Below are 72,089 nucleotides of genomic sequence, written 5' to 3' on the forward strand. Positions count from 1 at the left end.
GCAAGAGACATGTCTAGCGAGGTCTAGCAGAGGTCTAACGTCTAGGTACCGGTTTAAATGTCGGTGATTCAATGTGATATTATTTTCTTCTTTTTTAAACTCAAGTGATAATAAATTGAAATTGATAATTATTTACATTCAAATTACTTATTTTAAGTAGTTTATACCTATAGTTTCGTATTTTTTTAATATTTACAGATTCGACATTTACAATTTTACATTTTGTGGTAAAACACTCCTGAAGCAATCGGATAATGGAAAGTCTATATTGATAAAAAATATCACCAATCCCAGTTTCAGCATAGACCTAATTAAAGTGAGTAACTAGCTTTAATAGACCTAGTAATGGCAAGGGAGTTGATGAAATTAAATCATCAGCTCGATGTGCTAGAAATTGATATTAGTGAAATAAAAATTATTAAGTCAACTTTTGGAATAAGGCCTGAGTACATTTAAAGACAAATAAATAAAAATAATTATTGCTCATTTGCTCACATCTGGCACTTTTGCACTAATTCTCCTCGAAAAAACATCCTTAAATTAAGTACATAGTATATCTTGCCAGACTTCTATAGCTCCTTTCACGAATAGGCAAGTAATAAGTTGTGGTTATAAATAATTTTCGGGATATTATCATCTCATGGATTTGCCAATATTTTTAGGTAGGTATACATAATTTACCTACTTATATAAGTCCCTATATCATATAGGTATAGTCCCTGTGAAAAAAAGGACCCCGGATGGGTTCGAAACTAGTCGGGCTAACATCGACGAAACACGTGAGTAAAGCCGGTGTATGATATATGTATAATACCCATTTACTAGAGTATAATATGTAGATCCAAGTCAAAATCACGCATTGTTACGCCAAACTGTCGTAACTGATTTAATGGCTGAGCTGAGTACACGAATAATTAAATACAATAAGGCTATAAACTAGGCAAGATCGGACATGGGACAGGCCCATTTGCGGAGATATGCTGTGGCTAATAAAATGTAACAGATAGAGCGTGAACAATGCACCTACATACAATCTATGCCAATAATAATAATATAGCAGTACAAAGGCCCTAGTTTTAGGTAGGTAAAATTTATTTATAGTGATGTCAAATTAATCATGCCACGCTGCACTACAGCCGACTTATGAATGTTTAGAATTAGAAAATCTTTAGTATTAGAACCATAAATATGTTATGAATGATAGAATTAGAAAACCTTTAGAATTAGAATCTTATGTTATGTACCTACCTACCTAACAAAAAATCCAAATATGTACCTACCTATTACTAATGTGGCTGCGAGATAACATACCATCATATAGGTACATAAAAGGTATACCGTCACTGATCCATTTAAAAATTGGTATCCCATTAAAATCAGTAAATTATGATGACATGGCTTTCCGGTAGTACTCGTAGGTATAACAAATAGGTATACTTACATCGTACAGATTAAATTTAATGTAGGAGATGAATAAAAGGCGCTATTACCTACATAATATAACCCGTAATACCTATATCTACTGGAATGTAAGCTCTCTTTTGAGGCGAGCTGATGGTTGAGGAGGTTCTTAATAATGATATTTTAACGTTAAATTATTACTATGAAAATCTACTTGTTGGAATCGCAAAGATCCCTCACGCAATGAATTGATATCTTGTCATATTCACAGATCTATAGCATAGGGATAGGGTGGTTCGCAAAATTTCTAGTAAGTACGTACGTACGTATTATGACGACCTCCCTGGCGTACTTGTGTGCACTGGGATTTCAATAATGGTAGGTCCTTGGTTCAATTTCTGGTCTAGATAATTTTGGAAATTTATAATTTCTTAATTGGCTCAGTTGTAGCCTGGTGGGAGGTTTTTGCCGTGGCTAGTTACCAATTACCATCGTACCAGCAAAGCTATGCTGCTAAGCGATTTAGTGTTGAGAAATACTAATCGCGATGCCGCAGCTATGTAGAAACCAACATCAGTATGAGTAAACTGCTATACCCCTACCAGTTTAATCCACTACTGCATCATCATTCAGGTACCACCATGAGATCGGAGCCAGTCAAGAGCTATCATCAAATAAAATAAACCTATTTTTCTTTTATTTTTAGTCGCGGATAGAAATCGACGGCAACATAGACAACATCGTGAACGCTATGATAAATGACCTGCTAGCTGACTACCTCACCCGATTCAATCGGTTTATTGCTAAACGTTATATTGATCAAGTAATTGCTGTATTGAACCAGCTCTTAATTAAATTTGAATCTTGGCGAATATTAGCAACTGTACTGTGATCGTTGTTGCATCCACGCCAAAACTTAATTACTTTTAGCCAATGTACCTACCTACCTACTAATACGAAAACATATAACTATATTCAGTAAAAGATATCATTTATTTATGATAATTATGGTGTAATCCTTTGAGGACAGAAGTTTTTAAAATAAATAAATGTAATAATATTAATAATTCTTTAATTCAGACCAAGTGTACGTAGGTACATACGTATCTACCTTATTGGTTATACTACAGAAGTCAAAGTGTAAAAGATAAATATGTAAAGATAGATATTATCAGTTTTGTACCCCAAGGTTTGTACTTTTTACACTTACCTTTTATTTATGGATCTACTTAATATGTATTTCAAAGGTTTAGTTAGACGAGTTACCGAAAAATTCGGAGCTGGTAATGTACTTTACGAATACAAACAGCTAATAAAATATTATATTGAACTCATCATATTTATTATTTAATTTATTCAATGATTAAGTACAAACAATTTATCAGTAGGTACCTAAATAATTAATAGGTACCTATTATCAAAGTCTTACTACACACAAAGTCTTAAGTCTTAAGCACACGCTAATAGGTATCAACAAATACAATAAATTTTATCTGATCAGCGATCTATATCTACTAGCAATCACGCAATAAAAACAATCAACATATTATTATCTACCCAACTGTTAATAATTATAAGATAAATAAAATTAATTGGTTTTGTTATATTTTGTTAATTGTATTTTATATATCGACTGAAACATACCTGCGCAATTATAAAGACAAGTGATATTTAAAACTAGGTAAGTAGAACTCGAACAAAATTGAATATAACGTTTTAAACGTATGTGATCGTGAAATAGGTACTTACGGCAACACGATTTCCATAGAGGTGAATCCTGAAATAGACAACACGTGAAAGCAGCACGACACGACGCCAACGTGTCCGGGGCTGCTATATGGGGGTGTATACTGTTAATGAATAAGAGATTGTAGATGTGTACAGCTTCGTGGTTAAGACGTCCGCCTCCTATTCGGTCAGGGGTTCGATTCCGGGCACGAACCTCTAACTTTTCAGAGTTATGTGCCTTTTGATTATTTATATATTACTTGCTTTAACGGTGAAGGTAAACATCGTGAGTAAACCTGCACAAGTGAGAGTTTTTCATAATGTTCTCAAAGGTGTGTGAAGTCTGCCAATACGCACATGGCCAAACCCCTTCTAATTCCCGTTCATTCTTCTCAGGAAACCCGTGCTCTGTAGTGAGCCGGCGATGGGTTGATCATGATGATGAGATATGTAGGTACTTATTGCTCTACAAAATAGGGTACAATGGGTACAATATTAGTCCTGAGTTGGTAGTGGGGATTGTATTGTGCGTGCTTACGGCGACTTTAATTAGAGGGGATAACAATTTTTTCAAATTAAACATTTACAATTTAAGTACCTAATATTTTACACTCTCACCACCTACGAGACAAGATTGGAGATTGGTGAACGGGGGCTCGAGTCCTGGGTCGCCACTTGCCACTCTTCGGGCACTCTCTTGCGAATATGTTGCATGAAACTGTTTCTATACACTTTTGTTTCTGTACTTACTTAATATTATTGTTTATGACTACTCTGTGGTCACGCATCGTAGCCATTATAAGCTACAGTGTGATGAGTTCCTGACATTTACAAATTATTAAACTCCTGATGCCGTCCAGTTGCGCCCTGCTGGCGCGCGTTGTGTGTTTTAGACTTAAATGTTATTACTGTATGTTATCTCTAGATACAGATCGCATCGAAAAATTTAATTTTCAGAATGAGATTGTTATTGATGCTTGTGTTATGCGGACTAGTAGCGGCCGCACCGAGTGTCGAAAAACGTGATCTAATTATTCAGGGTGAGCGTTTTTTTTTCCGTAGGCAGTTTAGTATTTAATCCAATACTAAATTATTAAATGAGTAGGTAATTATAAAGATACAATAGGCTACTTGACTCATATCTAATTTCGTCCAATAAATGATTATTTATTATAGTATTTTGCTTAAGACAACGAAATATATCAATAACAATTATTAAAAACGCAGGATGGATATATAAATCCAATTTAAAAAAATACAGTTTTTATTTTTATTTGAAAGGCAGAAAACGCTGTCAGCCATGATGTGACGTCATTAAAATATGTAAACAAAGAAATGTCATCCCTATGTCACGCGGGGACTAACGTAGTATCCATATATATAAAATTTAGAGTCCTGACTAACTTATATATCAACGCACAGCCTAAACAGCTGGTCCTAGATACATGAAATTTGGTGGGTGTGTTCTTTGTAGGTAAAGAGAAGGTATCCACTAGGAAAGGATTTTTTGAAATTCCACCCCTGAGTGGGTTAAATGGAGGTTTGAAATTTATGAAGTCCACGCGGGCGAAGTCACGTGCATAAGCTAGTTTTTATATATTTCTAAAAACTCATAGTAAACGTAAAAAAATATCGTTTTCTCTTTATAAATTGAATAAGTTATTAAGTAAGACTTACAACAAAGTGATCTTTGCAAAAATAAATTTGGGTTGAAGTCGTTAGTCATATAGGATCCCTTTAAGCAAGTCTTTGCGTGTTACGTATATTTATTTCACTGGGCTCTCTAATCCACAACTTTCCTGTGGTCTTTATCGATGCGTTTTTAACTTTCTCGGATGATACAATAACGATAATTACTATATTTTTCATGTAAACTAGTATAGAAGTCATGTTTATTAAACTTTGGGAGGTTATGCTGTTGTTTACAAATGCATGACGTCAGAGCACAGATAATCTATCGGCCAAACATGGCCGACCAGTGTTTTCACCTGTCTAAGAAAAAAATATTTTTAAATTAAAGTTTTACGGTTATTAGGGCGCAAAAAAATATAGTGTTAATTTTTTTGATATAATAGGACAAATATTAACCATTTAAGACCAACTTAAAAAAAGAGTCAAGTAGCCTATTCTAATAGTGAGCTGATAGTTGAAACAAATATAATTATTGCGGTTCGCGTGCTATCAGATAGAATATAGATGTTTATAAAAATAAACTTCTGACATCCAATCCACCACCTAGGTACAATTTTTGCTGCGATTTTAAATAATTGTTAATCAAAATAACATGTTAGGGTCCTCTTTCACAACTTTCAGATATAATTTGTCTAACACTTTTATCTTTCGACAGATTTTAATTTTTTTTACCTATTTTCAGAAGCTCCACAGGACTTTCCCATTGAGAATCGCAACATTCTTGTGAACGTTTTGATTCGCCAGTTCTTTAACATCCTCCGCACTGTTATTAACAACGGGTTAGACGCTGCCGGGATCCCTCCGCTGGATCCGCTGAAATTGGACCACTTGCACATGGTGGTACCGGCTGGACTTATAAAGTTAGTGTCCATTTATGTTTTTTTTTTTAACTTTGTTGCACAAAGATCCCGCCGACCCGAGTCTAAATCCGCATTTTGTATGGACAAAAGACGGATCCATATAAGCCAGTAAACCTTAGGGAGGTGTGAGAGGCGCGTATCTAGTGGATGTGCTAAAAAACCAATGGCTGAAAAAAAGCAGTGATTTACCATAGATAATGCAAAAAAGCATAGTTTTTTAGTATACGTCCCGCAAATTGCTAATACCTACCAACCTTAATTAAGTAGTACCTAATACTTAAGTAGGTAATTACAAGGTGTTGGGGCTTTAGGTATGGCGCTTGGCGCGATGTGACGCGAGGGATATCGAATCGATTGGCGATTCGAATTGAACGTACGTCCTTATGGAGCGATGCGATGCAATTCGACCGATTTGCGGCACCTACAAACTATGACGCTAAAATATTATCATGTCGAGTGACGTAACGGAATACTTACCAACCTACATAATATATTTATTTTATCTTTCCCAAATCCGCGAGTCGGTACACACACACAAGCCATTGGACCTGCGTTCGATATGCACCGCCCGCCACCCCACTACTAAATAAGAAGTAACAAAGCAAGCAGTACACACCACCAGCACAATACCACACGATTATGTGTGTCCGTTCCTATGTCCGCTCGTAACTACCTACTCAACAGCTCAACCGATTTTGATAAATGATACGCCATTAGATTCGTCTTGATAGCGCGAATGTCACTGGCTACAAAAAATACTTAACAAATCAAAACGCGCCGTTTTGATTTTAATTGTAAGAGCTGAAAAAGATTCAGTGTTTAAAACCAAACCCCAGTTTTTAAGACCACTGGTTTGGACCACCACACATTACGTAGGTACCTACTTATGTTTTATTTGCATACAGCCTGGACTTGGAATTGAAAGACGCCTTGCTGACAGGCATTGGTGGATTTGTCGTACACAAAAGTGATTTGGAACTCTCGGACTTCTCATTTGATATTGACATCTCCGTGCCCCAACTGGATATAAGTGCTGGTAATATTTTTAGACTTAGTTGCTTTAGCCCGCGACTTCTATCGCTAATCAGGGTATGAGGCGGGGGGAAGCCCAGCACACCCGCACAGAGTCAGCGCTCGCCCGCACCGGGTTATAGCGCTGGGGCTGTGCGGGTGTGCGAGGCATTCCCACCCCGATTGCCATCTCGACCTGTCGCGTACTATAGGTAGATATATAACTTATAGCCTACCTATGTGGGAGAATTATTAAAATTGGTTCAATAGTTTCAGAGTTTATCGATTACAAACAATTAACAAACAAATAATTATTTCCTGTTTGCACTGTTGCTCAAAAAAAGCAATTTAATTTATTTTATTAATTTTAACTGTTTCCAGATCTCTATGATCTTACTGGCGATATTTTGACCGCTATTCCCATTTATGGAAGTGGCAAAGCAGCGTAAGTAAAACATTTACCTTTACCTACCTATTTTATTTAGGTACCTATTCACCTATTTACCTATTTTTATTTTTCATGTATACTTATCTACTTACCAAAATTGTAGTTACAAAGTAATAATAAATCATCGGTAATGCTTATCTCTAAACAGAGATTTCTTCCAGCTTCACATTCAATAGGTATTTTACCCTTTTTTGAAAGTGGATTTTTATCATCTAGCTACTGCCCGGGACTTCGTCCGTATGGATTGAATTTAGCCCTTTTAAAGAATAACCACGCAAACGACCTTCAAAGTCAGTCACCCATCCATTTACCGACTTTTATCAACGTTGCTATAACCATAACAATAACACCCACTAATAAAGGATTTTAGAAATCCTACTCGAGCAAAGCCGGGCGGATCAGCTAGTTAACTACAAATAAATAGCAGCAACTAGCTACGGTAGGTAAGAATCTAAAGGTTCACTTTACGGCAATAATTATTAAATATATAGGAACAATTCTGGTCTAGGTAGGTAGTACGTGACAGGTCGAAATGGCAATCGGGTAGCGAACGTCCGGGCACACCTGCACAGCCCCCGCGCTATCCCATCTCATACCGATAGCCATCTCGACTTGTCGCGGACTATACCTACATATTTATTGCTTTGTTTTACTTATTGCAGGTTTGTCGTTGAAGGATTTAGATTTAAAGCAAAACTGTTCTTGAAACAATCGGATAATGAAAAATCTGTGATCATCGACAGGATAGAAGAAGCTACTTTCGATCTCCCCTCTGTTAAAGTAGGTATCTACTATCTAGGTAATCTAAGTATCATCATGATCAACCCATTACCGGCCCACTACTGAGCACGGGTCTCATCTCAGAGTGAGAAGGGTTTAGGCCATAGTCTTTCACGCTGGCCCAATGCGGATTGGCAGACTTCACACACCTTTGAGAACGTGAAGAACTCTCAGGCAAGCAGGTTTCCTCACGATGTTTTCCTTCACCGTTAAAGCAAGTGATATTTATATTTATTGTTTTAAAAACGCACATAACTCCGAAAAGTTAGAGGTTCGAACCCACGACCTCCCGAAAAGAAGGCGGAAGTCTTAACCACTAGACTATCTAGGTATGCCTACAGCAAAATAATTCTAGCACAAAAATAGGCTTCGTCCCTATTTTCACAGTCGGATTTATCTATTTGAGAAAATGCCAACTAAATCAGGTAATTCGTTACCCCTATAAAGGCCGCTGACATTGTACCTGCACAATAGGCGATTTTGTTTCAGTCAACTTTTCCAAATTCAAGTGATTATAACCGAATCGCCTGCAGGGTGTCCACATACTGTGTAGCGTAGGTGAACTATGCGAGACTAGGATGAAATTCACCAAATGATAGCAAATCTATATAGGTAGGTAAGTTTGGTACTGCAAATGTTCATGGGCGGCGGTAATCAATTAACATCAAGTGATCTCCCTGCTCGTAATTTTTTTTAAAAAGTAGATACCAAAAGTCCTAAACTACTTATTATAAAATGTTATGGCTTTTTCTATCACCTGAGAAATGAATAAGAAATATGCCAATGAATGCCCCAATTGCGTTAGCTATCGACCAATACAGCTCAAGTCAAGTTTGAGTCGACTCAAACACATAGGGTTCCGTACCTTCGTCCAAGGTATAACATTTTTGATTTTTGGCGCCTATTTTAAAATTCATCGTTTGTTTTAACTATTTGTTGTTATATCATTCGACTCTCAACCTATTATGCTTCATGAGATACAATCCGGTGACAGACAGACGTACAACGGCGGCTTAGATTAGGGTCCCATTATACATGTCTCACATCACACCCTGCTTTACTCACGTGTTTAGTCGACGTAAGCCAGACTAGTTTCGAACCCATTCGGGTCCTTTTTCACAGGGAATCAGTTCGAGCACGCGTCGCAGTTGAGACGGTGAGACATGTACCTATAATGGAAATCACAGCGCTAAAATATTAGAGTCCCGTTGACACCCTTGGGTACGGAACCCTAAAAATGAGCTTTTACTATAGCATGATCTAGTAACTTAACTGGTACCCCCTTAGATATTTATTTTGTGCTTCCAGTCCAACATTTGTGGAGTGATAGGAGGAGGAGACATCGACGCTATCGTCAATGCCATTGTGGAGGAAGTGCTGGTAGATTACACGGTTCGATTCCGCGGGGCCATTTCAAAGCTCGCTGCATACGCTTTCATCTCGATTGGAAACCCCATATTGGAACAACTCGACACTTGGCGGTTCATCGAACCCTTGCTGCCTAGCTAAATGGAGAATTCAAATTTCATTTAAGTATGTAATGGGGCCGATTTTCTTGTACACAATCTCTAAACTAAACTAAATTAACATGTTGTAATGTTGCTTGCGGAAAAGGATAGCACTAGATTTAGACCTGGTAATTTAGTTTAGTTTAGAGATTGTGTACCTACTAGAGAATCGGCTTCATTGTTATAAAACCTATAAAAAAGTCAATTTTAAATTTTGCGACTACTTAACTACCTACTCACTTCTTTTAAGATAACTAGGTACTTAACTACTTACCTACTTATGAGGAAATGTGGTAAAAAATAGCGCACTTGGTTAGAACATTAAATGCCTTCTAATCTGAGATGTCAGATGATTAAAATCGGTGAGATAAAAAATTTATAGTAGTATAGTATTCGACAGGTCGAGATAACAATCGGGGTATGAGGCCGCGGGACGCCCCGCACATCAACTCGTCGCCCGCGCTATCCGCATATCCGCCCTGGGCTAGTGCGGGGGCTGTGCGAGTGTGCGGTGCGTCCCCACCCCGATTGCCATCTCGACTTGTCGCGTACTATACACTTGTAGGTAAGTATCTAAATAATTTTTTACCCGACCCACATATTCTTAGGGCGTCTTACCGTTTTAATAGTCAATACTTAATAACAATCTTACAGTTTTCACTACAATCATTGTTAGTGTTAGGTAACTGTTTAGAGTTACTTAGGAAATAAATAAAACGAAAAACTTCTTAAATAGGTCGGGTTTAATAGGTAGGTAAGTATAATTTCATCCAAGAATAACTTTATAATAACACTTTACCCCACAGTAGGTCACATATTCACCACACTTCTCGACACAACCCCGAACTGTCCATTTTATAGCCTTCCACACAACCCTTTCTACTCACTGGAGAATCTTCATACACTAGATCCCGTACTATGAAGTCGTATTCTTGTACAGTATCGTCAAAACCGTCTTGAATTATTATTGATGCAAAACTGCCATTTAATATCAGAGTAAATAACATAGCGGCGATCAGTATTTTTGCACACATTTTGGAGTTTTCAATTCGAGTGGAAGCTGGGTACTGTAGTATTTTAACTTTAAAAAACCGGCCAAGTGCGAGTCAGACTCGCGCACCGAGGGTTCCGTACAGTCGTATTTTTTCGTCAATTTGCATCGTGCAAATTGTCGAAAAATACGACTGTATCTTTACATATATACATCAAAAACTACTATGCATAAATATGAATAAAAATTTGTTTTAGAATGTAGGTACTAATTATTTTTGTTCATGAACACAATTTTAATATTTTTTTGTGATCAAATTCACTGTTTTCGGATTTATTCCTTTACTTTTGCTATAAGACCTACCTACCTGCCAAACTTCATTCTAGGTCAACGGGAAGTTGGTACCCCATAGGTTTTCTTGACACACACGACGGACACAGACGAACAGACAGACAAACGGACGGACGGACGGACAAACAGACAGACAGACACAACGAAGTGATCCTATAAGGATTCCTTTTTTCCTTTTGAGGTACGGAACCCTAAAAACTAAGGTCAAATCGTATGCTTCCGTTGAATGATGATTGATGTGCCCACGCATTGCATCCGCAAATTTTGATGATTAAAATAATACCTAAGTAAGTATACTAGGTACCTCTACCTACTATAATGGAAACAACTATCGATGAAAATAAGACAAAGATAAAACCGGCAACATTTGTATTTTTCATCAAATATACACTTGTTTTGGAAAACTGGATTATATTAAAAAAATTGAAGAATTCACATTACGTAAATTATGATAATTTATAATCAAGTAGGAACATGCAGCACCTATCGTATCTACTTATTCATTTACATAGTATGAAACCTAAATTTTGTATATTTTTTATAAAGGCTCAGTGAAAAACTTAGTGTTAAAAATTAATTATATAACTAGTAGATATAATTAATAATATACCTGCCATACATGTTGTACTCCAATTTCAGATTCAGGCTCTGTAGATCTTAACTTATAAAATAGAATTATTTTATTTGCAAGACATATTCATCAAATATTGCAAATAAATAATAATTACTTAGCTACTTATTTGCAGCTGCTACAGTAGGTATAACAATAAAAAAATTACCTTTGTATTAAATTAAAATATTATAAAATCACATTAATAACAAAATAATAACAATTCAGTGATGAGTTTTAATATATCGAGTAGGTTCTTATAATAATTAATGAATAAGTGAAACAATTATTGGTAGATTTAAAAATAATGAGAAAATTCCTAATACTTTTATAGTGAACTGGATGCGTGATGTTACATTTAACATTGTGGTGTAAAAAAGTACAGTACTCTGCAGGAAATATTGTACATCAGCCTTTAGAAATCGGTAGCAGTTTCGTAGAGCAGTCCCTTTTGTTGAGACAGACAAAACGTCACATAGGTATGAGTGACAGAGATAACACTCTATGAAACTGAAACCTTTTTTAGTCAACATACAATATAATATCCTGCCGGCTACTGTAACAAACATCCAAACTTTCACCTTTATAATATTAGTATGATTATGATGAACTACATAAAGTATAGGTACTTAAATAAGATAAAATACTTATCAAAAATGATTGTGCATGTAAATCTGGAACAAAAAGTAATAATAGGTATACTTAAATATACAAATTTCACCACAGTTTACTAACACTACATACTATGTCAATTTATAATCTGAGTCTAAAGGCTGAGATCTATAGAGCGCACTTTGACTTTACTCAGACTTTAGATTGAGTTAAAACAAGACAGATTTATGTGAGAAATATACATCTGTCTAATTTTAACTCTGTCTTAAGTCTAAGCAAAGTTGGAGTGCGATCAATAGATTTCACCAATGTTGCATCAATGCAGTTGCATGCAATAGCAAACATTGTAACTGTTTCAATTTACTTAGTATAAAAACCCAGTTCGAATAAACATGATGGATTGCTTATTCTATTTTAAATTATATTATAGTACTAGATTATGCCCACAACATTGTTTGAGTGTATATATCTTTTTAGGATCTTTGATTTAATGGGACAAAAAGTAACTGATGTCCATCTCCAGGATGTAAGCTAACTTTGTACCAAATATGGTTAAAATTGATTAAACATGTGGGCCGTGATAACAGACAGACATAGGGGTTTATTAGTGATTTAATTAGTGATTTTGATATCTATTTAAAAATTTCAATTTTCCAACAATATATTATAATAATAATTCAAATAGTTATTAATTCTATAAACATACCATGAATAAATTTTATAAAAAAATATATATGTACCAGTACCTGCATAGTGGATAGTACAGAATAGAACTTAACTGTTATGGAAGATCATTAGAAGGTACCTACTTAGTTACACCATTTTAGATTTTGGTGATGGTGGTGTTGGCCTTTCCTTTGGTGATGGTGGTGTTTGCCTCTCCCTTGGTTGTGGTGGTTTTTGCCTCTCTCGTGGTTGCGGCGGAGGATATCCTGTGGCGCGACGGGGCTCAGGCGGCGGCTGCCGAGGCCTCGGCTCCGGAGGCGGATGTCGTTCACGAGGCATATACCTTTGACTTATCTTTGATTCATCGTCCATTGCGCCTTGAAAACGAAATCAATATTAATTATTAACATATAAGGTAACTGGAAGTTCCGACTTATAGGTAAGTATAAGTTTAATTAATTTATACTAATAAAAAAAAGGTAAAGGTAAACTACTGAACGGAACCGATTTTGAAAATTCTTCCACCAATAGAAAGCTACATTATTCGTGACATAGACTATACTTACTTATTTTATTTTCAAAAAAATTAGAGATCCTTACGCAAATTTTAATAAGCTACCCGTGCGGGTCGCTATGTGGCTAGGTAAAGAGAAAATAATAAACGTGTAGACTGTAGACTGTGGGCGGATACAGTACAGTCTAGAGCTTTTAGTTTCATACAATTATTCTTTCTTGGGTAGGTACTGAAGCAGGAAGCACTAAGGAAAAACTCACTATTGGTGGTGATGGTGGTGTTACATTACATAGGTGGTGTTTAAAATTTATATAATTTCGGCATTGTAATCGTTACTTAATATATTTAAAATAAATAATGTTTAATTTCAATACTTTATTTTCGTCTTTTCGGTTTTTGTCTTCCTTTGCTTTGTTTATTTACATTTTAATAATATATTAATTTTTTCAATCTTTTTGACATTGACAATAAGGTCTGACACACTGAAATGCACAAATCATACAAAGTACTCTGTGGCACAAATGCACGTAGTAGGTATATCAATACCACCGATCAATACTCTTTGACGTACAGTTATAGTCCGTACAAAATTACTCTTCACGCGCCATTTTAACTCTATGGGTCAACTGTCATGTCAAAAGTACGGTTCATCTAAAGAATTTCTAAGTACTACTTCGTAGTCATCTTTAAAATAAGGGCTAAAATCATACTTTTGGCATGAAATTTGACACAAAGTAAAAATTATTAGGGTCCGTTTTAGGATCGATAAAATTCAATTAAATAAATAATATACTTTGAGAAAACATATTTTTATTATAGGACATGTTAGAGTGACATTCCAAATTTTAAAAAGAATTAGAATAAAATAGACAGCCAGTGTGACACATAAATTAATACAAAACCTTCTTTAACATCCTCCCGTTTTGAGAAATTTATGTCACCAAGCCGATTAACTTACAAATAAACATAAGTCTAGGCTTATGGATAGGCTTAGTTAGAATATCTGCACATTGATATTCTGTGGGAACATATTTGACTTCAAGATCATTTTCTGAAACTAATTCTCTGACATAAAAATGTCTTAAAGCAATATGTTTCGTACGTCGATGAAGCTCTGGATTTTGAGAAATTTTTATAGCTGCATCATTATCAATTTGCAGCTTGGGAATTTCTTTTAATTTGGTAACTTCATTAAACAGTCTCTTAAGCCATACAATTTCACGAGCTGCTTCACTAGCTGCTACGAGCTCCGCTTCAGTACTCGAAATTGCTACTGATGTTTGCTTCCGACTTGCCCAAGCAATTACTCCTCCAGCATACATACACAGAATTCCAGATGTAGAGCGTCCTGTGTTTGGATCTCCACCGTGATCTGCGTCACTATAACATTCTAAGATTCCAGACTTGTAATCTTTCTTATATACAATTCCAAAATCTATTGTTCCTTTGATGTAACGAAAAATGCGCTTGACCTTTTGTACGTCTTCTGTAGTGGGATTAGCAAGTGACCTGGATACAAAACTTACAGCGTACGATATATCTGGTCTGCTTGCTGTCATCAAGACGTATGCTAATGCACCAACAGCTTCTCTATAAGGAAACTTAACATCATTCTCCTTTTCAGAATCTGTATGAGCTTCTTTAATAATTGGAGTATTGACTGCTTTACAGTCACTCATCCCAAAGCGTTCTAGTAGCTTTTGAGCATAATGCTTTTGTGAAACTACAATTCCACCATGTTTATCACTAGAAAGTTCTAAACCAAGAAAGTAATTAGCTGGTTTAGTGGTTATCTTGAACCTACTTCTCAATTCAGCTATAAACTTCTCAGAATCTTTCTGATTTGTTGATGCAACAAGTCCATCATCAACATAGAGCGCTAGAATAATTTTATTGCCTCGTCGATTTCTAATAAACAAACATGGATCTGTGTCACATTGTTTAAAGCCAATATTTTTCAGATAGTCGACAATACATTTGTTCCAACATCTGGGAGCCTGTTTAAGCCCGTATAGACTTCTCTTCAATTTACAGACTTTATTTGTGCCATCACTATAGCCTTCTGGTTGTTTCATATAGATATCTTCTTCTAATAAACCATTCAAAAAGGCAGTTGTTACATCAAACTGTAAGAGAGATAGTCCTTCGTTTGCAGCGATGCTTAAAATTGACCTAATAGTTGACATTCTAGCAACAGGGCTAAATGTTTCCTCATAATCAATTCCCTTCTCCTGAGTATAACCTCTTGCTACAAGTCTAGCTTTATATTTGTCGAGGCTTCCATCAGCATTGGTCTTCTTTTTATAGATCCATTTACAAGAAATAAGCTTTCTGTCTTTCGGTTTATCCACAAGTATCCAAGTTTTATTCTCTTTCAGAGAATTTAGCTCACTTTCCATAGCTTTCAACCATTCAGCTTTTTCAGAACTATTTATAGCTTGTTTATATGTTTCAGGTTCGCCTAAATCATTTACAACAGTAGATATAAAATAGTCATCGAATCGCACTGGTGGTCTTAGTATAGATCTATCTCGAAGAGTTCTTGTTTCAGGAATTTCTTCATCCTCAGAATCAGAGGAATTAGGAGTAACATAATATGATTCATTAGACTCGTCTTCATTTTGACTGATGATTTCATTTCCATTAGTCGACGAAGTGGGAATTACTTCATGTGAGCTTGAATCTGGAGCATTCAATGTTTGAGGCATACTAGAAACAGCATCATCTTGTAATACATCCTCCCTTGCATCGAACATTGGATGATTTTCATTAGTCTTAGGGAAGTGAATTTCTATACTTTGTTCATCTGCTTCAGTTGCATCTGAATCTAATCCAATTGATCTAATAATCGACTCATTAAATGTTACATCCCTCGATCTGATTAATTTAACATTGCCGTTATTATCACAGCCCAATAATCTGTAACCATCATTACCATCATAACCAATGAGAATACATTTATCGGCTTTCTTGCAGAGTTTTGTTCGCTTTTGTTTTGGAACGTGAGCGTAACATTCACTACCAATTATCCTTAAATGTTTAATGGATGGTTTTTGTCCAAACCATAACTCAAATGGTGATTTACCTTCTGTAGAAGTCGGTCCAGTTCTGTTCAGAACATAAGCAGCAGTGTTGACAAGCTCTGACCAACAAGCAAGTGGAAGTTCTTCATGAGCATGCATCATAGTACGAGCAGCCTCAACTAAAGTTCTGTTATCTCTTTCACAACACCCATTTTGCTCTGGTGTATATGGCATTATCAATCTTTGCTGAATACCATGAGACTTTAAAATATTTTCTACAGCCTCGTTATGAAATTCTCCACCATTATCGCTGAGAATTGTTTTTATTACATGACCAGCAGTCTTTGTTTCATTAATCATCTGTACAAGCTTATCTTTAACTTCAAACTTGTTTTTGATAAAATAAATTTGACGATACTTGCTGTAATCATCTTTAAAAAGTACAAAATAGCGAAATTTACTGAAAGAATTTGGGAACGGACCACACACGTCAGTATGTATAATCTCTCCTGGTACTTTAGCTCTTTCTCTTGTTCCAAATTTACATCTGTGTGTTTTACCATAGACACATCCTGTGCATAATTGAGAATCGAGTTTTACTTTGATACCAAGTTCCTTTTCTAACAAAAGTTTTACATGTCTTTTATTCTGGTGACAAAATCGTTCGTGATACAGTTGTAGGATATTATCATTAGATACAGTGTTCAATTCAGGAGTTTGTCTTTTAATTGCTTGTATATTTAACTTATACAGACCTCCATTTTTAACGCGTTTTCCAATTAAATTAATTTTTCCTTTTACTTTCAACATACACGATTCTCTTTCAGATATAAAGACACTGTCCTCAAGTTTGTCTTGTGCGGCAAGAACAGAAAATAAATTTCTTTTTATTTCAGGTACATACCATACGTCACAAAGCCTTATATATTCTTGCTGTCCATGAACGTCTGCTATTATATCAACTGTACCTTTACCGATAGCTTGTATTTTAGCGCCATTTGCAGTTGTAACCGATTGGTTTTTAGTAAAATATTGAAATGTAGAAAATATGTCATTGCAACAAGAGACATGACTAGTTGCACCATTGTCAACATACCAATTCTCATCATCTCTTTCAATTACATTAACTGTTTCATTCGTTTCAATCTGCAGTAGTGAAAGTGTAAAGTTGGCATCTTTAGCTTTACTTGTTGATGGTTTTTGTGGCTTAGAAGGTTTACCATCCGATATCCACTTATAACAGCTTTTGACTTTGTGTCCAGTAAGGCCGCAATAACCACATTTCTTCTTTTTATTCATTTTACTATGTACAACTAGTGCTTCAGTATTTCCTTCTTTATTTGTAAGCGATCGTTCATAAGCGCAAATTTGAGCTGTCAAATTATCAATATTACGATCCTTTTTAGACATAAGCATCCAACTAGACTTAAATGGAAAATAGCTGTCATCAGGTAAAGTTTCTAAGATCTTGCAGATGAGTAAAATCTCTGGAAGGTCATATTTTTCTTTATCTTGAAGAACATCTTTTTCAGATTTTTGTAGTTCTACTTTCAATTCATGCCATATATTTTTCAATTTAGATATATGCATTGACATGTCATGAGAAGGATCTTTACGATAGCCGAAGAAACTGTAGCATAGTGTATAGCTTTTATCTTCAGATGTACCATCAAACAGAGTGTGCAATTCTTCCCAAACCTGTTTAGCATTTGTGAATCTCATCACTTTTTGTAGAGTAGCATCTGACATATTAGCCATTAAAATGAACATTGCAGTATTGTTTATCTCATTGTATGTTCTCAGAGCTTTTTGATAAGAATCAAAAACTTCTGCTGATGCTGTGCTATCCGGTTCCTTTGGTTTGTTTAGATTGCCATTTATCGCATCTAAGCATCCAGCAGTACCTCTTAGCATTAACAGTACCTTGCAGCGCCATGTTGTCCAATTTTCCTTTCCTTCTAAACGACCAATATCAATTTTGAAGCTCGTGGATGAATTCCATGAAGACGACATTTTGATAAATCTTGTTAGAATTTTTAAAGAAAATAGAAATTATAGCTTATCTCTGCTCTAAAATAATTCTTGAATTTATTTTCGATCTGCTACCATATTAGAGTCCGTTTTAGGATCGATAAAATTCAATTAAATAAATAATATACTTTGAGAAAACATATTTTTATTATAGGACATGTTAGAGTGACATTCGAAATTTTAAAAAGAATTAGAATAAAATAGACAGCCAGTGTGACACATAAATTAATACAAAACCTTCTTTAACAAAAATAGCGCGTGAGGAATTAAATTTTACGTGTTATATTTTAAAAACAGGTTGACAATCGCAGGCAGGGTCTTTTCACTCAGTACATTTTAGTCACAGTACAAAATCGCACAGGGTACATTGACTCAGACTTAGCTCGACAGATGGCACTAGTAGTAAGTTTTGTTGCCAACCACGCGCAACAGGTGGCACTACTTGTAAATTTTGTGGCCGGTCAGCAGTGTGACCGTTTGTGGCAGATTTCTGCCATTTGGGCAGATTTGGCTCCTAAATTTTAACTCTGGCAGAAAAAGCTGACGATTTAACAAAGTGGTAGATTGTGGCAGATTTCAAGGAAATCCTTATTATTTTTCTAATCTATCGCCACACTCACACACACACAGTTAAAGTATCAATTATTAATCTTGGCAATCTATTTTCGTCCTTATTCAAGCAATTAGCAAGAAGTGAAATGTAAAAATTCTTAAATGTGATGGATGAATGCAATAAGAAAAATATATGAAAAGACATTGCTATGCTAGGAGAGTCAGACTCAGAATAATATTAATAATTAATTAAAAAGCAAATTCGTAACGTTTTTTTTCTTTTTAAAAATTACACGGTATTCTTTTAGCTCATCCACCGTAATTTAATCAAGAAACACCGTATTTTTAACCTTACAACACGGTAATTCTTGATTTACATATGGAAACACTGGCACAGTCACAAATTGTCAAGTCTGTGGTCTGTGTCTTTTAAAAATTATTTATTTTCAACCACTTTTTTCGAGGTTTTCCATTATATCAAGGTGTTTATGTGATATTTTCCAACGACTTGACTTTGTTAGTTGGATTTTGGTGATTCTGTTATAGTGAAGTGACTTGTGCTTTATTTTGAACTCTGACAACTCTACCGAGCAACTTTCTTTATTTCTTTGTACCTCTTTAGCTATTCGAAACTGCAAAGTATGGATTTACAGTGCATTGTGCTGATCTGGATGTGATGGAAAAAGCCATAAAACAAGAAAAAAGAAGAGCTCTATAAGTACCTAACTAATATAACCCCGACTACGTTTCTCGGACTACGATTTGCTGTAATAACAGAAAAAAAGTGTGTGCCCAGTTATAAAAATAAATAAAAGATTAGGTATTACCTTATTTATGTGTTTTATTGAAATTAACCATAGAAAAATAGAAATAAAAGAAAATTTAAAACCTATATATAGGTACCTATCTAGGTAGCGTATAATATACTGTACCTATAGGGATTAGTATATATAGCAGATCCTGTAGTTGCAACTCAGCTCAATAGATGGCGTTACCAAAAAATAGGGACTGATGACTATACCCGTATATTCAATGTACTCTATGATCGCAGGTCCAGCGTACGTCTTGTATTATTAGGGATCAGTGGTCTTACTTATTTTGGTGTTGCAAGTTGCAATTTAAAAGACCGAATACACTACACGATCGGTACCAACCACCAACAGAGATCATCTTGGATGAATCAACCAAATTGGGATTTCAGTCTACACGGTGGTGTGGTTTGATATTGGCTAGGATATGGGTTGGATCAACTTGTCAGTTATAGGTACTTACTACAGGTGGATCATAATCTTATGGAATATATTTTATTATAAGTACCTATTGATATGGAAGTGGAATTACGGATTAGCAGCGCTGTAATCTGTGAGTATCTTATGTACATGAAATAGGCTACTTGACTCATATCTAATTTCGTCCAATAAATGATTATTTATTATAGTATTTTGCTTAAGACAACGAAATATATTAATAACAATTTTTAAAAACGCAGGATGGATATATAAAACCAATTTTAAAAAATACAGTTTTTATATTTATTTGAAACGCAGAAAACGCTGTCAGCCATGATGTGATGTCATTAAATATGTAAACAAAGAAATGTCATCCCTATGTCACGCGGGGACTAACGTAGTATCGATATATATAAAATTTAAAGTCCTGACTAACTTATATATCAACGCACAGCCTAAACATCTAAACAGCTGGTCCTAGATACATGAAATTTGGTGGGTGTGTTCTTTGTAGGTAAAGAGAAGGTATCCACTAGGAAAGGATTTTTTGAAATTCCACCCCTGAGTGGGTTAAATGGGGGTTTGAAATTTATGAAGTCCACGCGGGCGAAGTCACGAGCATAAGCTAGTTTTTATATATTTCTAAAAACTCATAGTAAACGTAAAAAAATATCGTTTTCTCTTTATAAATTGAATAAGTTATTAAGTAAGACTTACAACAAACTGATCTTTGCAAAAATAAATTTGGGTTGAAGTCTTTGTCATATAGGATCCCTTTAAGCAAGTCTTCGCGTGTTACGTATATTTATTTCACTGGGCACTCTAATCCACAACTTTCCTGTGGTCTTTATCGATGCGTTTTTTACATTCTCGGATGATACAATAACGATAATTACTATATTTTTCATGTAAACTAGTATAGAAGTCATGTTTATTAAACTTTGGGAGGTTATGCTGTTGTTTACAAATGCATGACGGCAGAGCACAGATAATCTATGGGCCAAACATGGCCGACAGTGTTTTCACCTGTCTAAGAAAAAAATATTTTTAAATTAAAGTTTTACGGTTTTTAGGGCGCAAAAAAATATAGTGTTAATTTTTTTGATCTAATAGGACAAATATTAACCATTTAAGACCAACTTAAAAAAAGTGTCAACTAGCCTAATGAAATGAAATGAAATGAAATGAAAATTTATTTATGACAACGATGGGGCCGATTCTCTTGTACACAATCTCTAAACTAAACTAAATTAACAGGTCTAAATCTAGTGCTATCCTTTTCCGCAAGCAACATTATGAAAGGGATAGCAATAGATTTAGACGTGCCATTTTAGTTTAGTTTAGAGATTGTGTACAAAGGAATTAGCCCCAATGTCGGTTTACAGCTTAGTGTCGGGAACCCTGAAGTAAGTTTGATAAACCTGTGTCTCAGGGTCCCCGCTCCTCCTCCTCAGTCTCAAACATAATAGTTGTGTTAACAAAAACTATAAATACTTAAGTCTAAACAATTAGCATGCAGTGGAACACATACACATACACATACATAGTGCACTGTGGTCTGTGATGAATATAGTGGTGAATTATTAACTTCATTAGTTCATGAAATTCTGATTTACCTATTGTAGGTACTACCACTTACTAATGGAATTAAAACCTATAGTCGGAATTTATAATTCGATTCCACATTTGACATTAGCTACTGTCATTTTGCAAAATAATGATACCACATACAATAGTGTAGTGACGAACACAAAAATCGATAAACAATCGATTTAAACGATTTATAAAATAAAATATCACCATAGTACATCTATTTGTTTTATTTCTCATGTTCTTTCATGGTCTCATTTATTTATTTATTTTACACACAATTATTAAAGAAAACTCTCAGATCCTTAATAAAATTAATCGTCACAACTAAATTATATATATTTAATTTTCTGATATACATAGTTTCTATTAAAGTAGTAAGTGTTTGTTCATATAATACTACTATAAACGAGAGGAATAATTTCGCAACGTCACTATTTAGTACTTGTCATAACGTTGCAACACTGAAATTGTCAAATCTGGAATCGAATAAAAATTCCTAGTATAGTTACATGATATCATTTTAGAATAATATAGTGTAGGACCTATATATTTCAAAATATGGCACCCTAATCTTTTAAAATTAAGCGAGGTTTAGATAGCGTTAACAGCTATATGTATATTTCAGGAAGGAAAACAAAGACAAAACACCAAGGCGGTCAACGGGACGCAAATGGCGCGCCTCAGGCCTGAGCCCTGAAGGCAACGTGTGCACGCCAATTTGCTTCTCTCAGGCAAATTGGCATGCACACGATCGTACCTCAACTCAATGACTGATATTAATTGCCCTTGGTAGGGAGGGGTGCGCCCACGACCAAGGTTGTGAGTTTACCTGTCTTACGGGTGACGAAATACCGAAAGACAGGTAAAGTGAGGTCGCTCAGTTGAGCTACCAAAAATTTACATCAACCTATGTGTATATTTTCAACCAAGGTGACCTCTGTTGGTGGTTGGTTCCGATCACAGACCAATTTCCGATCGTGTATTCGGCCTTTATCTAACAAAACTGATAATATTGTCTATATCATAGTCTATGTATTATCTATCAAGTCTATGAGTCCAATGAAGAACAAAAATTGCGAATGAAAAGTGATTTCGTTCGGGCAGAAAAATTGATACCTTTTCATGTGATTTAGATTTTATGAATTTGTGTTTATGCAAAATTCATTGTAGACTGTGTTTGTATAGTATTTTTGAAGCAAAGTTCCCAAAAAAACGTACCGCTTGGTAGTAATATGAGTAATGTTACCAACCAAAATGGAACAGGTCTAGAGCAGCAGGTCAGTGCCTCATGTACATGTACTTCGTATTGATTTTTGCGTGATTAAACGGGTGTAATGTTCTATTAGATGTTAACATATTTATTTATTTGTAGGGTCCAGTATTTTTAGCACACCGAATCACGCATGCATTAATAGCTGCAAAATCTTTCTTTTACGTGTCTTGGGTTAACCAACATGGCGACCTGATTCTTCTAGTCTAGGGTCTGATTGATTTTCTCATTTTGCCTCCTGCTGAATGGAGCGTATATGTAGTTTATAAACTTTATGTATGATTACCCAAATGAAAATGAGGTCATGGTCTTGATACAGTAGCTCTATATTGTCCAAACTATTTTAGTGATAGTGAAGTCCAGATGAATCATGCCTATTCAGTAGAATAAAACATTTATTCCTTAATTTAATTTTTCATCTTGCTAGGTTAATTAATTGAAGTCAGATTTATTTGTAATATTAAAGTGGGCATGATCCACAAATGTTCACATATCTTTAAATGTTAAAATACCTAATATTATTTTTGCTGTTAATGTAAAGGGAAATCATTTCTGGCATAAATTCATATAAGTACTTAATAAACAAAACAGCGAAATTTATTGAAATATACAAAGACAAAAGTATGCAAGTAGTTATAACCTACAAAACTAAATATTTCTTTTAATGCATACTTATAACTGTCATACAGTCTTATGACATCTTAGTTGCATAAAAGGCAGAATACTGAAATTTACTAATCCTATTCTTACTGGGAAATGGAAATAGTTATAACCATTTACAACTATGTACAACATTTGGAACAATGTTGTGTAGATTGAAGTTGTAATTTATACCTAATTACCAAATACCGTCTTTACTGATTTTAACTGCAATAGAATATAACATAATATAGTTAAACCCAATACTTTTTACTGGTAAAATAGTTCTAGATTGGTATTGTAGCTAACTCTGTTGTAAACAATCTTTAGGTCTAAGTCCATTTAAATAGAGCAAAACATTGTGTCCATGTCGGACAAAAGGCCAAGGAAAAAGATGTCCGACATGGACACAATATCTCCACCCATCTCTGCTTTGGTGGACACATGGCCTTAAACTAAAATGACAGGTCTATGTATTTGTTTATTTATTTTATTTCCATAACAAAATATATAGGTAATTACACAGGTTCTTATCACCCTTAACGCTTGTCAACTTGTCTGGGCCCTGCATATTAAACATTACATTACATTGCTATCCAGATTGTAATACTTCCTGTGAAAAACCATAACACTAGGTTTAGACCTTAACTTTTAGAGATTGTGTACAGTTTGAAATAGTTACTAAATGTGATTCATATTACTGATATACAGTTTAGTGACATACATTCAGGTTAACAGTTTTACTAACAGTAATTTCATTACTTAAATGAAATAAATTGGGCATACAAAATTGATTCATCATGAAGCAAAGTAGGCACCTAATATTTTCAAAATTCTTTTTTCTTTACCTACTGTCAGGTTGGTCCCTGGTAGTAAAGATCTGATGAATAGTTTCAGAAATGGAGAGCGGACCTTCTCAATGGATAACAGCAAATCAATCGCAATCAGTGTAATAGCTTGGTTAAAAGTAGACTTAACTTTTCATAACATATGAGACAATAATACATACATTTACATTTCTTTCTTATTGAGGTTCAATTATGGCAAAAAAAATCATACCTCAGCTCAGTGCAATTCAATTTGTTTCTTTTTCATACTAAATGTGATTAGCAAGGAAGGTTTATAAATAATCTACAGAGGAGCCTCTTTAACTCGAATTTCAAAAGAAAGAAAAATTTCGAGTTAACAAATCTTTGATTTGTCGGGACGAAACATATAGCAAATTAAGCTTTTGGTTCATTTATATCATGGATTTCCGGAAAGTAACATCTGCTTCTATACAACAGTATTTTGAGGTAACAGGGTTGGAGTTAAAGAGGTTCCACTGTAATAGGTATAACATATTCATATCAATGTCTATGAAATAGGTAGATCTGCTGGATTCAAGCTGCGTAAGACTGTGGTGTGATCCATGTCCTACAAGAGACGTGTCCAGCTGTGGACATCTATCGGTTGATAATGATGATGATGATACTCACTTTGTTACAGCTTGCTGGTCTGGACTTGCAGCCTCAGGCTCCTAAGAGTACTGGCCGCTACATACCTCCGCATCTGCGTAGGCAGTTGGAGTCGAAAGGTAGTGTATCTTTCAAACACATTACCCCTTAAATTTTTACAACCAAGTAATTAATATTTCCTGCACCTCGATTGCGGGAAACCTGCGTCAATCATTATTACAATCTCAATTGTTCTGATTGGCTGAATTTGTGCGATTCTAGTTGCAACAATGCATTGTAGCCAATAGTGAGCGAGCGTCAACCAATCAGAGGTGATTGCGATCGTGACTTTGTAGCTGTCATTCTCCCGCAATCGCGCAGCTGTTATTCTATCCTCATGCCTTGTGTGTGTGCCAGTGTTTTCGTAATAATTAATTTTGAAATAAGGAAATGTAGAAACAACAAAAAATCGGATGATAATCATCAGATTTTTAGAACTTTTTGTACCTCTCACATATTTCCTTGGATATTTATAAATAGGTCAACTGTTCAGCTAAATATAATACTTGTGATTAAATATTTTTTCAATCACTCTGAAATCATACTTTTTAATTATGTTTGTAATTAAGTTGAATGTTATAAAATACTAGCTGATCCCCGCGGCTTCGCCCGCGTAGATTTAAGTTTTTAAAGATCCCGTAAGTATAGCCTGTCACTCAGGAATAATGTAGCTTTCTACTGGTGAAAGAATTTTTAAAATCGGTTCTGTAGTTCCTAAGATTACCCCCCTACAAACAAACTTAACGATATTACCTCTTTATACAGGGTTACAGGAAAATAGGACACGATCCCGTTAAGGGGTTATAGTACAGGACATTAGCTATCAAACGACCCCTAAAGTGCTTATGCGAAAGTGTATCGTTTTCGAGTTATTCATTTTTTTTTTCTTGGTAAAAGGGTGTTTGCCACTTTAAAAATGAATAAAAAAAGGAACAATGTATTTCAGCAGATTTTTTTTTATTTCTTGCTAGTACATATCCTTGTTAATAATAAGCAGTTATAAAACTAAAAAAAACTTCAAGCATTTTAAAATTACAACCCAAAAACTGTACAAGTTTTCGATTTTTAAATTTAATTCTTTGAATAACTTGCAAATTTTCTGTAAAAAATACTATGGCACTTATCCTGCGGATTATTTTAAAAACATCTACGTTTCGTTAGGTATCCATTGGTACAAAAAAATTACCAAAAAAATCATAAAATCAATAAAAAATTACACAACAAAGAGACCAGGTAGAAAATTCTAACAAATGCTATTGCCAAAGAATTAAATCAGAATCAATGTAAAAACGAGTTTAATGCAAAATAGTTAAAGATTATTTTTAATAAGGTCAAAAGGTAACATAAAATCAGTCAAGTGCGAGTCGGGCTCGCACACGAAGGGTTCCGTACCATCGTACAAAAAATAACACTTTTTTATTTTTATTTAATTTTTATGGCAGCCATTTTGTAATTTTTAGTATTTATTGTTATAGCGGCAATAAAAATACACATTCTATACACACCAAGAAAAAAATAAAAAAATGAATAACTCGAAAACGATACAGTTTCGCATAAGCACTTTAGGGGTCGTTTGATAGCTAATGTTCTGTACTATAACCCCTTAACGGGATCGTGTCCTCTTTTCCTGTAACCCTGTATAATATAATAATAATAATATATAATATATAAAATAATTATAAAATATAAATGTATTGTGATTTTATTAGAAAAGTTAAAAAAAACATGTAGTATATCCTTGCTTATCTTACGATACTTACAAAAAATATTTTAAGTATATTTTTATAAATAAAATCCAAGCCAAGTTTAATTCATTAAACTAAGAATCAACTTATTGTCATCCAATTGGTTTATTATTGTATTATAATCATACTGTATTGTAAATCTAAAATGTTTAGCAAAAAAATATGTAGGTAAGTGTTGTTTTAGAAAAATTTTGCATAATGACAACATATGTTTGTAGTATTCTCGAAACAAGCAGCATGCAACATTTGGTCACCCAATTATATTATACATGCTCAAAGACTCGAATCAATACAAAAACAATTTCTTAAATACCCGGCTTTCAAAGAATTCAAATAATTTAACAGTTATAAAGAAGCCTGTACTCATTACAAAATTGACTCCCTGGAACTAAGAAGAAACCAAAGTGACATGCTGCTGCTACAAGCTATATTGACTGGACAAATTGACTGTCCTAGCCTGCTGTCAGCTTTCTCTTTCAATGCTTCCTCCTTTAGGCCTCGAAAACCTCAGCTATTGTGTGTACCGAAATCAAATACAACCTACGCCCAAAATTCCATAATTTTACGCCTGGCGCGAACCTATAATAAAATTTACTCAGACTTTGACCTTTTTCACCTGTCCAAAATGCAATTAAAAAAGGAAATAATTAAACTGCATCGGAAAAATAATAATTGTAACTGATAATAATTATACTAGTATCTATAATAGTACATAAATCCGCATAATATCATAACCCACAAGCACGCACTCACGCATACTCTCTCTCCCACACACAAACACACACCCAGACACACATACACTCACACATACACACACATATGTTGTGAATCACCTACTAGGTATTTTTACTAGTTAATTGACTTTTATATTTTCATATTATTATATTATTGTAAAGCTTGTTTAAATTATCAAACATACTGTTATAAATTTATATTTAATATCTATTTAAGTAATCTGTAAAAAATTGTAATCCTATTTGGGCTTATTTTCAGTCTGTTATTATGTAAAATTATATTGTATATATCGCTGTTGATTGCAAAAAACAAATAAAAAAAAATAAGATTTGTGTGCAGGCAGTTCACACACAATAGAAGTGAAACCTTCAGAAAACTAAACTTTGAAAGAATGAGATGAATGCAGAATATCAGGATAATTTGTAGGGTCTATATTAATTATAATATTGGGGCCGATTCTCTAGTACACAATCTCTAAACTAAACTAAATTAACAGGTCTAAATCTAGTGCTGTCCTTTTCCGCAAGCAACATTATGAAAGGGATAGCAATAGATTTAGACGTGATATTTTAGTTTAGTTTAGAGATTTTGTACAAAGGAATTAGCCACATTGTTACCAAGTTTAAAAAAAATATAATATTAGGTAATGTAATACAGTACGCGGCAGAAAGTAATGAAAGGTAAATGGCCTTTAGAATGATATTTCGGCTTTGTAGATCGTTGTCTCTGTCAGCGTCTATATGACGCTTTGTCGGTCTCAACGACAGACAACGCTCTACAAATCTGCTATACCCTTCTAAAGGTCGATGTACATTACTTTCTGCCGCGTACTGTATAATATTATATTAGGTACTACATTACATATTATTATTATTATATGAACTTCAATTTCAACAAATGACACGAGAAGCGAATGGTGAATAAAATATGAAATAATAGAAAACACTGAATAATGTATTCCATATCATACTCTCACAGGCTAAATCCTATAGATGTATTTGTTTGTTACGTTTTAGTGTCGCTTTTTCGTTTCATCGAGTTCACAACGGTACTAAAAAAGTTTTCACTTGAAAAATATTTGATGTCACTTTTCGAAACGAATTAAAATTATTACTAACGGCGCAATAATATCATGCGTTTTGTAATACAGGTGAAGAACCTAAGCGTACGAGCTTAGATTCTCATTCTAGCGACGCACGGGATAACCGTTCATCATTAGGAGGCAACTCTAGAGGCTACGACCGTGGTGGTCGGCGCGACGACCGCGACCGTGACCGCGACCGTGACTACGATCGCGGCTACGATTCGCGATACCCGCGCAGAGACCGCGGTAAGTGATAGCCCTGGTCAGGAATCGGCTGATGCCAGCGACGCGTAACGGGCAGGACATGATACTAGCAGCACATGGAATCGTTAGGCTTTCAGCGTTCATCCTAAATGCAATTCTTGAGTACGAATCGTAATCAAGTCGCCACAATGTTGCCGTCCTATTCCTCTGGAGTGGTAAACTGCAAAATTAGTTTTTGAGTTATCAGTTAAAAAAAAATCAAAAACTGATCTTTCTAAAAAAGAATGCTACTCAGGACCAAGCTTTTTTACATAAGACGTAACTAACGTCTTAACTTTTTTAGAAACATCAGTTCTTAATTACCATGTTTATTGTTGGTAACTCCAAAACACTAGTTTTTGTAGTTTGTGCTTTTTAGAAGACGGCACGAGTTAACATAAACGCGTGTCAGTAGCGTCGCGTTTTATACAGTTACTTGTGTGCGCGCACCTAGATTACAACTCGCAACTATCCCCTGTTTGATTAGGTCGTGATACCGGATATCAGAATGGCGATTCGGAGCAGCGGTGGCCGGAGCCGGAGCGCTGGAGTGGCGGCGGCGGCGGTAGCGGTGGCGGCAACGGCGCTGCGGCCGGAGGCAGCGCGGGTGGCGGCGCAAGCGCAGGCGGGGGTGGGGGCGGGAGCGGAGGCGGGCGCGGGCCGATGCCTTCACGCGACATACGGCGCGACGAGGACTACAACGAGCCTCCACCACCGCGCAACGACCGCTGGAAGGAGCCGGAGCCGCGCGCCGATGACCGCCCACAGTCACGCTGGGCGTCCGACGACGTGCGACGCACCTCTTCTCGTCGGGACGAGGTACTTTTTAATATTTCAGTACAATTGCTTTAAGAGATGTGTAGCTTAGTGACAATGCGATATCAATCGATTGTTAAGCAACATTGATCCAAGTCTGTAACTGTAATGATCTACTATTTGGAAGTTAAACCGATCCTGATTTATTATTACATACCTACTAATATCTGATGAAAAACCTAAAAGTCCAAATCTCATTATCTAATTGAGTTGTATGTATGTATATGGGAACCCACCACATTATTATCACAAGAAAACGTCAGTAATGAAGATTACGACGCACAGTGTAGAATAGGCTTGAAATATACAATAAATAGTTTGGAAATAATATTGTTGTATTGTAGAATGACTGGACAGTCCCGCTACCTCGCGACGAGCGGACGGAGTTGGAGCTGTTTGGCACTGGCAACACAGGCATCAACTTCTCCAAATACGAGGATATACCGGTTGAGGCCAGCGGCGAAAACGTACCGGACTTCATTACTAGCGTGAGTACATTCTATTATTTTGTTTGTTATTTTTGTTTTTTTAAATGGACAGGAAATATAACTAGAAGCCTAGTCCCATAATTAGATGAGACTTAGAAGTGTACAGGAGATCAGCATCCAGATACTAAATATTAGCACAAGGATCACAATATCCTTTTCTAGGGAGCATCAGAAAAGGGATAGCAATACATTAAGACATAATTTAGTTCTGTTAAGAGATTGTGTGCAACAGAATTAGCCACATTATTTTGTGTTTTCCAACAGTTTGAGGATGTTAACCTGACAGAAATAATGCGCTCGAATATATCGTCCGCCCGCTACGACAAGCCGACGCCGGTGCAAAAGTACGCGATCCCGATAGTGCTAGGCCGGAGGGACGTCATGGCGTGCGCGCAGACCGGCTCGGGCAAGACGGCCGCCTTCCTCGTGCCCATACTCAATCAGATGTATGAAGCGGGCCCTGTTAAGCAGTAAGTGATTACCCTTATTATGTGAACCTCATATAACGCACGACAAGCCCGCAGCGGTGGAGAAGCACGCGATCCCGATAGTTCGAGGCCGGAGGGACGACATGGCGTGCGCGCAGACGTCTTAAGAACCTTTAGGTCTTTTTTGTGAAAACAATTTTGGCTTAGTCAATTTTTTTGTCGAGCGTGAGTTGTCCATTAAAATTAATCAAACTCAAATACCCAATGCTAGATTGAGTAAACATTTTTTAGGCAAGCGCACTGCGCACTTTTCTGTGTCCTTTTATTCCTGGTTTCCTTTTCCGTACGCAATCTTGGAATAAAAAGGGTGTAGAGTTGTGCACCTCTACTAAGAAAGATTTTTTTAGAAATTCCACCCAAGCGAAGTGGGGGTAGATTAGCTATTAAACTGTAACTTTTTGTTTGTAGGCCTTTTAACAGACGCAAGCAGTATCCCCTCGGCCTAGTGCTGGCGCCGACGCGCGAGCTGGCCACGCAGATATTCGACGAGGCCAGGAAATTCGCCTACCGCTCGCGCGTGCGACCGTGCGTCGTGTAAGTACCTACCTTACCTACCTCAAGATCTGCCTACCTTATACCTTTAGATCTAATAAGTTTTATGGTTGAATAGTTACCTGAAATCGCAAACCACTGTTATTACTGACCTAATACTGACCGACACTCTCTGCCGACCACACGAACGTCGTGCGTGCAGAGCAGACGTGTGATCACCAAGATTCAGGCCGGTAACCGATTAACGTTTGGGAAACGTTTTTGGTCAGCAGAGTTGCACGGTTCCTAATCGTGCACTGTTCATGTACTACACAAGACTGCTATACCATACCTGTTTTGTCGGATTATAGCGATTTGTCTATACATTGTTTTATGTTAATCACTGTACAGATACGGCGGTTCCCCAATCCTCGACCAGTTCCGCGAACTGGAACGCGGTTGCCACCTCCTCGTGGCCACGCCGGGGCGACTCGTGGACATGCTGGCTCGCGGCCGAGTGGCGTTGGATCATTGCCGCCATCTCGTGTTGGACGAGGCTGACAGAATGTTGGACATGGGCTTCGAGCCCCAGATCCGCAAGATCGTGGAGTGCCACACGATGCCCAAGACCGGGGAGCGCCAGACGCTCATGTTCTCGGCGACCTTCCCCAAACAGATACAAGTCCTCGCTCAGGACTTTCTGTATAATTATGTTTTTCTCGCCGTTGGACGCGTCGGATCCACTTCTGAAAATATCACCCAAAAGGTAATCAAACAGTGCGCGAAATGTAAAATAATTTAGATGATACCCGCGGCTTCGTCCGCGATTTTCCTGGATAACATTAGCCTGCACCCTTCCCCAGAAAAAAAAAGACTTATTTATAATATTATAACTTATAAGTATGGACAATAAATATATTAAATACATACTAATACTATAAATAGTGTGTGCCAATCAGCTGTCTGTTACCTTTTCACGGCCCATCGTTTTATCCAATTTTGACGGATAAAAAGATAGCTTGCATCCCAAAGACAGACTTAGGCTACTTTATGTTCTGAAAAATCAAAGATTTCCCACATGATTTTTAAGACCAAAATTCACACAGATCATCTTATTATAAGGATATGATAGTTAAATTATTCCAATTGTAGGTTTTTATATGCTATTTAATTTCAGGTGGTATGGGTAGAAGAGCAAGACAAACGATCCTTTTTATTGGATTTGTTAAACGCGTCGAACCTGCTGCAACGTGTGAAAACTGAAGAAGACGACCAACTCACGCTCGTCTTCGTAGAAACTAAGAAAGGCAAGTTATCCCTATTTTTGGTACTGTATAAAGGACGTTAAAAGTACCCCCCACTAGGTGGACAGACGACATCAAACGTGTCACAAGGAGCCGCTGGATTCAGGCGGCGTAAGACCTTCAACATAGAGCCCTAACTATGTAGGGCCATCTTGGGTCGCTCCTTCGTCCCACGCGATTAGAATAGAATAGAATATATTTTTGTTCAAGTGAACTTTTACAAGTGCTTTTAAATCGCCAAAATACTTTACCACTGGTTCGGATTGCTGTTCTTACCGAGAAGAACCAGCAAAAAAAAAACTCGTTGGTTGTTCTGTTCAGTGTTTAATTTATAATAATAAAAAATTACAATATTGTATTGATGTGTCTAGACGGATTCGTGGAACCTCTGAGTTTGTTGTGGGCTCTTCTCAGACCTGGGCGCGTTTGGAACCCTTTAGTTTTAAGTTCGCGTAAAAATTATCACCACTACATCATCTTACAAAAGCAAACCGACTATCAAAAAGCGTAATTTTTTTACCAACATTGAATAAACGTTGTAACTTTGACTTTGACTTTCTACATGTAATTTCATATTCTAACTGTGTGGTACAGGTGCAGATCAGCTGGAGGAGTTCCTGGACGCGGACGGGTACCCGGTGACGTCGATCCACGGCGATCGCTCGCAGCGCGAGCGCGAGGAGGCGCTGCGGCGCTTCCGCACCGGACAGACGCCCATTCTAGTCGCCACGGCTGTTGCCGCTAGAGGTAGGCTTGCCATAACTTCCGACAGGGTTAGGGATGATTTATACTAGACTGTGCCGGGCCCGAGCCGTGCCGCGTCTCTCGGACGCGACACAGATCAGAAAATGTATGAATGAACATCATATAAATGAACATCAGACCGTACGAAACGTACGAAACGCTTTGCGTCATCATTCCTTATACGCATGGCTAGGGTCTGGAATACTCTTCCTAGATCAGTGTTTCCTGCCAATTATAATCCGGGTATCTTTAAAACAAGAATTAATAGGCCCCTTCTAGGTAAACGCGTCCCATCTTAGGCCACATCATCACTTCCCATCAGGTGTCATCGTGGTCAAGCGTGCGCCTATAATGAATTATAAAAAAAACCGGACCATATCTAAGTCTTCCGAGCCTCATCCGTGTTACGTTTCTTCATATAAAATTGTACCTAATCCGTGGATTGTCGGACGTGCCGCGAACGTGGCACGGCTCAGGCCCGGTACGGTCTAGCAAAAATCATCCAGTATTTACTAACTCATTGATCATTACTAAATGAAAGCCATCAAGCCACAGTTCACGACATTTAGGGAACTTCGAGGCTTCGACGTCACTGGCAGGCGTCAAATGTTAGTACATTTGACGCAGGTAGCCCTATTTTTCTTTGATTTTACGTCACCATAGCCTTATATTTGGACACATCGTCGATTCAGAATCTAACCGAGAGTTCCCTCACTCTAGTTCACTTTGATTATACATTGGTTAGTTCTACATTGCTGCTTCACTGGGTGATATAAAAATAATAATTTTGCAAATTGTGATTTTCCTAGGCAATCCTAGAAATACCCAGAGAGCTTGGTCCAAAGGCAACGAGGCCAATCTAGAAGAGCCTAAAATAGTCCAAAGCCGAAACTCCATTTTGCCAATTCGGCTTTGGACTAAGCACTGGGCATTTCTGAGTTGGTTTCTAGGCCAATTGCGATGTGCCGGCATTGGACTATAACATATCGAATAAATTTGTCTAGGCTTGGATATACCCCACGTGCGTCACGTGATAAACTTTGACTTGCCGTCGGACGTGGAGGAGTACGTGCACCGCATCGGTCGTACCGGCCGCATGGGCAACCTCGGCGTTGCCACGTCCTTCTTCAACGACTCTAACCGCGGCCTGGCAAGGGACCTCGTGGAGCTACTCATTGAAGCCAAACAGGATGTCCCCAAGTGAGTATGCAGTTATAGGCATAGGCAGTTTCTTTGGTAGCTTCATGGTGAGGGAGGAGTGTTCTCAGTCAGAGAGAGTCAGAGGAGGAGCTCTGTTGTTACACCTTAAACCACTGAGGGAAAAATATTTCATTTTTAAAATAAAATGAAACTAGCTATTGAAATTGAATAGGCAGTTTCAATTTGCAAGAATAACTAGAAAAATGTGCTAAAACATGCTACTTTTACGCCACATTTAATTCAGCATATTAATAGTGTTTAATTTTTTCAGTTGGCTAACAAGTGCGGCCGTGGACGGTCGCTCCGGAGGCGGCGGCAGACGCACGGGTGGTCGCTCCGGCGGCGGCGGCGGCGGCGGGGGCGGCGGTCGCTTCGCTAACAGCGCCAGCGGCTTTGGCGCGCGGGACTTCCGTACACAGTCGCGACAGGCGCCGAGGTCTGCCGGTCCGTCCACCATCGGAGGAGGTAATATTGCAGTTGGCTAACAACCGAGGTAGACGCAGCTTCAAACTTAAGTCTTCTTCTGTGGGATTGTGCAAGTCCTCGAATTTCCTGTATCACTTCGACCTCTCCGATCCATTGTGATCGCCACCAATAGAGTATAATAGTAGGTTCGGTATATGCGCGTTCGATACACCTAACTTTAAATTTTGATTATCACGAACATTCCAAAAAAACACTGTTATTTCATATTTCTAGGTTTTCACTGTCTCCTGCTGACTGCCAATTTTTTATTATTTTTCAACGAAGTATATTCCCGACCTTATTGGTACGTTTTGTGGTAGGTTTCGGATACGGCGGCGGTTCGTACGGCGGCAACTACGGCAACTCGTACGGCGGCGGCGGCGGCGGCGGCGGTGGCGGAGGCACGGACTGGTGGGGCGACTCCTAAGCGCCTCACGCTCGCCGCGCCGCCTCACCCTGGACGAACAACTAACACGTGCCGTCGCAATGCCACGTCTCACGCAACAATTTTACACTACACATTACACATGACACAAGACACCCTAATCAAAACCTAGGTATTTGCCAGGTAATAGCTATAATTCCGTTGTACCCAGGCTGAGATCTATAGAGCGAACTTTGACTTTTCTCAGACTTAAGAATTTGTTAAAAAGAGACAGCGGCGTTAGATTGCTGACAAAAAATCGGTCCTGTTTTAACTGAAACTTAAGTCTGAGCAAAGTCAAAGTACGCTATATAGATCTCGGCCTTAATCTCGATCGGGCGAAATTAATCTGTAATCTGTCGATAAGTTACTTAGCATTTAGCACCTACATACTTAGTGTTAATCCCTTTTGTATATTAATCGAAACTATAAACTCCTAATGTCAATGCAATACAAACCTCACTGATAGAATACATGATACCTACATTGTTACCGGCAAATAAATAGTTGTTTATAAACATACCAGAATTAAAAATTAAATATGAATCACAACGTGTAAAGGCTTATCGAGAGTTTTACCTTTTATCATAACCTAACTGCAATATTAACTTGATTACTGGCACAATAATTGCTATTGCGATCAATCAAAATGGCGACCTAAACACGAAAAGCGTTGTCGGGACAAGACTGCTTAAAACCCATCAAACACCCGCAGTTATACAAACCGACTTAAGGTGACTTCCTCGCAACAGATCATGTGACTCCCGTTTCAAAAGTCGGCGCAAAAGTTAGGGATACCACCCACTTAACGATAAGTTAATAAGTACTTTCAAAAGTACTTAACTTATCGTTAAGTGGGTGGTATGTATGACATCAGTGGGGGTATGTCTATTGTTCAACCTATAACACGGGATACAATTATTATAATCCAGTTATGAAGATTCGAAGGAAAGAAGAAGGCGAAAGGAAGGGTATTTTTAACCGATTTAATGTGTATTGTAAAACATACGTGTGAGACAGGCTTAACGATGTCATTAAGGTGAACTGTCACAGTCCATGCAAATTTATTAATGAACAAGTTGTATTTACTTGCAGTATCATAAAAAATTACTTTCCAACTTAATCTATGAAGAACTTTAAGGGTATATTTCCACTGAAGCGAAGACGTATTTTCGACCAATCCGGTTATTGGGAGATGATATGATAGCTTTTCGACTGGAGTGGTGCATAGAAATATGCTCCGGCCATTCTGATTATATTATTGACCTCTCACATTTTATCTGTTTATTGTAATTGGTCTGCTGAACACATCCCCAAAGCCAGACTTTTCTCAGACTTAAGACATTCAAAACGAGACAGCGTTATATCGCTGGCATAAATCTGTCTCGTTTTAACTGAAACTTAAGTCCAAACCTACGCTCTAAGATCTCAACCATATGTGCAACTAATGCCATAACTTCAATAGATTTGCATGGATTTAGCGACGATAATAACCTCACACGAATCAACCTGAGTCACAACACACACTCAAAATTATCAATGTGATATCTCGAGCGTATTTCAAGGACTATAACCTTAAACATCGTCCGATAAATTGTGCCACATTTGTGTCCGTTCGCACACTTGCTTTGAACTCTTACTAAACGAGTCCGGTCGTACTCCATTTCAGTTCTGCATTTCGGCTCTGTTGCAAGTTACGTAGAAAAAAACCGTCAACCAGATTAAACCTAAAGGTGGACTCTGTGGTGTCGCTGCTCTCGAATGTTGTTCCCTACAATTGCATAGTATATTAATCTGCCGCTCCGTCGCGGTGTCACTGACGCTCGACTTGGAAATGACCTTTAAGCTAAACTATCGCCGCGATAGTATCACCCTGTGGAGATTGGCCCATGGGATTTGTATCGAATTTTGACACGCGGCGAGACTCGCTTCTTTTCGATTGATTCTCTCTTCCGTGGAGATGGCGCCTAAGGCCTAGTGCCGAAGTTTGACAGCTACATTGTAAAAAAATTGCAAGAACCTTAGTGGCTGACACTCGTATTAACTAGAGTAGACTAAAAATTTATAGTTGCAGCAAGAATATAAAGGTGAATCGAGACCAAGTGACGCGGTTGCTCGCTTTATCCCAGCTCTGTCAAATTCTCTTTCTCTGTTTATTCCGTATTCGTCCGCATTGTTTATGATCACGAAAAGAGCTGGCTTTCGACTTACGAGTCGCAAGAAACGATATGAATAAATAGGATCGATACGGAGTGGAATCAGAATCGTGTAATACGAGCTTGAAGCAATGTGCAAATTTTTAGGATAGTTTTATTAATGTACTCTATAGAGTCGGACTGAAATTGACACATAGCGAATACGTGGAGAGAGCGGTGCGGCAGACACGTGTATTTGCGACGCGACGCAAGTTCTGAATCTCAGGTGCGCGGCTTGCAGTTGCGTCTTTACATTTTACATAAAAAATATCACCTAACGACAATTAGGGCCACCATAGAAAAAAAAACATTGCAAGAAGACGCTACATGTTTACATAATTTATGTATGCAGAGAACATCAAACATAAAAACTAACTTTAACTCTTTTTTTAATAATTTGATATTTTAAGGCGCTCTTATGGGTAACCTAGCCAGCCCCATCATTACGCACTAAGTTCAAATCTAAAACTATAACAATTTTTCATTCTTGTCCATTTAAAGCCTAGGGCTTAAAAATCGTGCAAAAATACTGTAATGGTTATTAATTATGTAATGTTGTCAAACGACCGCGACGCGTACGTTAAACGTTCGTGTGAAATATTATCGAGTTTTTTGCATATAATTTTATATTCCATATATTTTACGCAGGAACTGTCACCGAGACGACTTCAAACAAAATTAAAGTTGAGTCTGTCTGTGACATGAGGTATTAAACTCTCTTTCCCGCGACTTCGCTTGGATAAAGGTTTTAAGACTTGTATTTTTTTATAGTCCTATCTTAGTGCTTTAGATCAACCGATTTAGGCTATGCGTTGTCTATCAGTCAGTTGTGATATTGTTATTTTGTTATATTAAAAAAAAATTAAAACTTTTTGGTCTTGGTACAGATATTTATTATATAAGGACCAAAGAGTATGAGCAGACTCTTTGTTTAATTATTGTGCTTATACTTAACCCAGTGAGATTTATGTACTACCGATTTTTTTTAACTTTGTGAAAGTGGCGCCAGCGAGTTACTTACGGAAATGGTGGCCCTAAATTGTCCGTATATAAGAGCGCGAGGACGATCGTGACTAACGGACTTAAAGTGAATTATCGCAGTTATTTCTAGACAAATGAATGATGAAATGAAATAATTGATGAATACATTGATACCAGTCTTGATAGGGTTCCGAACGAAAATGTTAAAAAAAAGAATCCTACGTAGGGTACGTCTATCACAGTTGCTTATTTCAGTCATATTTACTTAATGAGCTTGGAATTTAGAATAGTTTTAAATAATTGCCAACCTTATTTCAAATGAAAGAAATTTATTAAAGCTGATAGAAACTTACGTAAACAGTAAAGAAAAATCCATTAGAGTTAATAGAAAATTATGTAAAAATTACGGGAAAAATAGAATGAACTCTCTAACACAGTTTTTTAGAAATCAACAAAATATATTTAAACCTTTACAAACATACCCAAATAAAAGGGATTTGTTTTTGAGACGATAAATTAATTTAACCAATAATATATTTATTTATTATATTTCTTTCCAAGCTACGAAAACTTCGCTGAGCGAGTCTGGCTCGCACTTGACTTTTACAATTTGATTTCCCCTGATGACGTCAAACATTTTATATTGTATATATATTTTTATATTATTTAGTATTTTATTATGTTAAATAAATTTATTAGTAAATAAATAATAATGTCTTTACAAGACATAAACTTAATGTCTTAAACAAATTATAATAAACCGCACACATTGTCCAGTACAATGCATTCGGTTTTGCACTACAAAACCCTTAAATCAAGAGAGGAAAAATAAACTTAGTGATAAAAATAGATTAATAAATAATGATTATAATTATTTAAATATATTAATTTAAATATTAGATATAAAATACGTCTTATTCGTACCAGTTTCCAAACCCGTGAGCTGTAGTTTTGCCACTAGGCTGAGTTAGAGTGTACTTTGACTTTGCTCAGACTTTTTTCGGTCAAAAAAAGACAGCTTAATGTCAGCGATATAACGCTGTCTCGTTTTAACAGCATCTTATGTCTGAGCAAAAAGGCAAATTACGCTATACATTTTAGACTACAATTGAATGAAGATTCATTTTTTTAAACATTATAAACGTGTTTGGAACAGATACTGTGATGAATTCACTTTAATATTAGAAAATTATTATGTTCCTTAGCACCACGTCAGTTTTGGTCGTGACTCGCACGCATTTTATCATTTCTCGGTAACTATGATGTGAGTAGTTGATTTATATAGAAATATTTTTGATGTTCGATCTGTATCGTGATTCGTTCGGAACGTAAAGTATTTCGATTTTTTCTATTTTATGACTGTCTCATTGCTGATTCACTCCCGATATAAAATTTTGAAGCATTTACGCACCCTAAAATCGATGTAGCTATTTAATGCATATTATATGCGGTCGTGAATACCGATACAGTATCATAGTAATGTACTAAATTTTGTCAGTAGAAATCCCATATTGTAACATCTGTCACCATCTGTGGTCTATAATTTGAATGTGAATTTACCAATAAAAATTTAAGAAACAGAACCCTTGTTTTATTTTCTCCTACTAGAACTAAAGCTTTGATTTCGCTGGCTCGAATTCGCATAACAGCAAAACAACTTTGGGAGCATCCGCCATATTGATTGTATGATGATGTTTCATCATATTATACTTCAACAGGTCAAGCATTTGTATCGCAATTATAACGCGTAAAGTTTAACTCCTCACGCGCCATCTTTAACTTTGTCAACGCTTCTTATTAAGTTGACAGTGCGTTCGCGGCCTATCGGAACTATCATGTAGATTATGCCTAAAATTAGTCTATGGTCAGAATTGTACCTATATAAGAACTGTCAAAATAAACCGTTACATACACAAACTCTCCGCTGAAAAGTACGTTGTTTCATTGTTCCTTCTCCGAACCTAAAAATTAGAAGACCTGCCTATCGGGTCTTCGGTGTTAGTTCAAATAACTAACATAGTGGCGACCGTGACAGGACTCGAACCTGCAATCTTCGGATTATGTTAGCCACTATGTTAGTTATTTGAACTAACACCGAAGACCCGATAGGCAGGTCTTCTAATTTTTAGGTTCGGAGAAGGAACAATGAAACAACGTACTTTTCAGCGGAGAGTTTGTGTATGTAACGGTTTATTTTGACAGTTCTTATATAGGTACAATTCTGACCATAGACTAATTTTAGGCATAATCTACATGATAGTTCCGATAGGCCGCGAACGCACTGTCAACTTAATAAGAAGCGTTGACATAAATTCCCCCCCTCTTAAACGTCGTTTAAGAGAAAACAAATTCGTCTGGAGAAGCAAGGTGCAAGCGGCATGAGATCTTCCACGCTCAGCCCTTTTCGTTTCGTGGGCCACGTAGTGTGCTGTAGAAGTTCGCTGATTCTTTGCCAGCCACGCCAGAACTGCTGGCGTATCTTCTCGAGCCCCGAGTAGCAGTCGAGGCTGCTGAAACTGAAGTCTTCGACATTCGTTGACGGCAGCGCAGCTAGAGGCCATCCAATCCGGAAGTGTCCTGGGGAACGAGGGAAAAGATAGTTAGGAGAGGAAGTCATGGGATATAAGGGGCGACTATTCAGTATAGCCTCCACTTGCGAAAAAAGACTATTTAATTTCTCGAAAGCCAAATTATTATGAGCCAAATATCTTTTAATGAGAATGTTTTTGGCGGAATTGATCCCAACCTCTCCAATTTCTCTTGAATATAAAGACATAAAAGAAAATTTTATTTGTTCGTCTACTGCAAAGTCAAAAATGACGGGATTGGAATTTAAAAATTTAATTATTCCTTTAGCAGTAGCTAGGTTTCGGCCGTTATCAGATAAACATTCTGCCGGTTTCAGATTAGTAGGTACGTGACCACTAGCGGCGAGCTGCGCCGCGGACAACGCTAGTTGTGGAATCATCATAGGCTTCCCGGCCGGAGCTACCCACGACTTCGAGTACGATAAATGAACGCTCGACCTACCTAACGCGTCGATCGATTTTAAATTAATGCATTTCTCAAGGTCGCGGGTGGATCCTTGAGAAGTATATTTAACACGAAATCGACCTGATTTTAGGCGAGTAGTGTGAGTCTTAAAATTCTGCTCACATGCCTTCTCGCTATCGCTTGATAATAATTTTTGGGGCAACTCTTCTAGCTCCCAAAATTTGGCTATTTGATTAACCAAGCGATCGTCGAACGATTCGCTGGATGCAAAATTGCAATTAATTTGTTTAGGGTCACAATTTAATGAAATAGGACCGGAAATAACCCACCCAAATCGTGAGTTACACAGATATGGTTTTCCGTCACCTAATGATTTGACGGTGTTACCTATTACATCCCAGAATAGGTCGGCCTCTAAAAGCGCATCTACAGGCGCAGGGCTGCAAAAATTAGGGTCCGCGAGCTGAATGTTCTCGGGGAGACTAAATAGTTTGTAATCTATATTTATTTTTGGAATATTCGCCGTTAATTCTGGCATAATAAAACAAGACAAACTTGGATGATCGTCGCCTTGCAATGAGTTAAACCTAACCAAACACCTCTCGGTAACGTGATTATTTGAATTGTTACCTATACCTACGACGGTGAGATTAGTGGGTATCGCCTCTAAATTTAATTTTTCTTTAACGCGCTTCGTCAGAAAGCTAGACTGGCTTCCACAGTCTAGAAGCGCGCGAATGACTTCAGTCTTGGAGTTTAGAGGGTTCAGAACTTCTAACATCACGGTGGATAACATGACGTGAGAAGTAGCCTGCCTAGATAGGTTCACACTAAGTTCATCGACTGAATTTTGAACTGTGGCCTCCTCCTCAGTATTTTTGTACCCTGATTGAACAGCATACGAAAGATTATGTCTTGTATTTTTATTACTATTGCTCGCGATTGGCGCGGCATTAGACGAAACACGTTTGTTTTGAGTTTTATTTTGATTAAATGATTCCAAAACATCTGCACGCTCCTTTAAAAACTTATGAAATTCATCTAACGTTGGCATATCACTCAACGAGTTTCGATGCTCCTCCCATTTCATACTAGTATGGCTGTCTAATTTAGAACTAACCATATGTATTATTAAACTATCCCACTTATCAACGGGCTGGCCAAGACTCGCTAACGCACGTAGATTTTTATTTACATTATCTACTAATGAACGCAATGACTGTTCCGATTCGCGGGACAGAGTTTCGATATTGAATAAGGCGTTGAGGTGATTGCTAATTAGCTGCCTCTTGTTATCATAACGTTCACATAATAAACTCCAAGCCTTCTTGTAGTTCAATGCACAAACTTCGAGATTGGATATAACACGCGCGGCATCTCCCTCTAAATACGAGTTTAAATAATGAAACTTATAGATAGGTAGTATGTGCTCGTTATCATGAATGAGAGACCGGAAAGTATCTCGAAATTCTAACCATTTAAAAACTGTTCCGTCAAATTTCGAGATTTGAATTAGAGGTAATTTGAACCCAATGCCTTGTGAGACGCCTAGTTCTTGCCCCGAAGAACTACTGTGCGCGTCTTCAAAGCACGGAACCTTCGAATTACGCGACAGAATGTCCTGAGCTAACGAAGTCACGCTGTCTAATTCATTTTCGATCTCCTCGCGAATATCTAGTTCGGCATCTAACGTGTCCCCGCTTAACGATTCAATCTGACTTTGCACGTCACTAAACTCAGTAGCTAAGCACTCAATTTTACCTAATTTAAGTTTTAATTCGCCTAATTCCAATGAATCTAACACTGAAAGCTTATTAATCTTAGAAATATAGTTTTTAAATTTAGTAACGCGCCCTTTCACGCTGCTCCGTTTAATAATTAATTCTTTCAGAGACATATTGAAGCGTTATTATAACAGCTGTAGGTGAACAAAAACTGGTTTGTTATCGGTGGCCGCAAGATCGCTGCAAAATAATAAGTAAAACGTATATCTATCTATGACTAGGTACGTTACCTATGCACGTCGCTTGAAGTTGTCGTCCAACCGATGAACATGAACCGGTTTCCAGTCGTCCGCGCAGCTCCAATAAGTGCACGCGCCAGTTAAAAATCGTATGAATTATGATAATATGAAGTAATGAGTAGGTAGGTACGGCTAATGCGTAACGGATGAAGTGACGAATAACGTGCAAATTTTGAATTTTGTGATTGATTGTGCAAAGTGGTATGGCCCTTTGAATAGTGCGTGAAGTACGGATGATTATGGAGCAATGGATGTATGCATAAGGTAGCTGTGAAATGGATTTATGGATGTTTGGATGAATGTGTTGTGTTTTATGTGGGATAGGACACTTATCTGAAATATTGGTCCGGCCTCGTTGTTGCCGGCGTAGAAAAGTGCTCCCTCTGTCTGAGCCCAAATGCTGCGGGTCCGATCAGCGTCCCGGCGATGGCTTCAGACGTCTTCTTGCGTTGTGCCTGATGCTGCGGTACGATTGGCGTCCCGGCTGGCGTCAACGATGGTGGCTTGCGTTGTGCCTGATGCTGCGGTCCGATTGGCGTCCCGGCTGGCTACAACGATGGTGATTTGAGTTGAGCCTGATGCTGCGGAACGATTGGCGTCCCGGCTGGCGTCAACGACGATGATTCTCTCGCTGGATGGCTTGGCTTCTTCCTTCTCAGGTGTCCTGTCACGGTCGCCACTATGTTAGTTATTTGAACTAACACCGAAGACCCGATAGGCAGGTCTTCTAATTTTTAGGTTCGGAGAAGGAACAATGAAACAACGTACTTTTCAGCGGAGAGTTTGTGTATGTAACGGTTTATTTTGACAGTTCTTATATAGGTACAATTCTGACCATAGACTAATTTTAGGCATAATCTACATGATAGTTCCGATAGGCCGCGAACGCACTGTCAACTTAATAAGAAGCGTTGACAAACTTTTTGTGTCAAATTTTATCTCAAAAGTACTCGGAACAAGGACTGTTAGAAGTAGCCCTATTGTGACACTTACTGTTACTAAATGCATTTAAGCTCTTGTTAGAACGTGACAAAATGATTATGTTTTGTCCTTATCACCGTGGCCACTTTTTTTTGTTTGTCAAAATGTATTTGTACGTGAGTATTTGACAAACAACGTGAAGTGTAGAAGGAATGACATTTCACAAGTAAGAAAATCTGCTTGAGCGAGAGGGACTGAGGGGGCCACGCTAGTTGCAAACCTGTGCAAAAGTACGATTTCACGTATTTCGTCGTCGTACGTCCTTACTTTAAAGGTGAACAACTTTTAAATGACAGTTGACCCATAGAGTCAAAATGGCGCGTGAGAAGTCACTTTGTATGGACTATACAGACTACTTATTTCTGATTGGCACTCAATTTGTTAAGAGAAGTTTCCCTAGCACGCTCCCCAGCGCGGCGCTGTCCATAAGAACACTCACTCATACTCCGGTAGGAGTAATAGTGTTCTGTGAACATAGTTTAGTTTCATTTGAATATGAATATCAATCAAATTCAATGAAATTTTATATTAAATTCTAAATATTAAAAAATAAATTCTATTACGTGTGTATAACACGTAATAGAAAACTAATACCTATCGGTTATGGTTTGCCAGATTGCAGTTATGTATATTCAAATGAGAGCCTGGAGCGTTTAACTAGTTCACTAAAAAGAGCATAAGTACAAATATTATCTTAGTTGCATGCTGCAACTAAAAGTCAATTACAACTATTGCAAATATCACAATCGGATAATAACCACTTCCGTGATAGTCCTACTGAAATAAGGGTTGAGAACTGAATATTAAATATTTATGAATTTTGTAACTTCTGGTCTTTAAGTACTACCACTGGTACAGAATATCATTGAAGATTCTGTTGATAAACCGACTAAAGTGATCTATTTTCTAAGTAGGTACCTACCTACTACGTAATACGTATAGTCCGCGACAGGTCGAGATGGCAACTCAGTATTATGCCCTCTTTATCGGTTTGACCACTTGATATCGATTAATTATGTCTTGTTATGCTTATTTTCTGTAAGATATCATTGATTTTGATTTTTATCAGGCGTTTACAAAAACGGTCCAAATTTGAATAGGTAGGTAGGTACCGAGACATTTTGTAGGAGAACATGAGTCTCACTATTTCCATTCGTCGTTTCTTTATTCAATGGGTGTAAGTAAGACTGGTTGCCATCTCGACCTGTCGCGTACCTATACCTACAATACACTTACACCTAACTATCTAAGCATGTCTTCAAAGTTTCATATTATTAATTTATCTCATCGATTACATCCGTAATGGCCAATGGCTTATTGAATACGTCTTTTTGTGGCGCCTTTTTATTTGGAGATTGCGACCGAGCGGCCGGGACCCCGCCGTGAAGGCATCCACGGAATGCCTAAAAGGTGACTCGTGGATAAATTACGGACATTTCTTCTATTTTAACGATTCCCTTTATTATTTAATTTATTTTTATTGTATGTTACACATTTGCTTTGTAACAATGTTTGTTTTTGGGTCTCATTAGCATAAGGCTCACGCTGCGGCCAGAAAAATGGGCGATGCAGCCATCTTGATTTTTTGAGTCTAATCTCTTAACGGCTGTAAGAATTTCATGTGTCCAATAAAAGAGATAGCGGGATGTCTCAATTGTATAGTAATTTGTAGTTTTTTTATCGCGTCTAGCTTGTGACATAATAAAACAATTAATTTATTATGGCCATGTGAGATGATTTCGATTAGTTTATCGGCGGCGCTCGCTGTTGGACGTTAATAGTTTTATACAAGAGGTAATTTTATTAATTGCTCGTTGATGGAGTGTATGGATGGATCGTTAAACTGCTCTCATGCGGGACGCATCAATACCTATCCAATTACCTACCTATCTAATAGCTAGTGCTTCAAAATACTTTTTACTCAAATTACTTTACTTTGCGTGGTATGTTTGGCGATAACCCTTTAAGGCTCTGGGTCTTTTTAGGCAACCATAACGTATGGTCATGAAGAAACTATCTTTTACAAAATTTTAAAAAACAAAATTTCACAGGCTTTCAGGAATTTTCAGTTTTTGTAGACTGCCTAATAATACCTAGGTACCTAATGATATACCTACCTACTTATTACGAGCAGTTTATCTTTTGATTAATTTAGGTACCTACAAAATCGGCATTTACCTGCTTAAACGCAGACCCTTGTTAATTACAGGCACCAAATAAGATCTAAGGAGAGATATCAACACGTAATTTTACACAGTCATACCAAGAAAATTACCTTCTTAATCTATTTTGATGTCGCCGTAGATTGATAAGGCATGATTTAATAATTAAAATTTAATCTTAAACTCCAATTAAGTCTAACTAAAACGTCTCTACATAATAATATTATGGTGGTTGTAAGATGACCTGCGCTATTTCCCGAGAGGCTTAATCGCTGTGATTAGAGACGAGATAAAATCAACAGTTGATTTATGGGGAGCCGAGCGCCGACTGGCCTTGCGTATGCGCCGTATAAATACCTACCTAAGTATTTGTTATTTATGCTAGTTATAAACAAAAATAATTTTAGTAAGTATAGGTATAAAACTTTTAGTAAAACCAAACTTGTGTCAAAAGTTATGTAGATCCCTAGGTTTTAAGGCGTGCATGAGTCGGTAGGTACTTAGGTAGGTACCTATTTAGTTTTTAGCTAGGTAGGTATAAGTACTCAGAGTCGAGTAGGTATACGTTTAATCAACTTTGGTAGAGAATCATTTGTATTATTATTTAGTATTATTTAGTATTATTTAGTAGTATTTGGAATTACCTTTTATAATAAAATCCCGCAAACTATTTTGGACTTACCTTTGCACAAGTTTAAAAAATCTATTAAAAATATGCTCCTGAAAAAAGCATATTACACAATTGAAGATTATCTAAATGATAAAAGAGCGTGGATTTGACCTGCAGCTCGTTCCAGCATCGCACAAGACTGCAAATACTATTTTATACATGGCATAATTTTGTACCTAAGTACTTATATCAAATATTTGAAAAGAGCAACCGCCGAGTTTCTTGCTGGTTCTTCTCGGCAGGAAAGGCATTCCGAACCAGTGGTAGATGCATCCGACTATTCGTAAGCACTTGTAAAAGTTTATACGAATAAAAAAGATTTTCATTTTCATTTTCATTTTCAATCGATAGCTCGACATCGATCATCGTACTTACCTCTAAGTTGACTTTCGTATTCTCGACGTTGAATTTTGTTTCCTCGACATCGACCTTCAAGACCTCGAAATCGACTTTTGTAACGTCATCGGCATCGTTATATCGACATTGAATTTCGCTACCTTGGTATCGACTTTCATTTTCATCTTTCATCGACCTTCGTTGAGCGAAGTTGACTTTCGTATCCTCGACATCAATATTGAATAGAGTTCATAACTGAGACATCCAGTACAAAAGATATTTGCTTTAAAAGATAAAATGTCCAAACTTTGAGTCTGGTTCTTTCTAATAAGCATTACGTTGGTCACTTTGTCATGCTTGACTTTGTTATTCGTGTAATGGGCAGTGATTTATGGGTGCGTGTTTAAACCAACGCGCCCCGTCACGGTGGGCTCATGATTTTCACTCTACCCACATTATTTCAAATAAAGAATGTTTCCTAAACAAGACGTTGGGAGCTGCAATTGTTCGTTTTGCATTGTGCACATAGTCTGTGTAGGGTTACCATGGGTCTGCGCTCCGTCGGATCAAAATCCTACATTGGATTATATACCTAATATGTATATGTATGTATGTATCTACTTATTAACAAAGTTTTACGTTAGACAAGTGAGACATATTTTTCGCTAACCAAAGGACATATTTTAACGCGGCTAGAAATGTAATACAAAACCAGTAAAAGGATTACTGATCTGTGAATACAGAGAACTACTTACCTATAAGTATTATAGCATTCACATTGCGAAGCGCGCCTTCAGTCCTAGGAGTCTTCAGTCGCACTCCAGTTGTCTCGCGCTTATGAAATACTTACTAGCTGATGCCCGCGATTTCGTCCGCGTATCCACGCGTTAGGGTTTTAAAATCCCGGGGGAGCTCTTTGATTTTCCGGGATAAAAAGTAACCTATGTTACTCTCCAGGCTTTAACTATACCTATGCCAAAAATCACGATAATCCGTTGCTCCGTTGCGACGTGATTGAAGGACAAACCAATAGGTAAACCAACAAACCAACAAACAAACACACTTTCGCATTTAAGTATAATAAGGGTACCTACTGATTTATATTAATTTAATTTAATTAGTCAATCTAGGAAAAATATCAGAAAAAGACAACTCCATACGAATTTAATAATTAAAAAATATTCATTATCATATTCATACTCATTTCCGTATGAAAGATCCTTTTAAAAAGTCCCGATTTATCCCTTAGTTTACTCAGTATAACGAATGGTTACCCTAGTTTTAAGGCCGGGTTTTGTTCAGCACATATAAAAGATTGATATATTTTTGTCTTATTGATTTAAAGTGACAGATTTGTTGGATTTCCAGTAATTGAATGAATGTTTGGCAGTTCTTTGTTTATTTTGTAACACCATATCCCCGTCTATTGTTTTGTTCGTGTTAAGAACATAATTTCTCTTGCGTCTGTGATTTACAACTCTTTTGTTCATTTTACAAGTGTAGTACTTAAGTAGTTAGTAACAATTTATGAAGACCATTGGCGCAGTGGTTAGAAGCACGTGCCTGCTATAACTCCCGCAAATTGCTATTGAGCTGGTACCATGTCGCATTAACATCGAAATGACGTCAGCCGAAATAAAAATATACCATTAGCTCGAAACTTCAGTCTAGTGCTGACGTCACTAAAATGGCGACCACAAACATTAGCAATTTGCGGGACTTAAACCAGAGTCGCATGAATAGATTAATTCATCTAGAACCAAATAAAAATAGGTAACCAAGTAATTAGTAATTACCTACCTAGTTACTAAGCTGCTAGAATCTAGATAGCTCCCTATTACCTATCTAGGAATAATTAACTACTTATCTTCAGCAACTCACTTATCTTGTTTTTCGTTCTTGTAAGTCCTACACTTCTTCACAATCTTTTTGATTGTACTTAGGTAGGTACAATTACACGCAATGATATGATATACTTACCTAAGTATTACTCTACTATAATAAGTCAATACCGCTACGTAAGGCACAACCTACGCTTTACAGATACCTACCGAACAATGAATCTCCGATTTATCTAGATTGACTGTTTAAACCATTGAAATTAGGTATACTTAGGTAGGTAAGTATAACCTGACAGTTTCTTTCCAAAGATACTCAATATTATACCTAATTATGTTACCGACCTACCTAAAGCGCTGCAGATAATAGGTACCTATCTAATAAACATACTCATACCTACTTAGATACCTAGTATATACGCACATGAGTAGGTAGTACAGTATACCTACCCAGCAGAAAATAATGTAAGTACTTACCTATAGATACATCGACTTTTAGATGGTGCGGCAGATTTGTAGAGCATTTGTCTCTTTTCTCCTCCGTGATTGTCTCTGTCGTTGAGACCAACAAAACGTCATATAGGTTTAGGTATGAGTGATAGAGACAACACTCTCAAAGCCGAAGTGTCATTCTCAAGGCCGATGTAGGTACATTAGGTACTTTCTGCCGCGTACTGTATAGATAAGTAGATATCCTTACTCTGTGGTACAGGGCTCAACGATGGCCCACGGCCAGACGATGTATGTAACTCACAATCCAGTATCCACACAACACAACGGCTAACAGTTTGAATGGTAGGTAACAGTTAGCTGTCGAAAGTCTACGTAGGTACCTATTACTTACATGGAATTAATTCACGCTGTGCTTCATTCATACATGCAGCAGCTGCGCGCAGGAGCTCCCCGAGTGCGAAATTGGAGGATCGTTGATCTCCGCGGTGGTCTGAGCTGTGACCTCCTGCCACGCACGCGCCGCGCACTTTGGACGTAACCACTTGAGGATCGCGCTTTTTGACGAATGCAATGCAATTTTATACAGTCCTCTTGGAAATTGTTGGCGTGCGGCCAGTAAAGACCTGATAACAGTCCTCTGTAATGAAATCCTCTCTTCAGTAAAGTTGCCGATTCCGAGCAAGTGGGAGAAAAAGCGCTTGCACACTGTGCGAGAGCTTTTGAGCAATGCACAGGCGCGGGTGATATCTAAGTACCTACTCAAGTAGGTACTTACATAAGTCAGCTTTTAAACGATCTGTGAAAGAAATGGAGATAGTATTAGCCTAGTAACCTAGATACCTAGTTATGTGGATTTCTATTCCTGATGGATTTATAATGACTCCTTACCTACCTATACCTACCCAATATTCAATACCTAATTGTTATACCTACCTAAACGCGTGTCTTTATTTGTTGGTTTGTCTATCAATCACGCCGCAACGGATCAACGTGATTTTTTGCATGGCTAGGTATAAGTAGTTGAAGGCCTGGAGAGTGACATTAGCAGTGGCGTGCAGCTCATAGAAGCATAAACGCACTGCTTACCCTCATTATAATGAATCAATGCTTAATTTTCAGTATAACCTGCTGTAAAATAAGTTCATACCTAAATGCATACCCTGGCTTAAACTCCTGTGCACGCCACTGGACATTAGCCTACTTTTTATCCTCGAAAATCAAAGAGTTCCCTCGGGATTTTTAAAAATGTAAATCCACACGGACAAAGTCTCGGGCATCAGCGAATATTTTGTTATTAGGTAGGTAGGTACCTATCTACCTACTTAATACTTATTTTGCTCCAGTGTCAGGATACGATATACCTACCTACAACTTATAAGTACTTATTTTACATTTTTAGGGTTCCGTACCTCAAAAGGAAAAACGGAACCCTTATAGGATCACTTTGTTGTCTGTCTGTCTGTCTGTCTGTCTGTCTGTCAAGAAACCTACAGGGTAAGTAGGTACTTCCCGTTGACCTAGAATCATGAAATTTGGCAGGTAGGTAGATCTTATAGCTGACATTCGGGGAAAAATCTGAAACCGCGAATTTAGGGTGAGATCACACAATAAAAATTAAATTGTGGTCATGAACTAATAATTAGTATTTTCAACTTTCGAAGTGAGTGACTATATCAAGTGGGGTATCATATGAAAAGTCTTCACCTGTACATTCTAAAACAGATTTTTATTTATTTTTATGCATCATAGTTTTTGAATTATCGTGCAAAATGTTGAAAAAATACGACTGTAGTACGGAACCCTCATTGCGCGAGCCTGACTCGCACTTGGCCGGTTTTTTTAACCGAACGCATTACCATAACCTACACCTGCTCTCTGATTTGCATATTTTTGTCGATATTTTTAAAAAACACACGACTTTATAATCGTCTTATAAAACATATTACGTGTCAAACCTAAATCAGTTGCGTATAAAAAAATAATAAATAAGTACACACACGTAATTGCGATTTTCGAACCAGTTTAGAGGCGGGCGCATACTCGTAAGTGGGAGGGGTCAATGTGGCCACGCCTAACGCACCGCCTACCTTGGAAAGTACCTACATGAAATATATACTAATACTAGTACATACCGTACTTATATACCACTTAAACTTGTCTATCGGCATAGATCGGAAACAGTATTTTTAAAAATCTAAGCATAATAGTGACTTCCTAAGTTCCTACCTAGGTAGGTATCTACGTAGGTACCTCTATAAGTTCTAGATTCTGATGAATCGTTATTTTCTCTTGACAAACCTATTCTCACTCCTTTAAGACACGATAGATAAGTACGTACCTACCGCAGTGTGTGAGTGATCTAAGTATGGTACCTACCTATACCTACTTGAAGCCTTTTCGGAATCCGCGGTTTGTTCGGGAGGCTGGAAGTCGTCAAACCTACGAGTGAGACGATTCATAATGAATCCTTCATGAGCTTGAGAGTATGGGCAGAGAACTTTTTGGTTCTATTCGGACGATGCGGGTCTTAAAGAACTTGGACCCAAATGTCAGGACAGTTTCCACCAACCTGTTGTTTTAGATCGTCTACAGAATCGCAATTGCCTAGCCGCTAGGCAATCGACTCGGATTTGCAATCCAATTTGAACCCTTTGAGGGTTTTGGATAGATACCTACTTACTTAAGGTATGTGCACGAAAAGGTCAGAGCGTAAACTTCATCAGCCTAGCTCTTTCCAGCTTAATGCTGATATTCAATGTGCCTTTTACCATACGGTGATCGCTCCCGGTTTTTGCCCTAAGTACTTATTGATCACAAAGACATCATTGAATAAGTAGATATAAGTAATATTACCTAAGTATATGCCGTTTGGTCAACATAATGGAGTCGATCTCGTTGCTCATGGAACCATCGGGGATAAACCACGTCCATTTCCTGTGTGGCCGTTTCTTAAAGAAGGAGTTCATCCCTAAAGAGGCCCTCCTTCTCCATGAAATCGGCCAACATTTGGCCCCTGTGGTTCCTCCACCCGTACCCAAATTGCCCCACTCTCAACTCTACACCGCTTCGTTTACCCTAACTACTTACCTATACCTACTTACTTACATATTTTACTTTTTTAGTAGAGGATAAAGCAAAGTGCATTAGATATATGTAGGGTTGCCATCCGTCCGTGTCTCCCCGGATTTGTCCTCGTTTAGAGGGCATCCGGGGAGCGTCCGAGCACGGCTTCATTTGTAGTCCGGGTTTTAAAAAATTAAACTCTTGGGCAGAGGCATCTCTAGCCCTTGTGGCGCCCGTGTGCAACCAGTACCCTGGCGCCCTCTAGTCTAGTAGGAGCAGGGTCAAAATGGAATACTAACAGTTATATTTTCAAACGGAAATTCGGATGCAAATGGTGCAATTTTAAATGATGATTTTAAATGATGACGGCGTCGGCCATAACACGAGCGCAGGGTCTTTGAGAGCGCCGCTGGCATCGACGCATCTTTGGAGGTGTCGCATTAGAGGGCGCTCGGAGCTCCCTTAGACCCGGCGCCCGTGTGCGCCGCACACCCTGCACCATAGGTGACGCCTCTGCTCTTGGGCCGCCCGCCCGCGACACACGCACTGTGACCGCATGCCCGCCGCCCGCCCGTTAAGTAGTTTTGGTCCCTTGTGACACAATCTACTAGGTATTTTTTATTACACTGTCTATGTTAAAAAAAACTGTTGACATGTCCGGGTTCTGGGCTCTAAAATCCGGGGTCGTAAAGCGTCATGTCCTGTTTGCCAAATTTTAGAGATGGAGATATATGATAGATGATATATGAGACACAAACCTATTGTTTTTATTTGTTTCTCTAGCAAGAAAGGTGGCAGGCTCCCTAAGCTCCCACGCCCACAATTTAATACTGAATAATTGTGTACTTAAGCGGTAAGTAATAGAATACGGACAGCTCACCTAATGGATCGCCTTCGCGGATTATAAATTGCCGGGACGCGATATTTATGATTGCAATTACCTATTGCTCTCGCCTGTTTAGATCTATTTATAACTGCTTATATGAAGGTAGGTATGTAGTACATACTTTTAAGTAAATTTATCGTTCAATGAGAGTAGGCACTTCGTTTTGGTAAAATTGGACACCTCTTGGCCCGCACTCACTTTGCATGAGTTTTCGTACGAAATTCGGTTGTGCGAACACGTATGAAAAGGCGCGAATGATCGCGATCCTCATAAGTCATAACCTTCTATAATACAATAAGTAGGTATAGGTAGATAAATACATAAGTAGATAGGTACATACACACTGTCCAAGTGGTTATTGGGCATACTGCCCAATACACTGGCGCTGTTGCTTCTTTGAAGGACTGGCAAGGTCTGTTTTCAAAATCGACCTGAATCAATTTTGGTGATTCTTAAACAATAAATAGGTTTACAATACGTGCAAGGGGATAAATAAAATCTGATAGTTGCACGGGAAAACAAATGTTCTACCCGGAAAAATTCACGCGTTCCTATTAGTCAATTACCTATCTATCCTATATACCTACCTATCTTTATAGTAGGTAAGTACCTACTAAGCATGTCATTAGTCGTTATAAAAACATTAAGTACCTACAAGGCGAATGTGTTTTCAAAGTGCCCCGGGACGATATTCAAGACAATAACAGTAGATTAATAGTTCACTTTGTCTTCGCTTATGTCGGCTATAACGGAAACTTGAACATTACTTCGATCATAAATTACGAGTCGTTTATGAGACTCGGCGATAGTTATATACTTACAATATCCATTGGAATTTTCCTTTTCTACGGTCATAAGAACAAACCACACTTTACTTTGAGGGGCATATTTTAGGATTTGACGGCCGGGCCTATAAGGTTTGCCGCCCCATAAATTCACAAAAAGAGCATAAATTAACGCATGCTGTCGTTCTATCTATAGGGGTGGATAAACTCTTCAAACATAAACAAAGTAGCGAACTACCTTCTTTCTTGTTCTTTTCGCTGGAACTTCATGAGCTGCTCGGCAAAATACACTTACAACGTCACTATTAACTTTCGATGTCGTACGATGCCGTCTTTAGTTTGCATAATTTCTACCACCGGATTCCACATACTTGCTAGTTTGGAGCTATCCAATTGCAATTGCAAAATGGATTGATATTCTGGTGAAATTCGTAGCACCGCTGTCCCGTGGTCCCGCCGTGACAACGACCCGTGCAATTGGGTTGAAATATCGACAAATAAAAACATCAAATTAATCGTAGTATACCTATACCCGTTATCTACATTAAAATAATATGTCGTTAAACTACGAAATTAGCTTAAAATCATATTACCTACGTAAGTACAAAATATGCACGTATAGGTACCTACCTACACACAATACCTACTTCTTCTTCTTCTTCAAGTGCCATCTCCTACCGGAGGTTGGCAATCATTGAGGCTATCTGGATCTTGTTTACTGCTGCCCTAAACAGTGATCTTGTACTCATGTTAAACCACTGGCGAAGGTTCTTGAGCCAGGATATTCGTCTACGGCCAGGTCTACGTCTGCCTTTTATCTTGCCCTGTATTATAAGCTGCAGTAGATCGTATTTTGGGTTGCGCATAACATGGCCCAGGTATTCGAGCTTTCTCCTTTGCACACATTTGAGTAACTCAGTGGACTTCCCCATTCTTTGCAGCACAGTGGTATTGCGTACTCGATCTCTCCATGAGATTCGCAACATTCGCCTGTACACCCATATCTCGAACGCCTCCAGCTTGTTGCTCATCGCTTGCGTTAATGTCCAGGCTTCGACTCCATACAATAAATCTGAGAAAACATAGCACCGTGCCAACCGCATCCGAAGCGGTATTTTTAAATTGCGGTCACAGAGAACTCTTTTTAGCTTTATAAAAGCGTTTCTTGCCTGTTCAATACGGCACCGTATTTCCAGACTGTGGTCGCCGGTTTCGTCAATCATGGTTCCCAAGTACCGATACCATTGGACTCTTTCCAAAATTCCATGGTTGAGATACAAGGAGGTGTTCTGCACAGGTGATCGGCTGATTATCATATATTTGGTCTTCTTGCAGTTGATATTGATGCCGTATGAGTTGCTTGCAGAAGAAACTACATTGACTACTTAATGACTGTAAGCCTTCTAGGCTATCCGCTATCAAGATTGTGTCATCCGCGTATCGAATATTGTTTATGGATACGCCATTTACCGTTATTCCTAGTGCTTCAGAAAATATTGCCTCCGCGACCCGCGTACATATTGAATAGCAAGGGAGACAATATACACCCTTGGCGTACACCGCGTAGCACGTCCATGTAGGATGATGTGTAACCGTCGACCCTTACATTGGCTGTTTGCTCCCAGTACAAATTCATAATAAAACGGATATCCTTATAGTCTACACTTATTTTTTTAATTTACGCATACCTACTTAGGTACTAGTACTTATACCTACCTAATTGGCGCTATATTTTTAGCTATGCAGCAAACCGTATTATGAGTTTAACGACCTTAACTTAACTTCAATACCTACCTATAGTTTAAAAAAATATTTGTTTCACGATAAACAAAAACAAGGATAATTTAGTTTAGTTATATAACTGTTTCAAACATAGAATATACTTACGTACTTAACTACTTACTTACCAACTTAATTACCTAACAAAAAAGGTAATTAGTTACTTAAATTGTTTATTATTATACCTACCTATTATATAGTATAATAAAATAGGTAGGAATAGTTTATTTAAAAAATCTTAATAAAATATGCGACAAAACCATTAACATCGAAACGAACACAATACAATATATATAATATTCACGTGTATTTCATGGGCACGTTTAAACAAAAAATATATATGTTTTGGTTTTGATCATTATTGTATTTATGCAATGACCGTTCGGGCGCCCCGCTGGCCATGCGCCCGGGCATCCGTCGGCTCCACTTTTGTACTAAACTCAACTGTAAAACACACAAAAACTGTTTTAAATACAAATTAATCAATCGTACATTACATAGGACCTGCCTGTATATAGGTTTATACATGCAGGTATATATAAGCATCCTAAGTTTATTTAGGCGAGAGCAAAAGTGTTTTCCTTTGATATTACGTGAGAACATGTGAAGCAGGTCACAGTGACACTGGTCTGCCCACTGACGAAGACTGCGATGGCTACTCTAACAGCGCGGATCTTACAAGTAGTCCACTGTAGGTACATAAAGGCATGTAAACAAGTGAAAATAAATTCAAATTTTAGATTTCAAGAAAACAGATTTTGAAATACCTACTAATTACTTTTTTTGTCATCAGATATATTCTTGTTTACCATATAAACACTTTATGCACAAGAGCATGAAAAGCAGTTTTAGTCCGTTTACAGCCAGCATAAAGAAGAGTTTTACGAGCATGACAAGTGAAAAGGTATATTTTTAAAAGAATTCATGTACCTATTAACTCAAACCAAATACTTATATATGCAGTTATTTACTTAGTATCGTTTTCGCCTACTTTAGTTTTTAATTTAAGCACTTAAGATTTTTATTACAATTATTAGATTAATTTTTTCCCCCTTTTATAAGCTCATTTTACGTAAGTAGGTATTTATTATAATATACCTACTCTATGGAGTAGATTTTCGCCAGAAATGTTAAGTAATTTTTCGTAAACATATTTGAACACAGCTCGCTTTAATATTACCCTATACCTACCCATTAGCAGTCACCAACTTATTCGTTTTCCGCAAGATTTATTATATTCCGTATATAAATAAGTAGGTAGGTAAACGAAATACGTTGGTATCTAAGTATGTACCATACGTAAATATTTGATAGGTAAGTACATATTATACTTACGTCGCTTCCGCCGCGCGTTTTGTCTATCCAAGCCTTAACCTACAGGAATGCTTACATGCCACAGCACTCCGCCGCCTGCGCAACGTGGTAGAAACCACAGTTGTTGACAACGCGAAGGCGCGCGTCTGTTCACAGCTGTCTCTGCGGGATCCATTTTGAAAACGCGCTATTTTTTAAAAATGGAACCCGCAGAGACACGTCCAAAGCAATTAGTTACGATGTCGTACCACTAAACCCGATAATTTGTTTTCAACTAGCATGACTCTCCCCGTTCTGTTGCGTGACGCGGGCTCTTTGAACATTTTTGGATGATAGTTAAAAATAATTAAAAACAAAAACAAAATTGTTTATTAAACAAAAATAAAACACTTGTAAGTTCTAAAACTAAGAAAGTATAGTACGCAACAGTTCAAGATGGTAATCGGGGTGGGAACGCGCCGCTTAGGTAGGTATTAAAGCAAAATCAATATTCGCATGACAAAAATCGAGTCGTTGATCGCAAAGAGCTGTCGATTCATCGTTACGATATTCATGATTGCATGCAGTTTTGTTGCGATTTCCGATATGGTTTTCGATCAAGTAAATCACGATAAAGTAAATGGATCTTGACATACACTATCCATACGTCGTTTCGATCAGTCCGAAACGCCGGATTGCATGAGATCAATCGTACACTATATTGGGCCTTTCAACTTCATTACAAGTCCGAGTTTTTAGTAAATATTGACGACCCATATGCATAATTGTTAATCTAGGTATAGACTATAGAGGTAGGTATTAGATATCATTAGTTGCAGACAAATAAATATTAAATTTCTCCAAAGGTTGCAGATAGTAGGTAAGCATACGAATTACTTATTTCAGACGATTTTAAGCATGCAAAAGCATTGAAAAGCAGCAAGTAATAAAGCAAACTAGAGACCGCTTTAACATAATACGAGCACATTTGGTGACTTCTAAATTAACATTGTTGGTCTTTAGCGGAACCCTGTAGAGAAAATGGCAGGGTCTCTGGGTCTCCCGCGAAGACCAAACAATGATCATGCCGCGACATACAGACCGACTGCGGACCATTCAATCTTTACAAATCAAACAAATTATATTTGTTGAAAAAAATGTTCAGTTGAGACTCATTCATATCGCGTCGTGATTGTAGGGTTATGTGCGAGACAATACAATTACATAGGTGTTTGTATTATTAATAAAAAAATATTACAAAAGAATTTCTCGACTCTCTATAACTGCTCGTAGATGCAATATTTTTTAATTTTCGTATTTCGAAGCATGCTATTTAAAAATACATAAAAATACAAAATTATATAGTCAGATGCTGATAAAGTGTCATCCCGATTAAGTAGTTGGTTACCTACCATCCCGTTCTATCGAAATCCGTGGAACCGTGGAACATAAGTACGCGAGATGGTAATACGGCAAGTTATATGTGCTTCAACTTTCAACATTTTCAATATAGGTACATTGAAAGTTATTTATTTGTTTATTTAGTGCCAGACCAATTTTATTTTACTGTGCTTTGTAGGGTAGGTACCTACTTAGGTATATGAGTAGGTAAATATCGTTCGATATAGTTAGGTATAGTCGGCGACAGGTTGAGATGGCAATCGTCACCCGCACTCCCCCGCACCGGGTTAGCTCGGAAGCTGTGTGGGTGTGCGGAGCGTTCCATCCCCGATTGCCATTTCAACCTGTCGCGTACCTACTATAGATACCTACCTCCCTATGCTATATTTACTTACATACCTACCTACAGTACGGTCCTCTATTCTACCCCATAAAATAAAGGTCGTATGTATTTAGCAGTTAGCAGACACTTGAATCTTCAACTGAGTCAATAATCGAGTACCTATATCTTTAAAGCACGTGACAATAGACTTTTAACATTGAGAGCCAAGTGTCACTCGAACATACGAGCAGACCAACGATCTGGAACCGAGAGGCACAGCTAAAGAGGCAATTGCCGATGAACTCGTAAGAAGGTGATAATGAAAGCACTCGATCGCACGTGACGGCTTTGAGAAGAAAATGGGGTTGAAAGTGCTTGAATGGTCTTTAGAGTTCAGCATATGGAATTCACCTTTTGTTGTCGAAAATCTCCATTTGCTTGTATTGTTTAGTTTTTAGGTACTATAGTACCTAAAGGATATAATATATATCCTCCGAAAGCTGTGATAGCCTAGTGGTTAGGACGTCCGCCTTCTTATCGGAGGTCGGGGGTTCGATCCCGGGCACGCACCTCTAACTTTTCGAAGTTATGTGCGTTTTAATTAATTAAATATCACTTGCTTTAACGGTGAAGGAAAATATCGTGAGGAAACCTGCATGCCTGAGAGTTCTCCATAATGTTCTCAAAGGTGTGTGAAGACTACCAATCCGCACATGGCCAGCGTGGTAAGTAGACTATGGCCAAAACCCTTCTCACCCGAGGAAGAGAGGAGACCCGTGCTCTGTAGTGAGCTGGCGATGGATTGATCATGATGATGATGATGAAATTATGATGCGTAATCAGAGAACTCTTGTAGACAACGATAAGTTGTATTGGTCGGCGTCAATTTCAACCGAGGTACCTCCACAGCTAGACTGTAGGTACCTATAGAACGTCCCTTGCAAAGATTTTCATAAAACCCAGTGATGGGCCGTTTGTATCCACCTGCTTCCAGCAACTCGCTTGAGAGTTCACCTGGTGGGAGATCAGTGTTTATACTACCTCTCTAGGCTATGCAGTATAATCCAGTATGAACCTACTTAGTCTGAACTCTGGATTACCGAACATTTTCAACGGACAATACAGTGCCTATTAGTTACCTAATATTAAAAACCCAATAGCTCGTGAGAAGATTTAACCGTCCTCCATTGAGCTCGCTCAATACGGTCCAAGTCAACAGTCAAGGGAAAATGAACGCAACATATTCTTTGATTTTATGCGCAACAATAAAAGAATCGGATAATTATACGCTTGAACAATAAGCGCCGCGAGTTGACTTCTATAAAATAACAAGGCATTTTGCCCTCTTGCGAGTGAGCACAAGAAAATCGCCGCATCCAGGGGGTCTGCACTTCCGTTTGGTGTAGAGTTTCGTTGGATGCACGCTTTGTTTTGAGGTTCAAGGGTGGCGCCGCGCCGCGCCGTGTGCGACGCGAGCGCTTTGTTGTGCCTTCTTTGCAGTATGGATTTGAACTTTCATTTTCAAGTAAGTAGGTAAAGATTTATAATTTTTATGATAAGTAGTTTACCTACTTTAAGGAAATCCTAATCCTAATCCTAATAATACCTATTATAAATGTGAAAGTGTGGATGTTTGGATGTTTGTTACTCAATCACACAAAAACGGCTGAACGGATTTGGATGAAATTCGGAATGGAGATAGATTATATCCTGGATTGACACATAGGCTAATTTTATCCCGGAAAATCAAAGAGTTCACGCGGGATTTTGAAACATGTAAATCCACGCGGACGAAGTCGCGGGCATCAGCTACCAAATTTCGTCAAAATCGGTTGAACGGTTGGGCCGTGAAAGGCTTGCAGACAGACAGACAGACACACTTTCGCATTTATAATATTAGTATGGATTAGTAGGAAGTATGGATAAGAAAATACCCTATCTAGGTAGGTACTTATTATTGTGCATACAAATATAATTACAAATCGTAGATTCGTCTTTTAACGGCTTTACGCCATTAGGTATATAGGTACCTACTTGAAGAGCCCTTGTTCGCGAGTTCCATTGTAAGCATAATAACTGTGATTTGGGAATAATCGCCATTCTCTTAGCGCGAGGGGTCGAAAACACATGTGCTTTTAACACGATACCTGTGAGAAAAGACGTTTGACTACTTTTGTTGCTGTGCACTTGTTGTTTTTAGTCAAGGTCTAACTGACTCTGCACTGGCTGATTCAAACTTTGTTGGTCAGCGAGCTATGGAGACGCTATGTTGGATATCTCTCTCAAGGATACAATCTGGAATTAGGAAATTCGCAGCTACTAAAATAGTTCGAAGGATTAGCAAGCTGAAATGGCAGCAGGCAGACCATGTAAGTATATCGCAGTACTGACGGCCGTGGGGCAGACGTGTTCTGGAATGGAGACTGCATACCGGTAAGCGAAGTGTAGGACGCCGCGCTGGACCGATGACGTGAAGGTGGCGAGAAGCGAATGGATGAGGAAGGTGGAGGACTGTGTTTAGTGGCACCTCAAGTGGCACGCTCTTGCAGTGGATATAACATAAGTATAGATACAGTAAGATGGAGTTTATTATTTAAAGAAATATTCACCTTGGCTTTAACTGAGACTTCTTTCAAAGCCACGTGCCTTGTAGTGCAAGTTTTTAAGTTATTTATGAGTTATGTGCGTTCTAAGCAATCAAAAAATCACTTGATTTACCAGTGAAGGAAAACATCGCGAGTACACCCATAACTTTTAAGAGTTTATTCATAATGTTTTCTGAAGTCTGTCAATCCGCACTTGGATAGCGCGTGGTAATGGCCTAATAAACCCTCTCGTTCTGAGAGGAGACCCGTGTCTACTCTGTGCCCGTGCTCAGTACGTACTTAATGGGCCGGTGGATGGGTTGAAAATGATGACTGACCAAACCAAGTAAGTATAAGACTTAAGCAAGTAAGAAAGTGGTTTCCAATGACTGCTTATATTATAACTACCTACCTATCTTATATTTTAATCAGTGCACGCTAATTCCTCGTGTGGGCCCTCGATGATAAAAGGCTATATTGACATAACATTTAGATCTTTGTGAATCCTTTTCTCCTATTTTCAAAATTCATCACCCCATTGTTGGCTTCACGCCGGAGAGTTTTATTAAATTACAGCTTTCACAAATTATGTAGAAATAATAATAGGAGCAGGCGCGAGGAGGCGGCGCAGTGGGGGGCTGCACTTTTAATTAAACCCTAAATTATTGTTCACCTTCATTAATTCTTGTGCTCCTGGTCCGCCCGTACTAATGAGTTTATGCTTTTTGTACTGTCTCTGCCCGCGTCAGGATTCTAAAACCCGTGTTTACTTACAGCTGATGACGATTTTATAACGACGAAAATATTCTTTACATAGAGCTGTGTGCCAGAAATGAGGAAATTCACAAGTACCTACCTATCTAACTTTATATTAAGTATCTACTTAAGTATTTAGTTTTCCTAAGTATATAAAATCAGTTATTTTTCATCCCTGGAATCTGGCAAATCAATGTCGACGTCAGAGACTTATTTCATTGTATGAATTGAGAAAATAGCTAGACGGATCAATACCTACGTGAGTATTAGGCATGTGATTTTTCAAGTTAACGTTAACTTTACGCATAGGTAAATCTGTCATTTGGGCGGGAACGGGACATAAAACGTTTGCGTCCCTTTTCTTTCCATACTAGATGACAGATTTACGGACTTACGCACAGTTTGCGTTAATTTGTAGGTAAGCTTAGACTAGGACCTCTGAGCTAAAGAAACGATTGCAATCGAACGCCGAAAAATCTGTCCTACTAAGCAAAGACGAAATAATGCCTAGAGGTAGGTACCTACTTACCTACTTAAAATTTTCTGTAAAATGATGTTAAATAGCAACGAAATCTTATTGAACAATAAAGCTTTTGCGATATATCTACCTACCTACATAGGTACCTAGGTATCTTATTATTTCACAGAATCGTTTTACAAGAAAATTGCTTCGTATAACATGTACCTAACCCCAAAGCAGCAATATTTCATCGAATTTTCCGTGGTTATTTATTTATTTATTAAAGGTTCTTGCAATAAATTGCTTTAAGTGGGGGAGGCTGGAGCCCCGCGGAGCGCGGTAGGGGCGCCCATAACGCCGGGAAAAACGCTCGCGACCCATAAGTGCCTTTCTATACCGAACTAATATTACTTACGCTATGATGTCTAGGGGTTAAGGCGATACAAGCGCAATTCACGCCAACGAGGTCAATTGTTTTTGCACAGGCAATTTTGCACGGGAATTTCCCGCATTTTCCAGAAACCACAATATACCTATTAGCTATAGCTGACACGCCCTGCTTTCGCTCGGGTGGAATTTCTGAAAATCCGTTCTTAGTGAGGTTCTGCCTAGTATATTATAGAAAGAACCAAGGTACTTAGGTATAGTACGCGTCAGGTCGAGATGGTAATCGGGGAGGAAACGTCCAGCACACCCGCACAACCTCCGTGCTAACCCGGTGCGGGCGAGCGCGGATGACATGCGGATGTGCGGGCGTCCCTCCACCTCATACCCACATCGCCATCTAAACCTATCGCAGACTATACCTATAGGTATGCAAACTACGTTCTAGATGGATCAATCCGAATGAAAATCATCATGTTCCATGAAGCTGTCAATAGTGAATTAGTTATTTACCGATTTGAATCGGTTCATCCGTTTGAACGCAACGATTTCAAGACAAACACACAGATACAAATGTTAAACTTATAGGACTCCTCTGTTTGCGTTGGGAGTTAATAAAAACTATAGAAAATTATATGGTATACTATAAAATAATAATTGATCGTTAAGAATCGATACTTGTAGGCGTCAGAAGGCGGGCGCGGGCGTGGTCGTGCGTCCACCATAACGCCGGCTCCACACGTTGGCGTTGGCCCCAACACTGTTCGCCCAACGTGTGAATTAGGAAATTAGCTTTGCCAACGTTGGGGCCAATGCTAATTTCCCGCGGGGTGATTACGTATCTCGCGACAGGCTTGCGACAGGCGTAAATCTCGCGATCATTGCTGTCAAACGTCCGGCTAGAGAGAGACAGCAATAGACACAAAGCAAAATAAGAAGAAGAAGAAGAGGGACAAATGAACTGTCGCATTGTTACTGCTGTCGCGTTGATGTCGCTACTGCAATGTTTTACATAATCACCCCGCCGCCGATACAAACGTTGGGCGAACAGTGTTGGGGCCAGCGTTGAGGCCAACATGTGAAGCCAGCGTAACAACTTACAAACCTATTAATGTTTCAAATTGTTTTTATGTAGGTAGGTAGTTAGGTCAACAAAGATCCTGTTTCTCTTTCCTATATAAAACATTTTTTGTAATCCACTCTAATGACCGGCATAATCATGTCGAATTTGGATTTTGGACGTCGCGCGTCGCTCGGTTCCTATGCAAGTAACTATAGTGCGCGACAGGTTGAGATGGCAATCGGGGAGGAAACGCCTCGCCCACCCGCACAACCCCCGCGCAAACCCGGTACGGGCGAGCGAGGAAGACGTGCGGGTGTGCGAGGTGTCCCCCCGCCTCATACCCCAATTGCCATCTCGACATGTCGCGTACCTACTACTAGGTACGCGACCTCCCTGGCGCAGTGGTGAGCGCTGTGGTCTTAATAGTGGGAGGTCCCGGGTTCGATTCCTGGCAGGGGTTTGGAATTTTATAATTTCTAAATTTCTGGTCTGGTCTGGTGGGAGGCTTCGGCCGTGGCTAGTTACCACCCTACCGGCAAAGCCGTGCCGCCAAGCGATTTAGCGTTCCGGTACGATGCCGTGTAGAAACCAAAGGGGTATGTGTTTAATAAAAACTGCCATACCCCTTCCAGGTTAGCCCGCTATCATCTTAGACTGCATAATCACTTACCACCAGGTGAGATTGCAGACAAGGGCTAACTTGTATCTGAATAAAATAAAAAAAAGGTATACCTACAACGTAGACGTACTATTTGATGTCCTCGCCTTAGTATGTAGATAAATAGCTTGTAAACTGAACCGTGATAACCATAACTGATGTGAGCCTGCTGCCAATAAACTATTAGGTATTTGGATAAAAGGAGGTATTCAACGTACCTAAGTTCTACCTATTAGGTATTGTTGGAAAAACTGATAGGCGTTGGGGTTCCAAGGTGCTAGAATGGCGACCTCGCACCGGGAAGTGCAGTGTTTACAGAACGGCCGCTCACTAGTCGGGCAAGCAAATGGATCGTAGAGAGCCGCTGGATTCAGATGCGCGCAAGGCCGTGGCATGTCGAAGTCTCTACAAGACCTAAGTAGGTATGTCCAGCAGTGATCGTCTATACGATGCTGATTATGATGACTAAGTATTATTGTGTTTGGGTAACCCATACCTAAATTTTTGCTTCAACGATTCCCCAGAGTGAAATCAAGTATATGAGTGACGCTCTACAAAGCCGAAATGTCATTCTAAAGGCCGATGTAGGTACCTAGATTATTTTCTGCCGCGTATAATAGTGGTGTAATTGGTGCGATTTGATGCTACCAGCTACCTACGTCTTTTTGGATTCCAGTCCGCCCCGAAATTCCTTGAGTTAGTGAGGCTTTTTAGGGTTCCGTACTTCAAAAGGAAAAGCGGAACCCTTATAGGATCACTTTCTTGTCTGTCTGTCTGTCTGTCGGTCTGTCAAGAAACCTACAGGGCACTTCCCGTTGACCTAGAATCATGAAATTTGGCATGTAGGTAAGTAGGTCTAATAGCTGACATTCGGGGAAAAATCTGAAAACCGTGAATTTGTGGTTACATCACACAAAAAAAATTAAATTGTGGTCATGAACTAATAATTAGTAGGTAAGTATTTTCAATTTTCGAAGTAAAATAGCTATATCATGTGGGGTATCATAATATGAAAGGTTTGCATTGTGCATTTTAAAACAGATTTTTATTTATTTTTATGCACCATAGTTTTTGAATTATCGTGCAAAATGTCGAAAAAATACGACTGCAGAACCCTCGTTGCGCGAGCCTGACACGCACTTGGCCGGTTTTTTTGAATTAGGAATGAATCTCCAAATATTATGAGCAATAAAAAAAAAAAAAAAAATTACGGAAGATTTATACAAAATTTCCCTTACAAAATATTGTGTTCAATAGAAATTATTTGGATTATTAACGTGAAATCTTTGATATCATCATCTTCCATTAGTTCCATTGAACACGGTAAGCCAATCAATGGAGTTGATTGGCTAAATCTTGATAACGACCCCCTCTGTACACAGCACTCTAGCGTAGATGTAGCGATTACCTACTGATTACCTTTCTTGTATTCTGTATAAGCTGCGTAACTAAGATAATGTTTAAATACAATGTAGGGGACGCTAGATCGATTCAATAAAAAGTTATCTACAATAAAACTGTAGGTAATCTGTAGATGGTACTACTTTATTTTTGCTGATAGTTTTTTCCATATTATTATTTATCTTATTATCTCTCTTTTTATGAATCCTAATATTGCTGATGCACTAAAAAACTACTTACAGCAAATTTTTTCGCTATCAAAAGTACAGGTAAGTATTTCTACTGAAAAAAATATTTAAAAAACCGACTTCCAAAACCACTATTTACAAAGTAAAAAATTACTTTTGTTTTAAGTTTAGAAACTAGAAATCAAAACCGCCCGAAAAGTGTAGCTCGCCCGACTTCAACATACATAAGTACCTACACGTGTAGAAACTAAAAAGCAAAAGTCATTTTTTACTTTGTAGTGGTTTTGGAAGTAGATTTTTTTTATAAAAACGAACATAACTCCGTAAAGTAAGTGGTGCGAGCCCGGGATTGAACACCCGACCTACCAAAAAGAAAGCGGACGTCTTAACCACTAGGCTATCTCCGCTTCATACTTTTTATTGGGTATTTAAGTAAGTAATAAGTAGGTAAGTACATTGTTCTACCAATTTAATCCCTAGCTAACTTCAAAGTATCAGTGCAAAGAACTACCTACTCAGATCATCCCTCGATAAAGAGCCGATATAGAACACACAAAAGGTCTCGTTGGCAGCCTTCGGGTACGGAACCCTAAAAATGATTTATGAAGACGAAACCGTGCAAAACATTCTGCCCTTTCATCTTTCACGTAGGTTATATAGGTACACCGATAGTACTTGGTACACCGATTTGTTGTGGCCTGCTTTTATAACTAAGTATCAAATTCGATTCGTTTTTCAATCGATTGTATGGTTTTTTAAATAGAAGCAATTCGTTGCGTCGTTGCCGCGATGGACGGCGGCTTTGATCTGTTTTATGGGCGTCCGCGGCGGCGCGATTGGGCGCAAACCACTAGTTGAATTACTTGCCTTTGTACTTCACGATGGAGTTAACCACTCCTCACACTGTACGTTTTAAACTATCCATTTGAAAATATAATGTGCGGTAAATAGCACTGGATTGTACATTTCCACGTTCGTATGTAGATATGGCAGGAGCCATTTGGGGATTTATAATTTCTAATGTGTTTCTGGTCTGATATGGTGGGACGCTTCAGCTTTGGCTATCACCCTACGGACAAAGCCGTACGACCCAGCGATTCAGCGATCCGTTACGATGCCACTTAGAAACTAATCAGGGGTATGGGTTTATTAAAACTGTCATACCCCTTCCAAGTTAGCCCGCTTCCATCCAACAGTGGATCTTCACCTACCACTAGATAAAATCGCAGTCAAGGGCTAACTTATCGAAACTTATCGGCTATTACGTATTGGGATGAAAAAACTCAGAAACTGATAAAGCGCGAGCGTAGCGAGCACGAAGTTTTTACTTTTGTTGCCCATGGGAGGCGCATACCTATATTTGTTGCCTATTTGGCATCCAAAACCAAATCTAGGTATTCGCAATTTGATAAAATGAGCACTAAGTATTGTTACGCCACTGTCTATTAGGGTTGTGGCCTGTGGGCATGCCCATCGCACCCACAACGGTAGATCCGCGCTTGCCTATTATAGGCGTACTTACGTCTATCCGGTACTACTTAGCTGACTGACTTCCATACATGTTAATTGTTATCGTAGGTATATCTTGAACTTAAAAAGTTACACTAGAGCAACACTAGAGCCATCCTAGAGCCCCAGTACATAAACACATTCAGCATTGGGTTATTGAACAACGGGAAGTGTTGGTCTGCAGGGTGATTCGCTAACTCAGTTTCTAACACCGAATGATAGCCACCGAGCTCGTTTTTTAACCAGTTGAAGGTTTTCTACGAAAAAATATTTTAATATCACCCACTGAAGCAGCAATGTAGAACCAACATACCTCGGTGGCTATCATTTAGTGTTAGACACTGAGTTAGCGAATCACCTAGGGTCTGGTTGGTTGATCTTTGGTGCTAGGCCGATATACCGTACAGTTTTGTTACTTGTACTACATGAGTAGATATCCCCATGTGCTTGTACGATGGCATGTAGAAGAAGCAGGCCCTATATGTATAACTATTTCTAAAACTACCCAAGGTTTGATGCGTTGAATCTCATTGTATATTTGATACTGCAAATCATCGAAAATTCGGGTTGGACTTAGAAGCAAAAAGGGCTGAGCCAGCGGAATCGTCATCGTTTTATGTTGTCCGAGTCCGTTTCGAATCACTCCATTTCCATTCGGTTTTTGCTCCGGCATGTGGCAACACCGGCTTGCTCTGTCAATCTCTTATTATTAATTACCTTCTTTTGTGCCTACACACTTCTATCGATTGCGTTGATTAAAATATCCTAATAATAGACCGGTATAATGACTTACAGGTCTCGTAAAAAACGAGCAAGAGGCGTACAGGGCCGGCATTAATTAATCGTACAAGCGTTTAATGATAGAGAAAATTATCACACGAGCTTTATTATATCGTAGTTGCTGGCATAATTAAAATATATAAACCTACCTATAGTACCTATAGGTAAATATATCTTCCAGATATTCGCACGAAGGAACGGCATTGTGTATTCACGTGAATCCACATTAGGTAATTGTTAATTAATCTAGGTTATCAAAGATGATGAATTTCTGACTAACTACCATGGAAGTACTGAAATTTAAGTACAGAGATCAATCATAAATACGGATGTTTCTGGAACCCACCGCATTATTATTTCAAGAAAATTCCTACCTTAGGTATGTGATTAATGGAAAAGTGTCCCAGCCCTCAGAAATGAGGAATAGGACGCAAAGAGAGAGAAATATATCGTTACATTAACATTGATTATTTATGTAAGTATGTAAGTAGGTACTTTACTTATAACAAGTACCTACCTACTAGGGTTCATGATTTCTCGAGCTTATCAATTTCTCGGGTCTCGAGAATTCTCGAGGCTAATTTCTCGGGTCTTCTCGGGTTGTCGAGAAATTTACATTTACGTACGGATTTGCATATTCTTCGGTTCCAATAATGCGATTAATCAACAAATTCATCGGTTTCCTCTCAAATAAAAGTACCAAAATAATTATAAGACTTTTATTGACAGTCTTCAACATAATTAGCTTCTTTTTCTTAAAGAAAACTAAAAAAATAAGCTATTCTGACATTTGTGACTTATACATATATACAATTACAGCACAAGCACAGCATTAAAAAGAAAAAAAATCAACTTAAAACTTCTAGCTTCTTTCTTTTAAACAAAACAAACAATAAACAAAAATTTCAACATGAAAACGTTAACCTTATCCTAACTTATAATTAAATTACAATCACAGCACCATTTTTAGCATGTTAATTAGAAAAAAAAAATCAAATGAAATTTTTGCATTTAAAACAAACGGCAAACGCAAATCGTTTTATTTTATAATTTCATAGACTCAAATATGATTTCTCGAGTTCTCGAGTTTTCTCGAGCTTGATTTCCCGGGAACAAAGCCCAACGATGAACCCTACTACCTACCCACTCAGCCGGATTTTTGCTCTCCTCAATTGAATCTCTTTTCAAAACAGTACTTAATCTAGTCTTGACCTATCATGAACGCTTGTAACAACATGAAATAAATTATTTGAGTTGAAGTTGCCCTTGTTACCAATGTCCAAAAAGGATGACTTTTTATATAATTAATTTAGATCCCTTTATCAAAACGAGTATCAATAACGCAGTATATATACGTACATACAGTGATATTAATTACTTGTGCTGAATCGGTAACTGAATAAAACGAGGTTATTAAATCGCGCACGCACTGCCGGTAGGTCGGTGATGCGCGGGCGCCGAAAGACGTGTATAAATTGCTCAATTTGATTCCAAGCAAATGGCGTATTAAATTATTATTGCTTATCATGGTAGGCTTGTATAAAGCTTCTTGAGTACGCATTCCTGGGATCCCGGCGGGGGATGGCGTGGTTCACCACATATTATGTTTATGCAATTAATACGATTCATCCTGCACGATTATTTGATTCTATTAATATTGTACGCATATTACGACTTACGAGTAGGTATGTCGTGTTCTAATTTTTACTAAACACACGCAAATTACTGCTTAAAAGGCTAAATTTTTAATCAAGGTATACTTAAATAAATAGACAAAGACATAGTTACGACATGTAGGTATTAGGTATACCTAACTAATAACAATGGTATAGCTGTTAGAGATTTGTTATTTGTTCATTTGTACTGGAAGATAAGTTTTGATAGTAGGTAAGATATGTATTTTTGATCTTTGGTTCTATTAGTAGCTTAGTACCCGAGAGATGCTAAAAGAAACAAGGATAAAACAACACTAATGTAGACTTCCGTGAGTCGCGGCCCGCGGCCGAAGCGAGTGGCACGCGCGACTAGCACGCTGCGGTTGACGCGACAATTTACCTACTAAGAAAGAAAAGAAATAAAAACATTTATTTTTTAAAAGCTGTGCCACACATTACCAGTTAGAGCTAGTTAGGTTATCCCGGCGCCTCTAATCTAATAATTGAGCAGTAAAGTCAAAAGACCTCAAGCAGAAGAAGCGCCGGAATAAACTATGTCATGTGTGGCACAACCCGAAAAAAAACTACACTGTGATGTGACTGTATGGCGTTGTCGGTCGCACGTCGTCGCTTCCAAAGTCCAAACCCCCCTCGTCCACGCGGATTGCTGCTCACGGCCAGCGACAAATTAGCGAAGGCGACCAGGGACAGAGATTACACAAGTTAAAAATTTAAATTAAAAGGATTACGATGGTGACAATGTTATTCTTTCTACTTTGTTTATAAGTTGTAAGAAAACCCGTAAGATAAAAAAATCCAAGGTCGTATGTTTATTTAAATAAGATAAAAACTGTTGCCAAATAAAACTTTTTTTTTGTTCTTGCCGCGGTTGCGGTTGGTACAAACAAAATGACAACTTTACGCATCGGAATCTAATTTCAGTTGAAAGATGGCGGCAAAAAGTCGATCAGATGGGATTCTGTCGGCAAGGTCTGGCCTCGATTCCGTGAGTCATGGCCCGGGACTCCTGTCCCGGAGGCCACGACTCACGGGATCGAGGATGTGTTCATATGTACATGTATATGTATTATACCTAATGTACAATCCATACTAATATTATAAATGCGAAAATGTGTCTGTATGTCTGTCTGTCTCGGGAAGTAAGCTAACTCTATACCAAAACAAATTTGATATATAATTAGATTACATACCGGGGAAGAAAGCGGGCTATTTTTATCCCGGAAAATTAAAGAGTTCCCACGAGATTTTTAAAAAA

General features: G+C 38.0%; 2 protein-coding genes and 1 long non-coding RNA gene across 4 annotated transcripts; 2 read left to right on the forward strand and 1 right to left on the reverse strand.

Annotated features, from left to right (window-relative positions):
- Positions 1–261: 261 nt before the first annotated feature.
- Positions 262–9,429, forward strand: LOC117997222 (uncharacterized). The gene is made up of 7 exons (XM_034985467.2): positions 262–316; positions 4,087–4,169; positions 5,504–5,681; positions 6,587–6,717; positions 7,074–7,137; positions 7,803–7,920; positions 9,229–9,429. Exons 2-7 carry the CDS (start codon positions 4,088–4,090, stop codon positions 9,427–9,429), a joined length of 774 nt encoding a protein of 257 aa, XP_034841358.1. The 5' UTR covers positions 262–316; position 4,087.
- Positions 9,430–11,124: 1,695 nt separating this feature from the next.
- Positions 11,125–18,538, reverse strand: LOC138402266 (uncharacterized). Of its 2 annotated transcripts, XR_011236685.1 has the most exons (4): positions 18,504–18,538; positions 13,547–13,654; positions 12,802–13,035; positions 11,125–12,054 (listed from the first exon to the last, which is right to left on the reverse strand). It is a non-coding gene; the product is annotated as an uncharacterized lncRNA (long non-coding RNA). The 2 variants fall into 2 exon arrangements; XR_011236684.1 differs by lacking the exon at positions 18,504–18,538 and having other exon boundaries at positions 13,547–13,692.
- A 4,111-nt stretch (positions 18,539–22,649) lies between these two features.
- bel (ATP-dependent RNA helicase bel) lies at positions 22,650–39,971 on the forward strand. The gene is made up of 13 exons (XM_069498294.1): positions 22,650–22,877; positions 24,998–25,085; positions 28,636–28,815; positions 29,300–29,631; positions 29,973–30,116; positions 30,381–30,586; positions 31,013–31,138; positions 31,487–31,841; positions 32,253–32,382; positions 32,974–33,126; positions 34,128–34,323; positions 34,595–34,788; positions 35,109–39,971. The coding sequence occupies exons 1-13, from the start codon at positions 22,833–22,835 to the stop codon at positions 35,213–35,215; spliced, it is 2,256 nt and encodes a 751-aa protein (XP_069354395.1). The 5' UTR covers positions 22,650–22,832; the 3' UTR covers positions 35,216–39,971.
- Positions 39,972–72,089: the final 32,118 nt, after the last annotated feature.

Source organism: Maniola hyperantus, chromosome 4 (assembly GCF_902806685.2).
Source record: "Maniola hyperantus chromosome 4, iAphHyp1.2, whole genome shotgun sequence".
Lineage (NCBI taxonomy): Eukaryota > Metazoa > Arthropoda > Insecta > Lepidoptera > Nymphalidae > Maniola > Maniola hyperantus.

Coding starts and splice junctions, on each gene's coding strand:
- LOC117997222 (XM_034985467.2), top strand. CDS start 4,088: ATGAGATTGTTATTGATGCTTGTGTTATGCGGACTAGTAGCGGCCGCA. Junction 7,138..7,802: donor TATGGAAGTGGCAAAGCAGC/GTAAGTAAAACA, acceptor TACTTATTGCAG/GTTTGTCGTTGAAGGATTTA. Junction 7,921..9,228: donor TCGATCTCCCCTCTGTTAAA/GTAGGTATCTAC, acceptor TTGTGCTTCCAG/TCCAACATTTGTGGAGTGAT.
- bel (XM_069498294.1), top strand. CDS start 22,833: ATGAGTAATGTTACCAACCAAAATGGAACAGGTCTAGAGCAGCAG. Junction 28,816..29,299: donor ATACCCGCGCAGAGACCGCG/GTAAGTGATAGC, acceptor CTGTTTGATTAG/GTCGTGATACCGGATATCAG. Junction 31,842..32,252: donor CTGAAAATATCACCCAAAAG/GTAATCAAACAG, acceptor ATTTAATTTCAG/GTGGTATGGGTAGAAGAGCA.